The 72,089-nt window shown below is 47.0% G+C and overlaps 1 protein-coding gene across 1 annotated transcript; it reads left to right on the forward strand.

Annotated features, from left to right (window-relative positions):
- The first annotated feature begins 598 nt into the window (after positions 1 to 598).
- Positions 599 to 39,809, forward strand: LOC144768745 (uncharacterized). The gene is made up of 3 exons (XM_078652632.1): positions 599 to 988; positions 32,342 to 33,012; positions 33,103 to 39,809. Exons 2-3 carry the CDS (start codon positions 32,586 to 32,588, stop codon positions 34,173 to 34,175), a joined length of 1,500 nt encoding a protein of 499 aa, XP_078508758.1. The 5' UTR covers positions 599 to 988; positions 32,342 to 32,585; the 3' UTR covers positions 34,176 to 39,809.
- The last annotated feature ends 32,280 nt before the right edge of the window (positions 39,810 to 72,089 follow it).

Here is a 72,089-nt window from a genome sequence, read left to right on the forward strand (position 1 = left end):
AAAATTAGAACAGCATGAAATTGGACACTAATAATGATTATACATTTTTTTTTAGCTTTAACATATTAATTTTTTTAAACAAGAAAAAACAGTTTTTTTTAAATATAGGATGTATACAATTTTAAAGATTGACTGCTATTCAAAATGACTTTTTAACGATATATTGTTATTTAAATGTATATAATCTAGTCCTGTATGAATTTGTGGTTTCTTTGTAAAGATTTTAATTAATCAAACAATAAAAGATCCACTACCTACCATACCTTTTGTATGCATGCAGCACATTATAATATTAGAGTACCGACACTTCTCAGAAGCAAACAGGCCCTTTAAACAGAGTAACTGCACTTATATATTTCCAATTAAAGCACTGGTTACGAGTGAGTGACACACGCACGCCCATCTCTACCTCGTTAAGACAATTCTAGTGAGAAAACGCCTAGGTACACCAGCCCATGCTCACTCGATAAAGCCGGTATCAGGAGAGTAACTATCTCCGCACACAAGCAACTTCCGCCATATGAATAACACACATGCGCAGCTCCTCCTGAACCGAGATAGCACTGAGAGAAAAAAAGCCGAGTACACGCGAGCCGTCATTCGAAGAAAAACAGAGAAATCAAACAAAACGGCCTTCCTTTCGGAGCACAGAGCTCAGGATTACCACTTGCTCGCAAGACCATACTACGGAACCACAACATTCATTCAAAACACACGTCTACCATCAAACTGCAGTCTTCTCCCAAAATCTCGCGCGAACTCACCTTGGAAATTGCGCATGCGCAAAGTTGAGACACGACTTTCTTGTACGAGCCTTTGTTAACCTACAAGTGCTATGCTCCTAGCATTTTCAGGAAAGAAGAAAAAATAAACCAGCGTCCTCTGCGAGACATTAATAGAGGTAAAAGAAGGGCGATTACCGGAGCCCATCAAACCTTCCGACTGAGAAAATAGGCAAGCAGGTGCACAACCCTGGCTTCGCATTTCGGTATGTTAACGTTTTCTTTGTAGTATATTACAATTACGTTGGTTTCAGGGGCATTATGATTACTGTTATTCCTTTTCTAGAGGTCTGAAGTTTTGTTTACACAGAACCAGTAAACCGGGCGCATGGGGATGGGAATTATGTTAAATGCTCATGCTGTCGTAATATTTATCTTTATTAAGTAGTGTTTGCTGTGGCATTGCCAGCAGGGTGATAGAATGCTGTACAGTTAGATCCAATTTACAATATCAGTGTACAATAGCAGAATAGAAAGATGGTTTCTCTGCAACTGAAAAAAACAAGCCTTAGCTCTTACATACAAAGAAAGTGCGCTATTTTAGAGTTACGTATTATGGACGGAAATGGGATACATAATTAAGCCACTAGGCAATTATCTGCATATGTTCGCGTGCAATTTTGGTGAGTGAGGTACACGGTGGGTGCAACTGAATCAGTGCAGCACTTGAGAATGGAGGTCTCTTTGAAGTGCAGTGTTTTATATTTGTTTCTTGGAATCCTGTTTTTGCCAGAAAGCTCTAGTTTTGTTTGGGCGCGGGGAGGCACAGTTGTGTTAGACCTTACAGGTGTGACATGCAATCTATTAAGTACAAAGAGCCTCATGAATATACAATTGTGTAAGCCTTAGGCAGTTTTTACATTATGTACAATGAAATTAGTACAAAACAAAAAAAACAATTTTAATAATAAAATGCTATTGTAATATATAGAACTTTGTATTCAATATTTTAGTGCATTGTTAACCACTGTATCCATACTATTTCTTGATTGTTGGGTCAAGGGAATCCTGTTTTCTTCGTTACAAGGACCTCAATTCCCTTGATAGCTTTAAGGGGTCCCTCTCAAATTTTCTTATCACTACATATGATCAACACTCATCCCGCTCAAGCGATTTGCGCCTTTAACAGGGATAATAGCGGTTTATAAACATAACCAAAAAATGACATGTTGCTAAAAAACCTACGTGAAAAGTTTTCTTCATTCGCAATGCTCATGGCTGCCACGCAGGTCCCATGTTATGTGAAGCACCTTACTCAATGCCTGCTGTTTTTAGATAGCCAAGGGCATTACTGCTTTCAGGGACATGTATTTTTGTGTGGCAAAACGTAAGTAACATCCTGTGATTCTGGGCAAATCACTTAATCTCCCAGTGGCTCCAAAATAAAATGCATTGCATAGCCAATAGGTCTCGCCTTTGCAACCTTATAAGTGTTTAGTTATCCAGCACAATATCCTTGGTGCAACAACATCAAGTGTTGCATGGCTAAACACTTATAAGGTCCCAAAGGCGAGACCTATTGGCTATGCCAATGCTTGTTCTAACATGGTGTTGGTGGTTTTAGGACTCTGGGCACTTTTTTTTTTTTAAACTCTTTTTATTATATAGAAAGAAAACAAACAATCAAGGCAAAAGGAGCATTACAATACAGGCGCTTTTTCTGAGCGGGAAGGAAAAGGCAATAGCATCACAATGCAAGTCAATCAACAAAAATCAGAGGGGGGGCATAATCGGGGGAAAAAGACTAAAGATTTTAAAACATATGAATTAGAACAAATCATGGAACGTCAGGATCAGGGAGAATGTGAAGCATCGGGTACATCAGGAAGGGGTGGTGTGCATATATCTCCTCTGTAGGAGTTCCATTGATTCCAGATTTTACCCCATTTTTGGGGCCTACCTCGTGCCACATACACCGTCTTCTCTCGAAACATACACCAATCCATATTCTCCTTCCACACCGAGACCGTCGGTGGGCGGGGAGCGCCCCACAACTGTGCAATGTCTCGTTTCGCAATCATGTTGGCCAGGGTCGCCCAAGGCGTCTGAGCCACGTCATAGTCATTCGGTTCCCATACATTCAGCAAACACCGCCTAGCTTCTGGTTGTATCTCGACTCCCGTGACCTCTTTCATGACCGCATGCACTCTATTCCAAAATGCAGCAACCTCTGGACATTCCCAAATGATGTGAAGGAAAGTAGCAAGTCGACCACAACCACGGATACATAACCCATCAACAGAATAACCCATTCAAATCAGTCGCGGGCCAGTAACATACACACGGTGCAAGATCTTGAGTTGAACTAGTCGAAGACGGGCCGGTATCGCGACCTCCTTGGGTGAGGAAATCGCAGATTGCCAGTCCTCATCATCTAATAATAAACCGTCTCTGGTCCAGACCTCCCTTAAATGCGTTAACAGGTCAGACCGATCCTTAATTAATTTCTTATAAATCAAAGAAATCGTGCTATCGGGCACATAGCCGTCAAGTATCCGATCCTCCAACGGGGAAGAATCCGGAATAACGGTCCCAACGGGGAAAACAGAGCCCAACGCGTGACGATTCTGTAAGTAGCGAAAAAATTCCCGATCACTCAGTTCATATTCCGCCTTCAGGACCTCAAAAGTCTTAATCCTATCCTTAACCCAGAGATCGCCCACTCTACTGATACCAATCATATCCCATTTCCCAAAGCCTTTCGTCCTCCATAAACTTCCCAGCTTGCAAGAATCGTACAAGGGGGTCGCTCGGGTCAGTCTACCGCTCCACCCCATTGCCGCATTCGCACAATTCCACACCTGCACCGCGATCTTGGTAGGACCAGTAAGCGTCCGGATCGCAGATCTAGAGTATAGCGCCCTATTATAGTTCCCACCCGGTAACAGCCACCTATCCATCTCAAATGCAGGATCTAAACCCGGACCATACATACCGTGATTGATTGCACTCAATTGAGAGGCCCAGTAGTAACGCCTGATATCGGGAAGAGCAATACCGCCGTCATACCAGGGAAGCGTAAGTTATGGGAGGGCGATACGGGCACGCCCATCCCAAATCAGCTGTCTTTGTAGACTCTCCACTTCCCGGAAGTATTTTGCCGGAACTGCGTCAAACGTATTCTGGAGCGCGTATAAAAACCGTGGTAGAGACATCATCTTAAAAAGGGTGGCTCACCCGAGGGGGGACAGAGGAAGGCCGCGCCAGCCCACCACGTCAGAACGCAATCGTTGTAGCGGAGGGAGTAAATTACGTTCATATCTGGCCACGGGGTCCAAAGTGATAAAAATTCCCAAATATTTGAAACCCTCTTGTGCAACCTGTATTGGACAACCACACTGCAATGCAGGGGCGCCACCCGCGAGTACGTATATACAGGACTTGGACCAGTTGATCACAAGGCCAGAATTACGTCCGAAGGAAATCAACACATCAAACAGCACGTTTAACGACTTTTGGGGCGAAGTGAGGTACAACAGAATATCGTCCGCATACAGCGAAATGCGATCCTCAAACTCAGGGGTCCACTGTATACCTCTCATCGAAGGTTCCCAGCGCAACCATGCAGCCAGAGGCTGCAGGGCAAGCGCGAAGAGGAGTGGAGACAACGGACAGCCTTGCTGAGTACCCCTTCCCAGAGCGAAGGGACTGGATACCCGACCATTGACCACTACCTGCGCCAACGGAGCCTCATAGAGAAGTTTCACCCAGCTAATAAAGCCAGGACCAAAGCCGAATTTTGCCAGAGTGGCCCACAAATACGACCACTCCACAGTGTCAAAAGCCATCGTGGCATCAAGGGAGACCAAGATGGCCGACTCCAGAAGATATGAGGCTCTCGCGAGAGCGCCGTGCAAGCGTCTCAAATTCAGTGCAGTATTACGGCGCGGGATGAATCCGGACTGGTCCGGATGAATCAAGTCACTAATCACATTGATAAGACGGTTAGCTAGTACCTTAGCGAGGATCTTTGGCTCCGCATTAAGAAGTGATATGGGTCTGTAGGACATACAACAAGCCCTTGGCTTCCCCTCTTTGTGAATCACTACTATTGATGCAAGACGCTGATCGTAAGGGAGGGAGCCAGTATCTCTCGATTCCAAGAACATACCTCGGAGATATGGTGCAATCCTATCTGGGCGCAACTTGTATAACTCAATAGGGAGACCATTGGGACCCATAGCCTTCCCCGATCGAAGAGAGCGTATGGCAAGAGCTATCTCATCCACTGAAAGTGGCGCATCCAGCAGTACCCTGTCTGAGTCCGATAGGCACGGCAGTGAAATATCTCTCAACAACTGGTGAGAGTCTTCTTCGGGTCTAACAGATACTGGAGAATAAACCTCCCGAAAATGATCAGCCAAGCACTCGACTATCTCAACCGGGTCAGTCACACGCATTCCATCAGGCCTCTCAATCATCGGAACCACACGACTCGCTCTCTCCTTTCTATCCAACCAGGCAATCAATTTCACAGCCTTGTCCCCCACATCATACAGCCGCCCCTGTCGCTCCCTACTCATGAGTTTAGCGGCATCAGTCACCAGGGCCCTATAATCAGACTGTTTGAGACCGAGGACATAAAGTTTATCTCGGGTGACCCCCGACTCCAACTCTTTTTCCAGTTCAGTAATATCAGCCTCAATTCGGACCACTGCCTCATTCCTGCTCTTTTTAGCACCAGCAATCAATGATAAGGCATGTCCGCGAAGGACCGTCTTAAACGCTTCCCATAATGAGACAGGAGAAGACACCGATCCCTCATTCTCAAGAAAGTAGTGATCAAGAGATTTGACAAGTTCAACACGGGTTTTAGGGTTATGGAGATACCAGGGGTTAATCGGAGCCACTCGACCCCCAGTGCCCGGAGTAATGTCCATATGAAGCCATACAGGAGAGTGATCCGAAATCCCCCTAGCTAAGTGTCTGATCTCCTTCATCAATGAGGCCCGTGCTGCCGGCATCAAAACATAATCCAACCTGGACAGGCTACCATGGGCACCCGAGTGGAAGGTAAACTGTGTCCGACTCGGGTGCACCACCCTCCAGCAATCAATCAAGCCCAGCGTTTCCAGGAATCCACTCAACCATGATTGGGACCTTGCGAGATCTCGGGGGGGGGGGAGGGGATGGCGGTCCTCCGCCCCAGAAACAACAGAATTGAAGTCTCCGCCCACGATCAGCATACAGTCGGGAAGTCCCAGAACCACCCTCCCCAAATCAGCGAAGGTCGAGGACTGCAAACCAGGGGGGACATATACAGAAAGCAGCGTGATGGTCTTCCCCTCCCACCTACCAGTGAGGGCAGCATAACGCCCTCTATCGTCACACATTACATTGTCAACCTCCAGGGGAAGGGAGTTCCGAACAAGAATACCCACCCCCCTGGAACCGGAGGTGAAACCAGCGTGGGCAGCAAGGTGGTATCCCCGCCTATTCATAGCATGACGTGTTCCCAATCAGATGTGTTTCCTGCAATAACACTACATCAGGGGAGAAACGTTTCAAGTATTGCAATACAACACCCCATTGTATCCTGTCTCCCAATCCATTAACATTCCAACATAGAAGTCTCAACCCTCTACTCCACACACTCGAAACGGTAGCAGAGCCCTCCCCACCCGCAGCGCAGCACCCAAATCAAATAGTAAATCAATACGTTGCCGTGAAAAAGAACCAAAACACACCCCAAACATTCCCCACCCTCCCCCCACAATCCCAGGAAACGAACGCCCCCCACCCTGCACCGCTGCGTTAGACTCAAAAGCCACCCCAACTTGCAGTGTGCCTGTCGCCCTAACATAGAACTAATCTACAAGAAGAAACCCAGAGGAGGAAAGAGTCCCACCCCCCGCCACCTCTGGTTACACACATAAGTCTTAGAAATACGGGAGACATCAAACCGCAGTGACATATCAGAAACAGTGTCAGAAACTCGGGAGCTACTGCTCATTCCTGGTCAGGTTGGCCGCCCTCAGCTCCGCCGGAGTGTTCCGTGCGATCTCGTCGCTCAGGCAAGGAATCAAGCCAGTCACTCACTCTGTCAGGGCGATCAAAGAAAAATGTCCGGTCCTCATATTCAATCCGTAGTCTGGTCGGGAAAAGCATCGCATATTTCAGTCCCATGTCCCTCAGTCTCCGCTTCACTCCTTGGAATTCCATCCCCTGTTTCTGAACAGATTGTGTGAAGTCCGGGTAGAAGCTCACAGTGGTATTCTCAAACTTCACCGGGCCACCCGTTCGCGATGCCTGCAGGATAGCGTCTCTATCCCTGAAATAGAAGATTCTAGCAATAATCGGGCGTGGTGGAGCACCGGTTTTAGGCTTACCACCCGGAACTCTATGCGCACGTTCCACGGCAAAGAATTTGCTGAGGCCTTTAGGAGCAAGATGCGTGAGGATGAGATCTTCAACAAGGAGATCCGCGGAAGAGGCTGTGGAACTTTCCGGAACACTGATGATGCGCACGTTATGGCGTCTCGCCCGGCTTTCAAAATCCTCCAGTCGACGATTAAAGAGGTCATTAGAGGTCCGGAGATTACGCACCTCCGTTTGGAGGTCAGCGACATCCGTAGTGAGGCTGGAAGTCTTTAAGCCCAAGGATTTTACCTTTTCGTTGGTCTTTGATAAATCCATTCTGATAATATTGACGTCAATGGCAACTGTGTCGAGCTTGAGGGCGATGGCCTCATACTGTTGGTCCATAGAAGTCTTCATACCAGTGATGGCGCCCATGACGTCTTGCAATGTAAGATCAGCCAACATGGCGGGGTCTTCGGTCACTTCACCCCGATTCCTATTCGCCCCTCCGGGCGACACCTTAGGCAGGGTGTAGCGGTCCATGACGTTCGTTTGAACGGAACCACCTCGGAGAGGGGTCTTGGTTTCGCGTTTCTCGCTGTCTGGTTTGCCGGCCATGTCAGGCGGCAAGCTCCCCCGGAAGCGCCCTGGACCTGGTGAAAATGGTTCGTGCGTTTTCCACCAATAGTACCAATAGCAAGCTAGCGGGCATACGGCGTAGACCACAGACACACCGCCTTGGGCTCAGAGTGAAATCCAAGGTCCGGGCGCAACACAGGCTATTGCGACAGGATAGAGATGTGAGAGGGTGAAGACCCAAAAACGAAACTGAAAGTCAACTCTGGGCAGCAACCAAGACTCCGCAGCCGTTGTTGTTGAATTACAGCCTGGGCACGCAGACCACCCGAGGCCCGGAGGAGTCCATGGGCAGGCCACAAATGTATCCTAAGTTCGGTTCCCAGAGTCCAAATCGATTTCTGAAAACAGCTAGTATGTCAGCTGGGTTGCGTCTTCAATAGCCCGTCGATGTTGGCAGGATAATATTCAGGATAAATTCGGGAAGTGGCGAGGGTCTCGGGAGCCCTGGGCTCACGCGGCCATCTTGAATGCACGCGTAGCTCCTCCTCCGACTCTGGGCACTTTTGCACTGTTTAGCAGTGCAAAGTACATGTGCTCTCTACCCTCCATAGGCTAACATTGGGACCCCCCCCCCCCCCCAAGGGATAACTCCTAAACGAAACAAAATAAGTATGTCATGTTTGGCATGTGTGGAATGGAAATAATAAATGCTGTTCAATGGTGTGCGCACATTTATTTTCCCTATTTTAGGAATGCAACTTTTAGAAGTTGGCATTTCTGTGTGCCTGCCTGCCTGCATGGCTGGTTCTAGAAGTGACCGGGGCTGATGAGGTGTGGGTGGCTCCAGGGAGGGCAGGGTGAGTCAGTGTGAGGCTGAATAGGAGATTTGCAATTGGAGTAGTGGGAGGAGAAGTCCCCTGTCCCTTAATAGGTCTGTGCCTGCCTGTACAATGCTGGCTCTGCCCCCCTGTGGTGTGTCTGATTACCAAGCCCCAGCTCACAAAGGGAGGAGGGAAGCCTGGTAAACAAAGTGCTCTAGACTCCCCCAAAACCAGTTGGAACTGGAACCTCCGGGACCCTTCCAGAAGATTCTGCCCCCTTCTAGAAGCAGGGCAGGAGGGTGTATCAATACAGGGCTGTGACCCCACGAGAGTGTGGTGCTTGGGCTGACTTGTAGGGGAGACACTGCCAGGAGGAACCGCAGCGGGACCCAGCTGCTGCTCCAGAGTGTCCCTGCGTACTGGCCTGCCTGGCTGCGCCAAGGACTCTTTGCTTCTATTGGACTTGGAAGAGACTATGCTGGAGCGAAGGCTGCTGTGCCAGGAGTATTGCCACCTTGCTGAGTTTGACTGTTTTTAGGAACTGCTACTCTGTATTGCTGAGCTGCCCTACTGCCTGTTGATCTTGCCCAGCATTGCCCCTGCTTTCCTGCCTTCTAGCGCCTCATGAGCGCTATATTTTAATTGTCCAGGCGAAGAGAGGAGCTGGTGTCCTGCAGCGCGCTGCTGAGGAATCAACATGCCCGAGGGAATCCCAGCGGGTGGGATTCCCGGTATCTTGCCTCATCGCGGGAGCCCACCCCGCTTTTGTATTTATTTATTCGCTGGTGCCCGCCCCGCTTTTTCATCATCAATTAGCGGGAACCCACCCCGCGTTCTCTGCCTTCTTTTTAAAAGAGAGCGGGTGCCCACCCCGTGTGTTTGCGCTCCCTAGCGGGTGCCCACCGCGCACTAGAGCCTTACTTAAAAGCAGGAGCCCACCCCGCATCCACCAGGAATAACCGCCGTGACCCAGGACAACGAAAAGACACGGCTGCCACGATTGCGCAGTGACCAGGAAGCCAGGCAGGGTTTCGCCTGACTGTGGGCGGGAATCCCAAATGGAAAGGGAAGCCCGCAAGTTCTTTGGACGAGACCGACAGCGGGAAGTCCGGACCCTCGTGGGCTCCACACCGAAGTCCCGGGTCCCAAGAGGGGGCCCGGGTGAAGTGAGGAGAGGCCCGGAGATCTGGGAAGTCGCAGGAGGGAGGAAGCCGAGAATCGGGCCCCGCCCCGCCCAGGAAGAGCTTGGATTTGAGTCACAACAGTCCAAGATTCTTTCACTATCCTTTGCCACTTAGTAAGATCAACATGCAAATATGTTGTGAAGCATACGGAACTTTCCTATTATAAAACCATTATGATATACAGCAAAATCTTCTCTAGTACTCAAGATCTAGTCTCAGATCGATTTCTCAGGTATTTAAAACATCGGATCTTATTAATATCCGTCTTGTGCACCAGCTTCCTTTTTTTGAACTTAGTGATGGTAAGACATATTATGGTAAATAACCTACCTCCAAACCCATAAATGTTTTCTCATGTGTTATCGTGAAAGAATACCTTGTTAGTTACAATCTTACTACGTGAATGAATTTAATCATTTTACAGTCCAATTTACTTCTTTTTCACTTTCTGTTGGAGCACAGCAGAAAAAGAACCAACATTGAGTCACACTCATTAATTGTGTTATCATTTATTATCAGTTGCTTGAAGGAGATCCTTTCATATCAGAACTTACCACTGTCTATTTCATTAATTAATTAACATCTTCAGTCTAATGTTCTCTTTATTCTTTTGCACTTCCCCTCCCTGTTCTTTAATCATGTATTATCTAAAATAATTTGCTTTGTGACAATCTGTAATGCCACTGCAATATTAAATTTATTCTCACGTCAACTTAATTTTCTCCATCCATCAAATAACAGAGAACTTGTTAGCAAATGGTCCAGTATGGTATGGTTAAAAGCAGCGACTGAACCAGGTGTACAAGAGCAAGCTCTTTTTATAGACATCAGACATATGCACACTTCTTTTCCTATCTGTGCTGACTGTGCCATAACTGCCCTCTCATGCTCACTTACCCTCATGATTATGCCTTACCCTCATGATTATGCTTTTAGTCTTTGTACAGTTTTCCTTATTAAAGTAAATACCGTTAAACCGTAATTTTCATTATGTATCTATTTGGACACCTTTGCGCCCAGAAAAATACTTGTAAGTGTACTCAAGAGTGGGGGGCGGAGCTTGCCGGCGTCGAAGATGGCCGCCTGAGCGAGGAGCTCTGCATTTCAAATAAACTATCCTACTAGAATCCTGCGTTTGCCCGGGGCCACATCCCCGCAAACCGATTGCCTGCACATCTGAGTAGCGCCGCTTCCCAATGGGATAATCCAGCAGCGAAGAGAAACTGTGCCCGATGAATGCTGCATGAGCTCAAGCAGCGGGCGCACTATGCCGCTAATCCCCGGATTAAATTTTGCCCGCAGGCCGACCGGAAGCACTTCTGAGCTGGGCGACTGTGCCTGTACGTCCCTGCCGGAGCCCCCTGACTTCAAATAGCTCCATTTGAAGCTGCCGTTATACGAGTGTGGACGCCAGCGGTGCGTGACGCCCAGCCCCAGCTTGCTTTGCGCGGCGGAGGGCTGGCGGAGCACCCGTTCTGCGGGACATTGCTGTGGATTGGTGCTCTGCGGCGGGGGCTCGTGGGGGAATTCGGACTGGAGCAGAGGTGCTCTCAGCGAGGCGAGCATGCCCTTAGGTTTTTGGCGCTCCAGCGTTGAGATCCGGATTGCTTAATTTTTGTTGCTGTGTCCTGCAAAGAGCTGCTGATAGGGGGGAGCGCCTCATCTTTAATATTTCCCTCCACCTCACACGCTGAGACACAACCTGCACAGCGCCGCCTGGATTTACAACCACCTGCTGTTGCCTGCTTATCGCGCTGGTCACCTGGTCCTGCGGCCGCAACGGTGCCCCCCCCCCTCCCTCTGCTGCGGAAGCCACTATCGCTCATTTTGGGCACATGCTACAAATCAAAGTCTTTGGAATCGGTGCCCTCTGCCCTGGTTGACTGGGAGCCCCCCCCTTTTCATTTACAGGTGGTACACTGATTTATACAGGCCCCTCTGTGGAATGGTAGGGCCGGGTGCTGCAGAGACACCCCGAACTTGCCAGCTGTGTGTCCTTTGCTCTGTTTGGTGTGCTGGACTGCCGCCCTGGTGTAGAGGACAACAAACTGTGATCGTTTGCTGCCCCACTTTGCTTGGCCTAACTGATCCGCATTGCTTAATTCCTAGTTGTTGTGGTGCTGCTCCTTCCGATCCTGAAAGGTCCTACTGTGGCGTGCTGCAATGGGCAGGACTGACAAAACGCAACAGAAGCTGTGTTTTGAACAACGCAAACCCAGAGAGTGGTTTCGGACGGCCAGAGAAGAAGAGCAGGACGAAGAGCGAGAATGTGAGTCACATGAGGTTGATCTTAAGTCCATGCTGGTCTCAATGGAAAAAGGACTGCAAAACTCGCTAACGGTATTGGGGACGAAGATTGACTCCCTTTCTTACCGCATGGACCGGATATCTGAAAGGCTGGACAGGCAGGCTGAACGCCTTGACATAGCGGAGCGGCACATCACAGAGGTAGGGGAGGCACAGACTGACAAGGACACCGGCCACAAACATATGGGTCGAGCGCTCCAGGTGTTGCTGGACAAGACAGAGGACTTGAAGGCGAGGTCTCTGAGAAGTAACCTGCGAATTATTGGCCTGCCGGAATCGACCTCTACTGGCAATATGGAGCAGTTCATAGAGAAACTATTGATCACGCTGCTCGGCTCGGACGTCTTCTTGCCCATGTTTGTGGTCGAACGAGCACAACGCTCATTGGGCCTGCGCCCAGCACCTGGAGTTCCTCCGAGGCCCATAAGAGCAAAGCTACTTCATTATCGAGATAGAGACGCAGCGTTAAGAATCGCAAGGGAGAAACAGACTTTGCACTACAAGGGGTCTACACTTGCCATCTTCCCAGATTTTACAGTGAAGGTGCAGGAAGCACGTCGCCAGTTTGTATCACTCAAGAAGCAGCTGAGAGATCAAAACATTGATTACACTATGCTGTATCCGGCTCGCCTGCGTGTCAATCGCCAGGGCAGGTCGCATATCTTAACGGACCCTAAGATGCTGCAAAAAGCCATAAACGATAGGGCAAAGGAGCGGAGATGTACCCCTGATAGGGAGGCCCTGACTGGAGCGGTTGGCGGCTCCCTGGAGGAACAGGACTAAACTTTCTGTTTGATGCACAGATAAGATTCACATAATGGGGGGGAGGAGCGCCTTGCGCAACCAGTCTATTGATGTTAAAATCCTTTTTGTGGGGGCAGGGTGGTTTTTGTTGCACTCATTCACATGGCACAGTTATGTTTTCCTTTAATGTATGCTGATCGAACCAGCCTGCCCCTTTAGTGTTTGGTGGAGGGATTCAGTGGGCTGTGCACTGGGTTACGCGGATATTACATAGGCCGGGTGTGTGAGCCTTTGGTTAATGCATAAAATATGCTTTTGGAATCTGGAAGGCCGTAGATTGTTGCCCATTTGGACGACGAGACACCGTTGGCAACCTCCGCATGTTACACACACTTGGGGTTATGTCATTGTTGGTTTTTATGGGGTGGGACAGTTCTCTTTTGTTTTGGTTCACAGCATTGCAATGTATGTTTTGTTTCATGAGGAACTAGGGGTATTGTTTTGTCAGGTCCTGGTTGGGGGGGATCTTGGTGTGGGTAGGGGGAGGAGGGTTGTTGAGACTCAGACGCTGCAGTACACATGATATTAGAAAAATTCGCTTTACTGACGTAAGGCAACGATGATTGACCCTAGTACACACGTGGAGGGGGGTGGTCGAGATCTCCCAGCGGTCACACTTAGAGCGCTGACATGGAACGTTCGGGGTTTGAACGATCATAGAAAAGTCTGTAAAGTCCTCTCGTACCTTACGAGACACAATATTGATGTGGCACTTCTACAAGAAACTCATCTCCCGCTTAATTCCCCTATGCTGTGGGGCAGAGGCCTGTTGGGTAACATTCATGCAGCTGGCTTCACCACACATGCGCACGGGGAAATTACTTGGATCAACCCTAGGTCTGCACTCACCGTCAGCCCCTTGTTTACTGATTCAGATGGTAGATATGTAATCTCTAGGTGCTGTGGGAAGGATATGGACTTACTTGTTGTTAATATATATGGCCCAAATTTTGATAACCCAGAATTTCTTACGACGCTAGCGAACATGGTGGGCAATTATGGTGAGGGACACCAACTGTGGGGGGGAGGGGTGACTTCAATCTAGTTCGGAGTCCTGCATTGGACAGGTCAGGAGGGCCGGAGAGGAATATTACTGCTGCAGCCAGAGAGATTGAAGACATGCTGATTAGATTTGGTTTGGCCAACGTATGGCGTTTGAAATTCCTGAATGCTGGTGGCTATACTCACTATTCTGCTTATCATAACTTAAATACCCGGATCGACTATTGGCTTGCAGCCTGGTCACTTTGTGACCGCATCCAATCTTATCAGGTACTTCCACGAACACACTCTGACCATTCGACGATTTTATTGGTACTGACCGCACCTAGCAGATACATACCCCCATTCACATGGCGGTTTCCTCCCTATTCTCTATTAGACTCAGTTTTTAAGGAGGACCTAGCTGTGGCTATTGAGACCTTTTTTAAAAAGAATGTGGGTTCTGTGGATGATTACCAAGTTGTCTGGGAGGACTTCAAAGTTTATAACAGGGGGATCACTATATCAAAACACTCGGGGGTCCTCCGCTCCATACGTAAACGTCTTACGGACTTGGAGGGGAAAATTAAGAATCTTGAACAACGGTTGCAGACGGACGTAGATGGCTCAGATAGGGGGGAGCTTGCAGAGTTATTAGGCGAATACAACACGGCGGCTGACGATGAGATCAAGCACCTGGGTAAATGTGTCACTGCCAGGGCTTATAACGAGAGCGAGCGACCTGGGTCGGTTTTAGCGCAACTACTTAGGAAACATAGAGAAACTTTGAATACAGTGTGGGTTAGGTCCACTGATGGGGATCTTTTCACTGATGTGGCTGATAGATTTCGGCAATATTTTTCTGAACTATATGCCTCTAGGAACACTGCGACAGATCAGGAGATCATTGAATACCTGTCATACATACAACTCCCATGGCTCACTAACGCACACAGGGAATCTTTCATGAGGCCCATAGAGAGGAATGCAATCCTTCTCGCTTTATCTAGCATGAGGGTGGGTAGCGCTCCGGGATCAGATGGCCTCACGTCGCATTCTACAGGGATTTCATAGATTTTTTGCTCCCGCAGCTGACTACGCTCTTTGATGATATGTGCTTTACGGCACACATGCCACCGTCCATGTCCGCTGCAAAAACAACAAGTGATGGACTGAATATGGATCAATGTCAAACACTCCCCCAGTCAAAAGATCTGGGCCCAAATCCATCGTTTTTTTGCACTCCACACCACCCTGGGTTAGACAATGGCGATATGCAAATCAGCTCTGACCCTGTTGCCCCATGGGAACAGTCCAGTCCGAACTACAAAAGCCATGTCCTTCCCAGAACGGAATCAAGCATCCGAGGACCGGACCGGTTTCGAGGTAACACCTCTCTTCAGCCCGGCTAGCTTGACTCCAAGTGGTGTGGAGTGCCTGGGACCCACGTCTGGGCATCCCCAGCGCACTTAGGGCGGCAATTGCAAAAACAACAAGTGATGGACTGAATATGGATCAATGTCACACACTCCCCCAGTCAAAAGATCTGGGCCCAAATCCATCGTTTTTTTGCACTCCACACCACCCTGGGTTAGACAATGGCGATATGCAAATCAGCTCTGACCCTGTTGCCCCATGGGAACAGTCCAGTCCGAACTACAAAAGCCATGTCCTTCCCAGAACTGAATCAAGCATCCGAGGACCGGACCGGTTTCGAGGTAACACCTCTCTTCAGCCCGGCTAGCTTGACTCCAAGTGGTGTGGAGTGCCTGGGACCCACGTCTGGGCATCCCCAGCGCACTTAGGGCGGCAATTGCAAAAACAACAAGTGATGGACTGTAGGAAGGGGGAGTCTCTGGTTGGCGCAGTGTGACACTGGCGACAAGCAGGGCCTCTCTCTTCCTCGTCAGGGCTGAGGGTTACCTTCAAGACAACCTCTGCTTACCCTCTAGGTAGTGTGGCTTAAGCAGTCTTAGGCTAATCTCTGGGGCATGTAGGGTTAAACATCTGCAATATTATACCATCACAACCAACCCACCACACAATGACACCAAACTGTATTTGTGAAAATATATCTCTTTATATAAATCTCAAGCAGGCTTGTAAATACAGTCGTGGTTACTTTGAAAGCAGGTTCCAGTTACTCTTTATCAATGTCACAGTTCTTTCTCAGCTTGTCTTTCTTATTCCTCACACACGATCTTGGGTGAGGCTTTCCTGTTCAAGTTCAGTAAAAACAAAGGTGGAGTTGCCTGCTGGGGGCCTTGGTGCACCTCCGATGGCTGACTGGGCCCGACCGGCCCGGGCTCACGCGTCTAGCGGGAGCGGCGGCAGGTTGGTTCGAGTCCGCCTCTCTGAGCGAGACGCACGGTTGTGCGCGACTGGCGGGGGAGAGGGCGGGGGCCCTGGGAGCGCTCTTCACGCGGCTCCGAGGACTTGGCTGATCAGAGGGCGGTGCAAGCTGGCAGGCCAGATGCTCGCACCGCGGGGGCAACAACAGTACCTTTGTCTTTCTTGAGCAGGATCGAGGCAATCCGAGCGCAGGTCAGCGCGGTGATCCGCGTCGCGGTGTCTTCCTCCCGGGGTTGGAGCGAGCGGCGGCTCGGCTCGAGCTCGGAGGTTGGCGTTGCGGCGCGGGCCGGGCCACAGGGACGGAGAGCCTCGGCGTTTCCACAGAGGGGCACCCGCAGGGGGGCGGCAATCCACAGAGCACACCACCAACAATCCAGGCGGCGTTCTTGTACCCCACGCAGCAGCTGTTTCTCGGACAGCGGCGGCGCGTTCAGGGGCACAAGTCACGGAGGGGTGCAAGCAGGCACCGGGCACAACCTTTCTTTACGTTGCGAGCTGCGGCTCGGGGTCAGTCACGGTGCTCAGATCAGCGGGGCTAATCTTTGCGATGCTTCTGGACCGGACAGGCAGCAGTCACGGTGTTCAGAACGGGGGCACACCCAGAGCGTTGCTGAAGAGCGCGATGGTCACAGCGCGCTCCGCTTTTCCTGGATAGGCGTGCAGAGGGAAAGCAGCGGTCCACAGCGGTTCCTCTGTCAGGGGGTAGCGCTCACTGTTCCTGGAGCGCTGGTCAGGGGGCAAGTTCACAGGCAAGCCCTTGGAGATCTTTCAGCAGAGTTTGGCACAAAGTTTCAGTAAGCAAAAGTCTTTGGTAGTCTTTTCTTTCCTCTCCTTTGGCAGCAAGGCACCAGACACAGGCCAGAGACAGCACTCCTCCTTGTCCTTCCAGGTCCTTCTCTTCGGGCAGAGTTTCTTCTGTAGCACAAACAGGATCTAATTTACAAGGAGCAGGGCTCCTTCTTTTATACCCAGTTTCTTTTGTTCTAGCAAGCCAGGGGGGCCTCTGCATAACTGCTCCAGTCTCTGAGTACTTGTTGTGGGTACTTATGACTTCTGCATTCAGTGTGAGGGCAGGCACATCAGCCGCTCCCCAGGGGGGCGGAGCCGGCATTGAGAGGGCAGGAGTGGCCTGAGTACTTTGTTGACAAGCTTCGGTCCTTCCTGGGCCAGGTGCAGGCTGAGTCATCAGTCGCTCCCCAGGAGGGCGGAGCCAGTATTGTGGTGGCAGGGGCACAGCCTGATGCATCATTCAGGGGAAACTCCCACCACCCATTAAGGGGTCCTCCTGCTAATCACTACCTGTCAACTCCCAGCCCTGTCACTCACACACACCAGACAGTCAGATCCACATCCAAGCAGAGGCGGGCTGAAATGATTAGGCAAGCAAATGCTAACTTTCTAAAAGTAGCATTTGCAAACACAGGATACTAAAATAAACTTTACTAAAAGAAGTATTTTATTATTCTGAGTCCAGGCATACTAAACACGAATTCCTACCATGTTCCCTGAGCCTGCTGGGATTATAGAGTGTAATAATTCCAGCAGCCCATCTGGCCTAGAAGGGAACAGGTAGCCTTACAATAGTGAAAAACGAATTTGGCAGTAATTCACTATTAGAACATGCCACACACATCAGGGCATGTTCTACCTTATACTTACAATGCACCCTGCCCTCAGGCCTACCATAGGGGTGACTAATATGAAGTTTAAGGGAAGGTTTAGGGGCTGGCAAGTGTGTGCACTTGCCCAGCCAGGGTGACAGTACCAGACTGTACGCAGGTTCTGCAATGGCAGACCCTAGACACATTTTAAGGCTGCTTCTGTGGGTGGCGCAACCAGCGCTGCAGGCCCACTAGCAGTATTGGCATTCACAAGCCCTGGCACTCCTAGTGCACTTTACTAGGGACTAACAGTAAATCCAATGAACCAATCATGGACATCAATCACATGTACACTTTACAGTAGGGAGCACTTGCACTGCGGCACGGGTTGGCCGTGGCGCAGTGCCCTGAGTCGCAGACACCAGCAAAACATTTGAGGCACAACAGCAAAAAGTGGAAGGGAAACCCACGCCAAGGTGCCAGGTCTAACACGGACTGAATATGGATCAATGTCAAACACTCCCCCAGTCAAAAGATCTGGGCCCAAATCCATCGTTTTTTTGCACTCCACACCACCCTGGGTTAGACAATGGCGATATGCAAATCAGCTCTGACCCTGTTGCCCCATGGGAACAGTCCAGTCCGAACTACAAAAGCCATGTCCTTCCCAGAACGGAATCAAGCATCCGAGGACCGGACCGGTTTCGAGGTAACACCTCTCTTCAGCCCGGCTAGCTTGACTCCAAGTGGTGTGGAGTGCCTGGGACCCACGTCTGGGCATCCCCAGCGCACTTAGGGCGGCAATTGCAAAAACAACAAGTGATGGACTGAATATGGATCAATGTCACACACTCCCCCAGTCAAAAGATCTGGGCCCAAATCCATCGTTTTTTTGCACTCCACACCACCCTGGGTTAGACAATGGCGATATGCAAATCAGCTCTGACCCTGTTGCCCCATGGGAACAGTCCAGTCCGAACTACAAAAGCCATGTCCTTCCCAGAACGGAATCAAGCATCCGAGGACCGGACCGGTTTCGAGGTAACACCTCTCTTCAGCCCGGCTAGCTTGACTCCAAGTGGTGTGGAGTGCCTGGGACCCACGTCTGGGCATCCCCAGCGCACTTAGGGCGGCAATTGCAAAAACAACAAGTGATGGACTGAATATGGATCAATGTCACACACTCCCCCAGTCAAAAGATCTGGGCCCAAATCCATCGTTTTTTTGCACTCCACACCACCCTGGGTTAGACAATGGCGATATGCAAATCAGCTCTGACCCTGTTGCCCCATGGGAACAGTCCAGTCCGAACTACAAAAGCCATGTCCTTCCCAGAACGGAATCAAGCATCCGAGGACCGGACCGGTTTCGAGGTAACACCTCTCTTCAGCCCGGCTAGCTTGACTCCAAGTGGTGTGGAGTGCCTGGGACCCACGTCTGGGCATCCCCAGCGCACTTAGGGCGGCAATTGCAAAAACAACAAGTGATGGACTGAATATGGATCAATGTCACACACTCCCCCAGTCAAAAGATCTGGGCCCAAATCCATCGTTTTTTTGCACTCCACACCACCCTGGGTTAGACAATGGCGATATGCAAATCAGCTCTGACCCTGTTGCCCCATGGGAACAGTCCAGTCCGAACTACAAAAGCCATGTCCTTCCCAGAACGGAATCAAGCATCCGAGGACCGGACCGGTTTCGAGGTAACACCTCTCTTCAGCCCAGCTAGCTTGACTCCAAGTGGTGTGGAGTGCCTGGGACCCACGTCTGGGCATCCCCAGCGCACTTAGGGCGGCAATTGCAAAAACAACAAGTGATGGACTGAATATGGATCAATGTCACACACTCCCCCAGTCAAAAGATCTGGGCCCAAATCCATCGTTTTTTTGCACTCCACACCACCCTGGGTTAGACAATGGCGATATGCAAATCAGCTCTGACCCTGTTGCCCCATGGGAACAGTCCAGTCCGAACTACAAAAGCCATGTCCTTCCCAGAACGGAATCAAGCATCCGAGGACCGGACCGGTTTCGAGGTAACACCTCTCTTCAGCCCGGCAGTAATAGTTGCACTTCTCAAGCCAGGAAAATCCTCGGAGGACTGTACATCGTATCGTCCTTTGTCTCTGCTTAACGTGGACACAAAGATATTTGCAAAGATCCTCGCAAACAGGCTGGTCCCCCTGGTCCTAATCTTAGTGGCACCGGAAGAAGCAGGGTTTGTCCCTGGCAGAAATGTAACTTATAGTCTACGCACGGTATTTGGTGCCTTGCAACATATCAAGCCGTAAACGCCCGCTGTGGTGGTCTTCATAGATATAGAGAAGGCATTTGATTCTGTAGAGTGGCCGTTCATGAAGCACGTTTTAACTAGGATGGGTGTGAGCTCAGTCTTTTTGCAACTGGTTGGTACCCTTTACAGCAAACCCACTACCCGTATAAAAATAGGTAATATAGTGACGGACTCCATTCGCATAACCCGAGGGATGAGGCAGGGCTGCCCATTATCCTCATTGCTTTAGGCTTTAGTGGCAGAACCCTTGGCCTGTGCGTTGAGGGAATACCATCAAAATCGTGGTATACGTTTCCCGTGCTACAAAATTATAGTATCCATGTACGCTGATGATACACTCCTATACATCAGATACCCGGAATCTAATCTATCGGCTGTTCTTCTGGAGATGGTGCGATTTGGTGGGCTTTCGGGATTGCGCGTCAATTGGTCAAAGTCTATCATCTTTCCTCTCACACCAAATACCCCTTGTTTTGAGCTTGACTATCCTCTGCAATGGACCACAGACGCTGTCAGATATTTGTGAATTAAAATACACTCGGACTCTGACACGGTATTTAAAGAAAATTATGGGACAACCTTTAGTAAGCTGGAAGACGATGTTGAGAAGTGGATAAAGCTGCCGCTATCCCTTATTGGCAGATTATCCATCATGAAAATGATGGTGCTGCCGCGGCTTCTGTTTTTATTTATTAATATTCCCATGGTGCTGCCATGAGCCTTTTTTGACCGTCTCATCTCATTGATAGGTTCAATTAGCGTGGGCATGTAAGCAGCCACCTGTGAAGTGGAAGATTCTAGTACTTCCATATTACATGGGGGGGGGGCTAGGTGCGCCGGATTTTGATTTATATTATTGGGCTGCACAGTGTTCACATGGATACTATTAGATGCATGGTGGCTGCCCTGCCCCCACTCCCTGCTCTGTTGTTCCAGGCTGCAGATTGTAGGACTTGTATATTAGATTCTGTAAATGACACAACGCATGCCTGGCACCATTTATTGCAATTACAGGCTGGCGCACTACTATATTCCCCATCAGCTTTATTAGGCTGGTGTATATGATTGCCCCCCTGCAAAGAGAAAGGGGTTACACAAGCTCTTCAAGCATTGGGTATACGTGAGGTGGGGGAGTTGTTTGACGGTGGAGTTGCTAAAAAGTGGGAGGACTTCGATACTGATAAATCTGAACTTACCATGTTGACGAGATTCCAATTTCACAGAACACGGCACGCACTATTAGGGGACAACTACTTAGAACCACCTGAACTAGTAGCCTTGACGTCACTGTAAGGGTGAAATCCCTGAAGCGCATAGTTGCGACCATTTACAACTTATCCATGTCATATAGAGCTAACCAATACACCAAAGCACGCTTAGAATGGCAAAGGAACTTGAACATAGAAATCGCGGACAGTATGTGGTCCTATTGTTGCTCCAGCACGAAGCGGATCTCACTTAATAGCCGAAACCGCCTGGTACACTTTAAATATCTAAATAGGGTATACTACACACCGGAGAGGCTACACAGGTACGGTTTACGGGAGAGTGCGTCTTGTGATCGATGTAAGGCAGAGTTGACGGACTTCCTCCATCGCAGCCTTCTGGGTATTGGTCTTCAAGAAAGTGGGCCTGATCATGAAGCTCTCCCTTGATCCGGACCCGGCGCTGGCACTGTTCTGTTACTCCAAGCTAATTCCAAAGGGGGTTCGTAGGCTGGTAGACATGCTGATGGCCAGGCGTAAGGTTGCTGTTAACAGGTTTTGCGGCTCTCTCCCCAAGCTCGCACAATGGAAGAATGACATGACATACTGCTCCATGCAGACAGAGATCTTTAGCGAGCTTCTTCCTCCACGTAACAGGCCCAAAAACTTGTGGGAATTGTATAACACTCACCAGTACACATCTGCTAATGGCATTCATGGTTCATCCTCATAAGCATGAGGGTAGATTGTATGTGACGAAGGGACACCCTCACTTATTTCTTTGCAAAGGCTGCTCTTGTTTTTCTGTGGTTGCTCATCTTAATGTGCTGGGTCATCGGCCATCCACCTAAAATGATTAAGCCAGCTAATGGGACCCATATGTTTGAAGTTGTTCATTGGTCTTTTGTAACTTCAATGAATGATGCTGATGGTTATATGCTGAATATGAGAGTACTGTACAATGTGATGATGCAGCGCGGAGTCTCGTTGTTGTCCGTTTTATTTTTTTGAAACTCAATATAATACATTTTTCAAAAAGTGTACTCGAGCAGTGGTGGCTGGTGAAATAGGAAGTTGGTGAGGCATAAATCCCAGATCTGAATGTCACTGAGCTAATGAAGCAAGACTCTGCAGGGTTTAGGGGTTCTCAACCCAAAAAAACGTAACAAAATGGAGGCCAAACTGGTGTATTGTACAAAATATTACAATTAAAATTGTCTAAACAATTATTGGTTTTAAAGGAAATTCTGTTACAGTCTGCCAGATATTCTACAGCTGTTTATGCTGCTTCCCTCTCTCTCACCATCTTTTCTTCAGTCGCATTATCGCGCCTTCTTCACTTCTCACCATCTTTCTTCAGTCCTTTGTCTTTCTGTCCTCCAGCTCTGCTTCTGTGTCTCACCTCTTCTTTCTCCAACGTGCCACCCCTTTCTCCTTACCGCCTGTTTCCTATACATTTCCCTACCTACCTTGCCATCTTCAAGTACATTTTCTCCTTCTTCCATCTAATCCCATATCTCCTCCTTACTGTCTTTTCCATTCTGAATTATGTTTTAGCTTCAACCCAGACCAATTCTATCCCTTGCCCTTTACTTCTTCCTTTTCCCTTACTTCCCAGCATCTCTCGCAAGCAGAATCCTTTGCATGCATCTTTCACACCCAGACACTGTGCCTACACACCTATATCTATCCAATAATTAGAAAGCATGCCTTGTCTGAATGGCAGGCTGGGAAGTTTCATAGGCTCATAAATTTATCCACTGCCACACAAGTCCGCGATTACACCATAACAATAAAATATGTCTTCATCTGAGTGAATGCTTTCATGCAGAGCCACAAAACTATTTCTGTGGGCAAGAACTGACAAGTGGGAATGTTTGCTCTAAACCAACAAACCTCACATAGTAACAGTAAGTCTGGGGCATCACTGCCTAAACTGCCTGCGTTGTGTGCAAATTTGCAGCAAGGAACTTGTTTATAACAACAATTCTGTAAGGGTGCATTTGGCCGTAAAGAATGTATGCAAATTATTTGACTCATTTTTTATGCAAAAGTCAGTGTTGTTTTACAGCCCCAAAAGGTAATGGTCATATTTTACATACAACACTAGTTTTTGCAAAGCAACACGGAACCAAATAGCACAGAGTGACATTAGGTCTCTGTGAACTAACACTGGATGCTGCCATTTACATTGATCTAAAGATCACTCGTTAAAATCCCAGGAAGGCAGATTCAGCCTTGCGTTCTTTCAGAGTTGATAGACTGAGCGCCATTACATTGGTAATAGTAACAGCTGTCATTTAACTCCCTTAAAGACTAATGCATCAAGCTAGGATTTTGCGAGTCCTTTATTAAGGATTCGCAATTAAGGTCTCTCAAAATCCTATGCATGTAGGAATCGCTATAATAATAATAGCAATTCCTACACACTCCTTATTTGCGACTCGCAAATTGCGAGTCGCAAATAATGAATGGCTTCCCATTCATTCCTATGGGCCTACTGGCCCATAGGAATGAATAGGAAAATGCAAGCGCAATTTGCGAAATTGCGCATGCAATTTCAAGGGTGCAGGGGTGTTAAAAAGACACCCTGTTGCACCCCCTGAAATTGATCCATGCACATATGTTGCGCACACACATGTCCCTAGGACGTGTGTGTGTGTGTGTGTGTGTGTGTAACCCACAACTTTGAAAAATACACTTTAGTGCATTTTTCAAAGTTTTCGCTATTTACCATGTGGTATGATTCCACGGTAAATAGCGGGCCCAAATAGCGAAATCACTATTTTTAAAGGTATATTGCCTTTAAGGAACCACAATTTGCGATTCCTTAAATTGCAAGTGGCAAGTTGTTTCATGCATTGCAAAAGCTATTTTTGCTAACGCAAGCGGCCGATTTTTGCGAATCGCACCGTTTGCAATCGCAAAAAGCTTTGATGCATGTGCCTGTTAGAAACGGCTGCAGTGTGGCACGAAGTGATATAAAAGGTTATGTAAATGCTACTAAAATCACCTGGGTGCTTGAAGAGGTACAGGCTCACGGACCTAAATATTTGGTGGCAGGGGAAGAGGATTAGGAATCAGTTTATATATCAATACACTAAACCCGCATTATATACTTGCCTTAGAGCACTTTAAAATGACTGAATACCAGTGGCCACAAGACTGTGAGAACTCAAACTCATTGAGAAGGCTGTAGCAATGGGCCGGCCCAGACAAATTGAATACACTTTTTGGAACAATTAGGCTGTTTATACAAGATTTATTTGGTTCTGGCGCATACATGGTCGTGCTGCAATATGACCGTATATTCGTTTTCTGTCAGTGCGATTCTAATGATTTGTCTTACGGTGTGCAGTGAACTTGAACTCATCTTGATGCATGGACGTCGCCTGTGAAAACACTTATGTTAGAAATGTGGTTTCTGATTGGCTAGGGTATGCCCCTAAGCCATGTAGAACCCACCACTCTAGTCAGGACAGGTAGATCACACACCAAAGATAACCCTTGCTCATCCCCTTGGTAGCTTTGCAATAGCATTCCGGCTTATCCCAGAGGCAATGTGTTAAACACAAGAAATGCACCACAAAAGAGACTCGACACAGATTATATGAAAATATATAGTTTATATTGTTAGAGACCATCACAATATGAACCAACACTGACTTTGCCAACCAGGCAATGGTCAAATATTACAATGAGTGCATATTATGCAGTCCCTGAAATAGTACTCGTTATCCTGTCAGTGTAAGGTAAAACCTACATGCCCAAATAATTAATGAAAGAGTGCAAGAAGGTACAAAATGAAGACAAAATCGCCCCTAAAACACCATTCCTAAAGAGAAAGAGAAACAACAAGCTGGACAAAACATAAGAGGCGTGCATCCTGCCTCTCATTTGCTAGTACAGTTTGACGACAATCTCCTACTAAAACCTACAATGTAGGGTCCTACCAGCTTCATCCATCCACTAGTGCCTGCCAAAATTCACAACGCACAATCAAGAACACAAGGGTCCATTATAATGTAAAAATAAAGGTCATAACTTACAAGAATGGTCATATAGAGTCTATACCACAGTCAAAACTGTTCGCCCTGCAGTCTCAAGTGCCCAAAGGTGCAAATTCCGGATGCAAGTACTCCACCCACATAGATGTCAAACCCAAACTCATTTACTTTAAAGTGCCCTCACTTACAGGCATGCAAAAGTAGTTCCTTATAACAGAATTCTATGTGGACTTCAGTTAGTATGTTCCTCCAAAAATCATAATTGTTGTGATATCGGTGACGCATGAATCCAAGGTTTCATGGTGAATCATTCCAACTAACATTACGCAAGGGGAGAAAAACAACAAGAAATTAAAATCATGCAGACCTTAAGCAAAACAAGCACAGCAAAGACAGTCCTTGCATGGTAACCCCATTATAGAACACAGAAAGCCAAGTACTTTGCACATAATAACATGTTGCTCGTTATGGTTGGTTTAATTTTGACCAACTATGTTTTTCTATATAACAAAGAATGGTTTCAGATACTCCAAGGCATGGCCATGGGTTCGAAATTTGCACCATCGTATGAGAATAGGTCTATGAGCTGGGTAGAGCAAACTTATGCCTGGGCTCAACCAGCAGCAGAATGGACCAAGAAAGTTTTCTACTGGGGAATTTACATTGACGATGTGATTATTGTATGGACAGGAATGGAAAGTCAGATGAGAACTTATTTTGATTACCTGAATAACAATCTATTCAATGTAACGTTCACACTTAACATGTCATAAACTTGGATAAAATTCCTAGATGTGGAGCTTTACACAGCAGGCAGAAAGCTACAGAGTACCATCTTTAGAAAGGATACAGCATGTAAATCAGACCATGAACAAGTTGAAATTCAAGTGGTATGAGACAGCCAATCTGGAAAGGGCAGTCATCAAAGGTCAAAGGAGTAAGTAGAAGTAGTAGCCTGAAGGTTAAACTAAAGTGAGAAATTAAGGATCTGTTGTCCTTCATTACAACACACTCTAAACTGAACATGAAGTCTTCGAGATTTTAAACAAACATTGTTCGCTGTTGAAAGGGTTTCGGGGGTTAGTGATTTCCAATAAACCCTCCATAACATACAAGAGAAGTAGGACCATCAGGGAATTTCTCTATCCAAGCTACACCCTATCCACGGTAAAGGACTGGTTCCTGGCTAAGACGGCCCATGGGTTTTTAGACCTGTGGTGAATGTATGTGTGTCATCTGGGCGTGAATAAAATAAAAAAATGTCTTGTACAACACTGAAAAGAGTTATGACATTTGTCTGTTTATAAACTGTCAATCCACCTTTTATGTGTATGTTATCATCTGTGTCTGCAGTAAGATATATGTAGGCAGTACAACATGCCAACTTAAATCTCGCATTCAGGAACACCGAAGAGCGTGCAATATAAACCTTAGAAGTGCACAAAACCCTCTTTCAACTGAGCCTTGGCTCCAGACGTACAGTTGGGGGTAAATAAGCCAGTTGTGTGAGGTCAGGAAACAGCCTATACAAATGTAGGTGCGCTCGCCTCCCTCTCTGCCAGTCCAGCAAGGCCATTCAGTTTTCGGCTGAATGCATACAACCTTGTTACACCCAACGCTCCCTGTATGATGGCTGTCTGGAAAGTATGCACACAGTGTACCCGTCAACCAGGCCCAGACGTAAATTGGAGTTGTGCTGCAAAGCACATAGATTTATAAGCACAGAGAAATACCACTTTCTCCCACACCGTTCCACTTCTCTCAATCTTTGGATTCTCTTCACTGTCCTTCACAGAATTGATCCAAAAGTACCTGCTGCGGCTGTCTTATTAGACGCTGAGAAGGCACTTGATTCTCTAGAGTGGCCTTCTTTTTCTCGGTGAGGCGCCGCATGGGGATGCAAATGGGATTCGTGGCACCACCGCTCTGTTGTATACCAACCAAACGGCTAGACTCCGTATTAATGGCACGGTCTCACATCCATTTTCTTTGACACGCGGCACGCGACAGGTATGTCCTCTCTCCCCCCTATTATTATTAGCCATGAACCCGCTGATAAGACATTTTCAAGAGCAACACTTCCACCAGGGTCTACAATTTAAAATAGGGCCTTTATTAGTCGCACTCTATGCAGACAACACCATTCTCTATGTGCGCCACCCACAGGACCACCTTGAACCAATCATAAGGGAAATACTTTGGTTTGGCTGCTTTTCAGGACTAGGCATTAACTGGCACAAATCTGTAATTTTCCCATTAACAGAAAGCATGACCCCTTGGGACTGTGAATTTACTTTGGAATGGTGCAGCGACTCTGTCAAATAACTTGGCATTTACGTGCACCTAGACGCTGCTAGTATTATCAGCTTAAATTATGGGCAGGCATTGCACAGGTTGGAGACATAGGTGGAACGTTGGCTGCTATTTCCGTTGTCGATGGCTGGCCGGGTTGCTATACTTAAAATGATAGTTCTCCCGAAATCTTTGTATTTATTTAATAACATCCCCATCCCTCTTACTAATCTGGGGGGGAAGAGGCCTTGTGTCCGTTGGCAGATCTTTACTCTTCCGAGTGACACAGGGGGCTACGGGGTGCCTGATCCTTATCTCTATTACTTAGTGGTTCAATGTAGTTATGCATTTGCGTGAATTCACCCAGATGCTCGTATTCCATTCTTGCGACCGGAGGCTGATTTTGTACTTCCTCGGAAGTTATCCACGATGTTACCAAAGGGCATCCCCAGAGTCCTGCGCGACATACAAACTGTCTCCACTAATAGCTGGGCATGGGACAGGTTGCGGAGACTTCCTAGGACTTAACACTCTATATTCTCCGGCTCTACCACTTCCAAATCCTCTATGGCTCCCCATCACAGAGGAAATACTGGTACAGCGCACATTAAATACAACATCACAAAGGTAAGGGATTTATATCCTGAGGATCATATCTTCTCAGTGGCAGAGGAAGCCCGGTTCCAAGACAGATCTGTCATGGATACCTTTATATTGCAACGCGTCCGTTCAGCATTGAGAGCAGCGCTACCCACTTATCTGATTGCACCCGCACCTATGACCCCTTTCACATTGATTATTGAGAGCGACACTGGCGCCGACCTCATTTCCAAAATGTATAGATCATGTTCTAGTCTGCGACCGGTGACTGATGTTAAAATACGCACTTCATGGGAACAAGATCTAGATCGTCCCATTACAGACGATCAATGGGAAAAGCGCTGCAAGGTAACCAGAGAAGTCTCCCTCAACAGCAGGCACAAGCTTATTCACTTCAAATTTCTCCGTCGCTTATATCACACTCCGGCCATGGCGCACAGGATTGATCCCTCCAGACCCCATCACTGCTTGAAATGTTCCGCTCCACACACTGACTTTGCCCGCCTTACGTGGACATGCCCCAAACTACAGACATATTGGGAACAAATACATGACACACTAGGAGATATATTCTCACACCAGATATTGCGCTCCTGGGCTATACAGTTAATTTCCCCCAAAAAGTTAGGAGATTTGCAGCTTTAGAGCTATTACTGGCCAAACGGGAAATAGCGCTGCTGTGGGGCAAACTGTACTGTACCTACCTTTCAGAGATGGTTGCTCAGCTTGTCCTATTGCAACGTTAACTGTGATCTAGATTCTTCCCTAATGCCAAGTGCATCGCGCCCAAAGGACATATGGGGCCCGTACAAGGCATACATTGAACGTGAACGCCAGAAATCTGCCTCTCTGGTTGAAAGTGGAATAGTGCCACAGGGGGTAGGATCAATGTGCTGCTATCTCACTGTCTTTATGTTCCAAAACTTCCCTATATGTGCACTGATGGAAATACCATATAAGTGCTCGGTATGTTTAATGCTCTTTTTTCCTTTTGGTTGCTTTCCTTTTTCTTTTGTGTAGGTCTGGGTGTGGATGGTCCTTGCGGGTTGGGGGGAATCGGGTGGACTGATGGGTCTGACGCAATCCACATTTGCTATTAGGTACACTTAGGTTGCCAAGTGATTGAGCTACATTATATGAGACTCTATATATGTGACGATTGCTATGTGACTTGATATTTGAAATTGTACCACTCTGCATTCTTTATGTATACGAGATGTATAAGAAAATTTGAAAATGGAAATACCACTTTCTAAAATTGCTTTTTCTAAAATAATAATTACAGATCCACCTACACCAATACGCAGGATATATCAACACTATTCCAGACATACCAAACATGGTGACGCTACTCCGTTCATCTCAGGAAATACCACTTAAGTACCTATAGGGGAATTCCCAATGCCAGCCTATGAGACTAGGCCTCACAGCAGTGAGAAACCAAATAGGCTGGTTGTCACTACCAGGACATGCCACACAATAAAGGCACATGTACTACCTTTTACCTACACAGCACCCAGCCCATTGGGCTATGTAGGGACTACCTTATGGGTGACCTATGTGTAGTAAAAGGGGAGTTTCAGACTTAGCAAGTAACTGTAAATGTCATGTCAATGTGGCAGTAAACTGTGCATGCAGGCTCTGCAGTGGTAGGAATGAGACGGGTTTGAAAGGCTACTCCTGTGAGTGGCGTAAGCAGCGCTGCAGGCCCACCCGTAGCATTTAATTTACATGCCCTGGGTATATATGATACCACTGTAAGGGACTTTCAAGTTAATTACAATTGCCAAATATGTGTAAACCAATCATACCATGGTTAAAGGAGAGGATGTACAGTTTTGCACTGATCAGCAGTGGTATAGGGCACAGAGTCCTAAAGCCACCAAAAAGAGGGTTAGAAAAATACAGGAGGTAGGCAAAAGGTTTGGAGATAACCCTGCAAAAATAGCCAGGTCCAACAACCTGCCACCAGAAGAAGTGGGTACAGCTGTTCAATCTCACCCCCCAGCTACTGCTAAAGTTCAGTAAAATCTTTTAAGTGTGCCCACCTCAGTGCTTTGAGCCAAGATCTGGAGAACTGTGTGCTGTGGCCTTGAAGTTAGACCAGCCCTGATTGTGTACCTCATTAGTGCTCCCTGAAAGTTTTCAAGGGGATCCACTTCATGCTTGTGTACGAAGTGAGCACAGACAAAAAGATTGTGTTCTGATACTATAATTTCATTGTCCGATAGATGTCCAGGATAAATATTGTCTGCAAGTACTCAACTTTTTCAATATGGAAAATTAACTGATAAATGCTGCGAAAATGATAGTGTTGATCTGAGACAGCCAAGGGAAATCTCAGAGCAAAGCTGTCATTTTCATTTTGTTTTGTTTTTCATTTTAAAAAGTAGTGAAGCGTACATGGAATATAGAACAACCACCCTAAGTATTTGCAGACAAGGCAGGACAGTCTACTGCTCCCTGGGTCTTCTCCATCTGTCTCTGATGGCAGACTCTCTCCAGTGCTGGTATGGGTAACTAAATGCTCCACAATATAACCATGGATCTTGGAGCTGAGCCTGTGACTGTGACTGAAGTCCGTTCACATGACGTCCTAATGCTTTGCAAAGGCTTTGAGTTTCCTGCAGCTGCGCATTCAGTTGTTTAATTAAACCCTCCTTTCCTCAATTGTCACAGAGAAGGGTAGGGGGAATCTTACTGATCCCCCACCCTGTGATGAGATTGGAGCGTGTGGGGCGAGTGAGGCAGGCTTCCCTAGTGATGGACATCCAGTGTAGGATTGGGCAAAATGATATGATTTGAAGCAAAAACGCTTTTTTGCATCTATTGGTACATATTGAGCTACAAAAATAGCACTAAATGCATGGTTACGCTCATTCCATAAATCTGCGTTATTACGCTACAGCAAATAGCGCTCCCTCCTAATTCGGCCCTTGGCACTGCACGGCTTAAGTCAGGAGTGCTCGAGACTGATTTTAACTGAGTCTGCAATGCATCGTCAAAAGGGTGGCGCTTCAGGGTGTCAATCTAGGGCTTTGAAGACTGTAACATTGTCAGCCTGCAAAATCTGACCGGCACAGTTAGACGTGGGTTGAGAAACGCCTGTCTGCAGCTCGTTCACACTGCCTGACCTTTTTTCAAAGTGAGGGTACCTGTATCAGCATTATTTGTTTGTGTGCAAAGAGAGGTTACATCTTAAAAAAGGAAGGGCAGAGCCCCAACACCCATGGATGCCCCCCACTGAACTTTGTCACCCGGCTAGTGTTGCACCAATGTATACATTTCTATGAGGAGAGCAACAAAGTATAAATGCCTAAATTCAGATAAGCATGTATCAGTTACTCTGATGTACCTTTTTAGTGCCTCTATGTATTTTCTGCCAACCTACCTAATTTCTTGGAATTCACAGTCTGGCAAGTATGCATCAGTCTCCATCAAGACCAACCTGTGCTTGCATCTTGTACCTTGACTTACATCACCTCTGACCAGTGCTAAACATGCTCAACACTTCTGAGAACCTCAACAATAATTTACACAACTTAATATGTATACAACTTATATATATATCGCTGCTCCAGTTCTGCCAGTTAGAATCCGCACTCTGTCCGAGTGGGTGCCGGTCCAAGCGGCGGCGTGCCGCTTTACGTATTTGTTGCTCCACTGCCAAACAAGGTCGACACACTGGCACTCCCAGTAAGTTAAACCTAGTTAGGTTTATTGCACAAGAAAAAGTAGAACAAACGCGTTTCGGCACTTGCCTTCGTCAGGACCCACGTATGCAATTTTTCAAATATGTGTAAGAGAAGAGTAATGCCCACTGTACAAACTCTACATTAATATGGTTCCTTGTAATACGTATGAAACGTAATGCTTTTGTATACACAATCAGAAAAACAAGTTTGCTCTATGTGAAAAGTGAAAGGAAATAAGTGATATTTTTAAAATGTATGCAAAACATTTTTGTTGATTTATGGTCTGAGGTACTTTAGGTAGCAGTCCCACAAAAGATAACCTTGGAAGCAAAGGATTTCAGAAATGACTATGGCATACAGATGACACATGGCATAATAAACAGGAAGTGTAACACTTAGTTTTGTCTTATTATTTGATTTATTATTACTGCCACCCCCAATGACTTTATGAGTGCCATGTATTTGTGAGCTTTTGTAGAAATAAGTAACATTTCTGGTTAAAAGAAAATATGTTAATTCTCACTGTTTACATTCCAGCATGCTGACACATGGTTGATCGAACATCTGAAGGAAAAAGGCCGGTGCACATTACTGGGTAATAATGCGTCCTAAATTTAGATGCTGTTTCTTCTAAGGTGCATCAGCCTCATGCAGAAGATTAATGTGGCAGTAGCCAACGCAGTGCTCATTTCTGATGTCAACTTATTTGTTACCGTTGTGAAAAAGGCTATTCGCTGAAAACGAAGGCCATTTTCCTGTGAGATACTTATTGGTTCGAATCATGGCTGGTGTTATGGCTTGTAGAAAAAGAAAGGCTAAGTTCTCACAACACTCATTGGAACTGCTTGTTGACTCGGTTGTAGCAAACTATGAACTATTATTTGGTGCAAAGTCCCATTGTACTTCCCTCCCTGTTAAAAACGGTATCTGGCAAAGTACCCTGCAGAAAATAAATGCTACATCGACCACCAAACGCCGTTTAATTGACATTAAAAAAAAATGGCATGACCTGCGCAAGAAAGTGCGTGAAGATTATAATAAGGCACTGACACAGTGGCATTCCAAAGGTTTTGAGGCTAAGTACCCCTTGGTGCTCAACCTCAGCAAAGTTGAATTGAAAGTGGTGAAGACGATGAAACTTCCTGGTATGAACGAAATAGATGGAACGGACACCGCCGCCGTAGTACTTTCAGAAAAGGAACAGCCAGGTCAGTTATTTCCTTTCTTTCTATGAAGCAACAAAACATAATAATATCTTTCACTTTATGACCAATCTCACTGAGTTTTCCTTTTCACAGCCCATGCCCCATCAATTGACCAGTTGGATACAGAGCATGAAGTGTTGCTTGCACAACAGTCACATTTGGAAGTTGAGCCTGAAGAGAAAAGTATGGCGGACACTTCGAACAACAAAGTTATAATTTTGGAAGTCGGAGAGAGTGATGGACATTTTTCGTCAAGTACTAAAGTTCTGAGGAATGTGCAGCATGTGGTTGACTTTGACAATAACGTAATCATGCCAGAGTGGTATGTTACTGGGAAATCGGGGGCAGTGAAAGATGTTTGCCCAGCAAGAAATGTTACCATGGCTGAGAAAATTGCGGCCATCGGTCCGATTGAAGATGCTTTGCCAGGCAGAGTGTTCGAATCGGGTGGAATGGGTCAGAGGGCACAAGGGTACGGAATGGGATATAACTCTGCAATGAGTGCAGACGGTCTACATAGGCAGATGGATGACATTTATCATATGGGTGAAATGGGTGGAATAGATTGCAAGGGTCAAATAGGTGGAATTGGTCAGATGCTTGATAGGTCGATGGACAGTCAAACAAGCAATGCATGTAATATGGGCCAAACGTTGCAGTTTCAAGAAAAACTAGCGCATAATACTGAACAGCAGCGCCTTTTGATGGAGACAATGAATCGTTTAGTACACCGCCACACAGTAACTATGAAAAAGCACCACATGACCTCTCATCTAGACAATGTGTCTTCTTTACATGTATTGATGCAGATAGAGAAAAGTATTGATAATTTGACAAAAGCGGTCACAAGCTGTGTAAAAAGTAATGTACACATCCAGAACGAGTTGACTTCAATGCATGGTACTCTAAAAGACTGCGTTGAAAATAACACCAGGTGTATGGAAGCTATAAAAGATATACTTGCTCAAACAGTAAAAGTGCCCAACGAGAAACAGACCATAGCAGTAATAAATGATGCTTCTAAATCTGCTGATGTTTTCCCTTGTGAGCAGAATGTGCAGGATCCCTCAAAAGAGGACTGCTCATCAGACTCGAATGAACCTTTGCTAACATCACGCATGAGGCGTAATCAGTTTGGACCTCCTCCAAAGAAATCAAAGTATTGAATGTTAGCTGTGGATGTTCTTTTTCCGTATTACTTCGCAGGCCTCATTTAAATTTTTTGAAAAGGGTGTATAAATGGTTTCTTGCGTGTTTGTGTGTACATACACATGTAAAGAAATATTTTATACTCCTGTTAAAAAAAAAAAAAAAAACCTTAGTTTGAGGAATATTATTGTTGCTATGTTATTGTCCCCAAAACCGAAAAATGTGCCAGTTATGATTAGTAAAACAAGCTTTTCTCAAACGTACTACTCATAACTTCACGCTCGATGTTACAGATCAGCTCATAAATTAAATCAATATCGTCATTGGTAACACTATATATCAAATTACCATTGCCATTATCAGTGATGTCAATAAAGCCACTCAAGGATACTGCAGCTCACAGTCTACTGGGCTCAACCTTTGGCTACCCACCTGGCTCTTGCCTAGACCATATGATGAGGTAGAAGGGGTACCTTGGCCAGACTGTTTTGGTTGCTCCTGTTATGCTCAGGACACATGGTCTGGTTTTTAGCCTACGCTTCTGTTGCGAGAGAAACAGTGCAGAAGTCACAGCCTGTGATGGTCCTGTCTAGCAGTGCCTGAGCATAAGGCTTGGTTCTGCAATCGGTGTCCTTATCTCAATACTCAACTGAGTTTGGCTCAATGCACCTAAATGTAGAGCTTGGCTAACTGAAAAACGCCCTGTTGTTGGCACCTAATTCGCAAGTCCCATTAAACATGCCGTCAGTTATGCTCATTGGGTACTGGATATTGATCTTTGCTTTTACCCATGTCCTGCACTCAAGAATCTTAACCAAGAGCCTACTGGGCATAGTTGTTGGCTGTGCCAAGTGGGATTTCGGTGCAGGCCGGCACTCTGCACCCTTTCTGCAGAGTCTGCTGGGCATTAACTTCAGTTGTGGCCTGTCTGCCCTGGGGGGCTGCCCACTGGGCAAAGCTGAAGATAATGCCCAGGTGGTCTGGGTGCGGAACCTGATCGTCAAAAAGGCCCTGACCTCAGAACTCATTTTTCCAGAGCCTATTTGTGTAGTCCCTTGACTTTACCCAGCAGTGTGTAGTACAGGCCAACCTTCGACCAGGCCAATGTTCAAGGCTGCAGTCTCAGTGATGTCACTGATAATCTCGGATGACAAAGGTGATGTTGCATGTGATAAGAGAGTTGATGTTGTGTAGCTAACCATATATGGCAAATGTAAGTGTTTTTGCATCCTTAAAAAATGTGCCCCTGAAGCCACTGTGCAGAAGCTGGACGTTCTTCTACATTCTATGCCCCACTACAGTGTCTGCCAAACCCAATATGTATGGTTTTGGCTGAGCACAGCAGCTGTGGTGCACTGTCCCCTCTGTCATTCCTCAAATTCACTTTACTAGCTACAACCTGTGCCCAGCCACTGCCCTGACTTCACCCAATACCTATTTAAGAATTTAGAGTGTTTTACTTTGTTGTTTAAACCTGTGGATATTCTAATGACAGCAGGTTATTTTTCCATAGTCTTTAAAACCACATGACCCATTTCAAGATGGCGGCCTCACTGTGTGCCAGATTTGCTGTCTCCTCTGAATTTGTGGGTACTGCAATGACATTTTTTCCTGTTGTAGCCAACTAGGGTGCTCCGATTGTGGGGACGGCTTGAATCAAACCCTGTCTCTCTAACTGGAATCAATGTGTGAAAACATTTAGGAATCTCCCTCCAGAACCATCCCACTAACCTGTGGTGTACCTCGTGGCTCATATGGGCACCCTTACTGTTTATATGTTGAGCCTACTGGGTAAGACTGAAAGCCATCCCTAGTGGACTCTTTAAATGTAGAGGACTGGATCCATACCTGATCAGAAGGCTACACTCAAGCCGAGAGGACAGGGCCAAAGGCCATACCTGATGGGCTCTGGGGATGGGGTGGAAGCAAATTCTAGATACTTGTTCCAGTACATCAATACAAAACCAAAAATACTTGCAATAACGTGAATTACAGTTACTAGCTAATAACAATACTTAAAAAGATTTACCAAAATTCATGGAAATTCCCCTGCAATCCCTGTTAAAGTAAAGTTATGGTTACAGTCCAAATATCTAGATGCACTGAAATTATCATGAGTTACTCAATTTCTAATTCCACCCCTTCACTTGCTTGACCTCTCATATTACAATTCAATAACTTCATTATTGATGACATCATCTACCATATGATAAATAATATCAAACATAAACTCATTGATAGCTTATAAATTACGTGAGATTGAAATAGAAGTCGGCAATAAAAGTAATCATTAGTTGGTATCACTCTGCCACAATTTTACACAGTGAAGAAAGATTGCACGAACGCTGATCCTTCTGAGGTGCCCTTGCTGCAACTTTATATGGAGACGAAAGGATGCCACACCATTAATATGAGAGGTAGCGAAGAATACGTAAAAGTTGTACAGTTATATGACCCTTATAATTAGTATCTTCAATAATAAGCATACTTATTTAAAACCTATTATCTAGAACATGATGGCACATTCTAGGTACATAGGGCATTTGGGGAATATGTTAACAGTATTATGCAAGATATTGTGCTTTTTTGTAAGACCATGGCAGCACATCCTGGTCATATGTCAACTAGTTTTGCTTATTTTAGTCATCATCCAGAGGTGTTAACTTTGGTTTAAAAGCCATTTAGATCCTTTAGTGGGCTTAGAAACTAATAACATCTGGAGGATACATTATCAGCATTTGGGTTGGGTAGATATGCAGATAAAGCAACTGTGGAAAGTGAACAAGTTAGCCATTTGGGCATTCAGATACTGTAACTGCAAATGAGCTATTAAGAAGGAATAGTGATAAGATTATAGAACAGCTCTGAAAAATCATTTCTGTTTTGGGTCACTCTTCTCCTTTGGTTATTATTGGAAATATATTCTTAGCAAAAATGGTAACATAGCCTTCTGCCCACTGTAGAGGGCTATACCAGCCAAGGAAGACCCATCCCAGTGTTATAGGCTCGGACCAAAGGCGAGGGTCTACAATAGGGAAGCATACCTTTTATGGGCAGTATACCAACTAGGTCAGGCTATAAGACTATCGCAAATTCCGCCAAATGAGGTCAGAAAGCCCTGAATAAAAAAAAAAAAAGCAGCCTTCTGGGAGACGTATGGGTTTATACATTTGAGGCACAAGTGCTTTTCACAAGATCCTGCTGTGCGTCTACCTGACAGTTGCCAGTGCACACTACAGGAGATTTGAAAGTGGGCAGAAGTCATCCCCTGATCCTCCTTGGACTCTGCCAAACAGTTTTTCTTTGTTTGGCAGAGCAGCTGGAGATAGGAGCTGAGGAATATTCCACCACTCCACGTTCCAAGGCTCCAGTGGCAGAGATAGCAAAAGGAGGAGGTAAGGGAAAAGGCTCATTGTGTGCCCTCCTCTACAGCCTCTATCTCTGTCTTTCCCGAGCACAATCCGCAAAGTCTGTGGAAAAGCAGGCAGTGACAGCCGGTGCAGCTAAGAGCGGTGAGGCGGGGTGGGGGAGTCGACAGACGACGAGAGAAAATAAAATAAAAAAATTAAATTATGAATAAGCTGCATTGTCAAGTTGGGGATGCAGCAAGCGCAAGGTAAGTGGTTTTCTTTTCTTTTTATTGCATTTTCCCTCGATCATCGTCTTTTCACTCCCCCACCCCACCAATCTTACTGCACCAGCCGTCACTGAAAGAAGACAACAGAGAGAGTCAGAAAGTAGGGATCAGCACATTGGGAAGTTGTCTACAGAGGGCCTATACCCGTGTTTATCATGGATGGTTTTACATTCTCCAAGTCTGACTATACCTTTTTGCCTAAAAGAATGTTTAACCCCTTCGATGCTGGCCCGTTTTCGCCGCTGTGCGGTAAACAAACTAACAGGGCGGGGCCGTGACGAACCCCAGCCGTCATCCGCACACGAGCACCGCGGAGCGTGATGGCTGGGTTCGTCGCCAGCATGGGAGGGGTTAAAGAATGACATCAAATTAAGTTGATGTTGGAAGGATCTTGCATTCAATTAAGGCGATAGATACTGAAGTTACCTCGTGAGAGTAGGAGACTGAACCTCCCATACTTCAAGGCTTGTTATCAAGTAGCACAACTTCAGCACTCTTTGCGCTAGCTTAGCGAAGCATGCCATTAGGAAAAAGCTCTAGGGTGAGCTGTATAGTGCCATACAACCTTTCAGCTGAGCCATTCCTCCAGACCTTTTATATTTAATCTGCCTGAAGAGCAAGATATGGTGTTAGCATTCTCATAGAATTGTAGGATGAATCCCATTTAGCCTGTGCACCACACTTTGAGGCTTATCCTCCTTTGGAGGTTCATAAAGTTATCACTGTTGCAAAATGTATAGAAGGAAAATGTACTACTATTTGGGACTTAAACCTTAATGGCATGTTCCTTACATGTTTGGAAAGACAAGATAAGTTATCTACTAATCCAAAGACTGTCTACAGAAGGGACATTGGGAGGACATCAGACTATGGTATTCCCCCACTCAGTATGTCAATGGCTACATATTACAACCTAGATGGCATTTCACCCCGGATGCAATAGCTATGGTCTTAGTGAGTTAATCTGCACTCTTTTGGAAGGAATGCACCAATGGACAAACATTCATCTATATCTGGTGGCTGTAATCCACAGAGCAAATGTTTTTGTTTGAAGTACTTCGATGAATAGTAATGCCTTCACTATAAATGTGCTCATGGTTCTCTTTAGGATCCGTATGAGGTATATGCATGCTATGCTAAAGACTCTAGGAACCCTTCTAAGGGAACAGAGTCGAAAGAAAATGGATGAAACACCGACACATACAAACACAGTCCAGGAAAATTAAGACGTAACACCGACATATAGAAACACAGTTCAGGAAATTTAAGACATAAAGCCATTTCTCCATGTGGTGAACCACAGACCGTATTACTATGAGCATATGGGAGAGCCTAATGGTGAACAACCTCCACTCTACCACCGTGGGATTTCAAGTATATGCCAGTAGAAAGGATTGATGTTCAGAGAGTATCCCAGAGACCCCTTCCTCCTTTTTTGCCAAAGGTGGCAGGATTGATGTGGTATGGCTAAAGCCTGAGTGCAAGGAGAATGAGATCACGTCCTTTTTTTTTTTTTCCTTGAAAATTAGAATTTAGACTTTGCCAGACATCTAGAACACTATGAGCCTGAATACGAATTGCACTGAAAAAGTTTTGCGGTTAAACTGCATGACATTTTACCGTTTCCGCCCAGAAAATTTTCCCTTCTATCGTGCAATTACGAGTCCAACCGTGGAATGAGAAATTAGTATGTGGGACCGATTTTTAAAATTATTATTTTTTTTTTTAATCTTGATTGTAAACTCACACGGAAAGCTGTATTCTGAGCAGGTAGTAGATGTATGGCAGAGTAAGAGTGGGACAGAGAATGGGCAGTTTTTCTCTACACCGAGGGTGCGTCCCCTGCTAGAAAAAACAGATGGAATGATGCTAAAGCCTCATACAATGTTTCTACCCGAATTACTAGTCGGAAAAAGTGTGTTTGATACTCCCATACCCAGTTAAAATGTTGCGAACTTGTGACAATGATATGTGTATTTGATTTTTAATAAGAATAAAGGGTATGAGAAATATATTTCCTTTGTGGTTGTCATGATTAACCATAACATGCCCTGGAAGTGCCTCATTAGCAAATGACAACTGCATAAATTGCTGATTAAATGGTTTTAATGTCTAAGATTTATCTGATTGCATCCAGTACATGAACTGCAGGATGTCAGAGTTTGCATGACATGTTGGTATGAGAGAAGATAGGGTCTGATTTAGAGTTTGGCAGATAGATTAATGCTAAGATCAAAGGGGAATGAATCACTTGTGTCAGTAAACCAGAGTCTCAAGGGGATTGTATTGGAGACCCTCAACCACAGAACCACTTTATGCAGTATATCTTGATTCTCCGCCAATGTGGTTAGGTGGATAGTATCAACATAGGGTCTATCATTTGATGGTGATTTATTGAACAGAAAAATGATATGGTTAAAAAAGATTGCGGTGTTGAAGTGGGTGAGTTAGTGATCCACAACACCTAGAGAGCGGTTGACATGTTTCGGCCCAGTGTTGCCCCTGCGAGTCGTGTGGCCTTCATCGGGACCAATGAGGATAAGGTCTGAAGTTTCAGAGCTCTCCAAGCATGAGTGAGGTAACTAATCTCACATACCACTCTTCGTTATGTAGGTGCAGACTTGGCCCGTAACTTAAAATAAGGGGGAAATGTCCTCCGTGAGGTGCAGGAAGAAAAGACGTTCCTTCGTGTAGAGCGTCTCTGCCAGCAGTGCTGCAGTCCTCCTCACCTCGAAAGCTTAACCATAACGTGCCCTGGAAATGCTTCATCAACATCTGACAACCGCATACATTGCTGATGAAATGGTTTTAATGTATAAGATTCATCTGATTGCGTCCAGTGCATGAACTGCATGATGTCAGAGTTTGTATGACATGTTGGTATGGGAGGAGATGGGGTCTGATTTAGAGTTTGGCAGATGGATTACTTCAGCACAAAGGTGACAGATATCCAGCTTATTTCAAGTGCCATATGATATCATGCCCTTGTGTGAGAGGCTCGCCTGGTATATGATGTACACTTATGGAAGTGGACACCCTGCGCCAATCCAGACAACCCTTATGTTGATTTAGTGGTCTTAGACAACCTTAGAAAGGTCTTTAAGTGGTAGCTGTGGGGGGCAACCTTCAGGCTTAGTCCAGAAGGAGTGTAAAGCAGCTTGTTTTACCAGAATGCAATCTTATAGTTTTAGATTAAATGAAAAAGAACCACACAATGTATTTAAAAAAAATTGTATTTAGTATATAATACTTACTAACACGTATAGATATCTCCTACCCGGAGATATACACAATGCACACAATTCTTTGCAATAGAAATCACGTAAATAGCACAAAATACACAGTGAACCCCGGGGGGACCAAACCATGTATTAGGAAAGTGGTATGCGAACCACGACCTGGGTCAAGACAATGCCCAGGGGAAGTAGAGTTGCTGGGGACCCAAGGAACCACCCAAGGTGAGTGACTAGGAACCCCACATAGATCGTGTGCAGTGTAGGAACATGACCGTGTTCGCCATACTAATCAACATGTAAGTTGCGGTTGCAATTTTAAAGAAAAAGGACCCTTCGCTTTGGACCCTGAAGAAACACTGTGGAAGGTTGGAGAGCCACCCCACCTGTGGATACCCAAGTACCCACGTTACCTACACCAGGAAAGCCGGGTGCGTAGGTGTGAAGTGTTGGAAACCACCGTCGGACCCAAATGGAGGACTTAAGGAAAATGCAGCTGCTGGAGAAGGTGCAAGTGTCCAGTGAATTCCGAAGGTGGATTCAAGGTGAAGAGTACCAGCAAGCAGAGGGGACAGAGTCTATGTCACTCAGGAGTGACCCAGAGACTCGGAAGACGAATGCCCACCGATGTCGGGACTTGCAGGAGAGTTGACTGTGACCTTGACTCTGCAGCTGTGAGGACCTGGCGACGCTGTGGAAGACCAGGAGCCGTTCACGAGCTGTCCCACGTCAGAAGTCGAAAGTTGAGGGGTCGTTGTCCGTCGGGAGCACCAACAAGCCTTGGCAACTGCAAACAACATGGAAAGTGCAGAAGGTGCAGGGTCGGGACCAGCAAGGTCCAGGGGACTCACCACAAAAAGGGAAGTCAGGCAGGCCCCAAGCAATCAGGGGAGCCTACAGAAATCAAAGAAGAGCCTCAACAGGACCCACAGGCTGGATGCACAGAAGTCGCACGAGGACCCTGAGCGGCTCACCAAAAAATGCAGGCCTTGGTGCAAACGATATGGGGTGGATGAGGATTTGGGTCACTGGAGATGCTTGAGGTTGGAGCTACCTGGAGCCCGAAGATCTTGGTGGAAGAAAGCCAACAAACCTTTGCAATGGCAAGTTAACACATTGCACAGGGGTTCTGTTACTGTGGCTCCGATGAGGGATACTGGCCTCAAACTTGTTGAGAGGGCAGGGCAGGTCTTGAGGAATGAGGAGAACTACCACCTGTGTTGCTGAGCCTTTTGGAGTCCATGGGAGCTCAGGATCAGCAGAGAGGTCAGCTTAGTTGCGGTGCCTGCAGATAGGGGGGAGTGACTCCTTCATTTCAAGGGAAATTCCTTCAGGTGTCTTGGAAGCCCACTGGCCGTGGAAGGTTCCTGTACGGTGCACAGGCACAGAGGATGCAGCAGACAAGCCGGGAGACAAAGTCGATCCCAAACGAAGTCCAGCAAAGTCCAGAGTGCCCTGACGGTAGAAGTTGAAGTGGTGTCTGAAGTGAATCGTGTCCCATGAAAAATCTAGGGACCTACACCCAGGTAAGCCCTTAAGTACCCTAAGGAAAGGGTTGGGACGATTCATGGTTCCCTCCCGGGAGGGGTTGGGCAGTATGGAGGATACTCCCATTTCCTTATTTATTTATTTATGTAATGTTTTATAGAGCGCGAACTTGACCCGTTAGGGTATCAGAGCGCTTTACAATGTCCAGTTTCGTGCTAGAGAAGGAGCCAACGGCTCTCTGAGGTGGTTTGAACTGGACAATGCAAGGCGGGCACCAAATGTGTCCCTCATGCAGACTGCGTAGCACTGGCAAGCGCACACACCCAGCCCCATTACACTAAATCCTGTCTGGGAGGTGGTTACACCTCCCTTTGAGAGGATACCTATTGTTTTACCTACCTCTGCTCGAACTTGGCTCAGCAGCAGGAGGGCAGAACCATGTCTCTGGTCGGCAGCAGCCATGTGCTGTCCTGGTTTAGAAGACTGGTACCAAGAGCACTGAAACCTAATGGAGGTCCTTTACAGTGCTTGGAATCGTACCTCCCACACCGTTTACGGTGTGAGGGTATGATTCCAACATGTTTGATACCAAGCATGGAGGATTCGTAGCAGCTAATTTTGAGGTGGTCATCGCGTAATTATGCGGTGCTCCTCTATATGGTATATGGCTGCTTCCCTTACAACCCGGGACAATGGACTCCGTAGGCTGTAGGGGTGTCCTGCTCATGCAGGGGCACCCTCACAATTAGACCAAGCATCCTGCCTTTAGGATTGCAAAGGACTCCTATAGGGGTGAATTATAGGTTTTAAGTGCAGTGATCCTAGATATAGGAAACTTATATCTTTCTTAAGTGGTGCTAGCACCAGCTTACACAGGCTGCAATGGAAGGCCTGTAGTTACAGTTTGAATGGTCTCCCATGGGTGGCATAAAACATGCTTCAGCCCATGGGGGACCTCTGCGGTACCTATGCCCTGGGTACCCTAGTACCATATTCTAGGGACTGACAAGGGTACCTCAGTATCCAATCTGGGATGTACCCAAGTACTAAACATACCAATTAAGGGGAGAAGGCAGAAAGGCTGGGGCCCCAGTCAGACTAGTCAAAACACCTTAGCACCAAACAAAAAGTGGGGGTAACCATAAAAGCAGATCCTACATTCCTACACCTTGTTATAAAGGGAAATATTAATTGTCATAATTGTGATGTACTAAACCATCGGCCAAACTCTAACTCTGACCCATAGTCATTAAGAGGGAGGAGCCAAAGAGGGTGGCTGGAGAGAGGCTGAGGGACATAGAGATGAGAATATTTAAAGTGTCCAGGTGTTTTCGTAGGGCATTGTCTGTGTGACCGGTACTCCACTACTTAGGGGTAGGGTCTATAGCTGCTCTACACACACTTGAGAGATAGCAACCCATTTCATTCCTGAAATTGGAAAGCAGTTGATGTCCTCATAATTAATGAGAAATGAACTTTAGAAGGTTCAACACAATTGTAGTATTTAAGATCTACCCCTACATTTGAAGCCCTCAAGTCATACATTTCATTGAATACCCAAGTGTGGTCTTCTACAGGGGAAATTAGGGCAGGTGTAAACGTTTGCATTTGTACAGTAAAAAATTTCACTGTACATTGAACAACAATGTGCATTTCTGCTTTTAACGTTGTTTTTCTTTGAACACATGGAAAGTATTTTTGTATATGAAGAGGCTCTATTAACTGGAGAAACTGCCGCCCGCTCTCGCACTAGAGAAACAGGCACACTTTGCATATCATCACCTGGATAAATTATCTCAACTACGCTGTTGATCAAGCTTGATCATGTCTGAAGACCCTGTCAATATTGGCCTCTTATAGCTCAGCTAAGTGTGCATCACTGAACCACGTAATAGCAGACAACAGATCAAAAGGACAGACATTGCGGCTTATAATGCCGTTCCTGAACAGATTGGAAATTGAAGTACCCATCTGCCAGTTGCCTCCACGCCCACAAAGCAGATGAAACTAGAAACCCACTGTCAAGCAGCCAAATACATACTTTTGGTAAAGAAGACTTAGGTCTGCAGTGAACATCAGCTAAGGGACTGCCCCAATGGCATATTTCAGAAATGTTGAAGCAACCTTCATCAGGTGAGGTTTCAAAGCAAAATCTTGCTGTTCTCCCTTGGTCCTGGGTCTAGCATGGGCGAGAAGCTGATAAAGCCCCACCAAGAACTCCTGCATTTGCTTAGGGTGTACATCCATCCTGCTTTCTGTGGGTGTGATCTCTTTTAAGTGGTCTGTGTCGCTTCCCACAATTACCTGCTGAGGGGTACCAAATGTTCTGCTCCTTGCCACTTCCAGGGCAAGCAAGAGGGGAGAAGGATTACAGGTTCTTAGCAGGGCACCTCAGGCGGCCTAATCTAGCCGAGTGCCCAAGTCTCACTCTTTCCGTTTTATATGAGCTGTAAAGGAGGTCCTTGTTGGTGGCTGGGTGTAAGGAGGTGTGGCACAGGAGGGATCCTGCACAATGGTATTGTTAAGAGGATTCATACTGTGCATGGCTGTTCCAGCTAGGGCTTCCCATCGCAACTGCAGCTGCTACCCAACATAAAGACCATCCTCAAGCGAGAACAGCCAAGTCTTAAACTGCTTCCTGAAGTAGAAGTGATTAGCTAATTTTCTTGGATAAATGGGCAGTTTATTCCATAACATCGGGGCTATGACACAAATGGAGCATCCCCCATTTGTGGCCAGTTCAAAACAAGGAACCACAGCCAGATTGAGGTGTACTGATCTTAACGCCCTTGTAGGGCGATAAGACAGGAGAAGGCATAACAGTTAGGTAGACCCAATTTATTCACAATTTGATGGGCCACACACAGTGCTTTAAACTGGACACGCTTCCCCAAAGGGAGCCAATGCAGAGTGCGGAGGGCCACACACAGTGCTTTAAACTGGACACGCTTCCCCAAAGGGAGCCAATGCAGAGTGCGGAGTTGCAGAGAAATGTAACTGAATTTTAACTACTGACATAGCAGTCTTGCTGCAGCATTCTGGAAATCTGCTATCTGTGTTTCACGTACTGAGTGGTACCCAAATACGAGATATTACAGTAAACTAGGCATGAGATGGTTAAACCCTGGATGAAGAAGAAAACATCCTCTCCGATACTAACCCTTTTCTCGCCTCGCTCCGCCTTTGGAAACGTTACATCGATGACGTCCTCGTGGTGTGGCGTGGGACTGTGGATGAGCTACAAACTTTCCACATTTGGTTGAATAGCAGGAATGCATTCCTCCGTTTCACTGTTGAGCACAGTAATACACATCTGGCTTTCTTAGACCTCAAGATTAATGTAACTCCGACTGGTCTTCAATCTGAGCTCTTTCGGAAACCTATGGCAAGGAACTCCCTGTTGAGCTACGATAGTTGCCATCCGAAAGCTTTTAGGGGCAACCTGCCCTATGGGCAATTCCTGAGAATTCAGAGGAACTGCTCCACTAGGGAGGGCTTCTTTCACCATGCCAAAATGCTAGAGAACAATCTGCTTGAGAAAAAGTACCCCAAGCAACTAATACGACGGTCAAAAAAGAGGGCGTTTAATAACAACCGTGAAAGCCTTCTGGAGCCTACATCCCCAAAAGCCAAAGAATCTCGGATCACCTGTGTCAACACGTTTGGCACTCGCTCCAACCAGATCCAGAAGATCATCAAGAAACATTGGGGTATCCTGAACACGGGTAATGATAATCTGCCCCCGCCTCTATTTGCCTTCAAAAGGGGTAGGAACCTTAAAGACCAACTTGTCCACACTAGACCCAGAGTAGCGACTCCGAGAGCAGTAGGTACACTTTGGGGTATGCCAGCCGTGACAGGTCACCATCCATGTGGGAACTGCGCTGCTTGCCCTCAGACTGCCAAGTCTACAACCATTGACATTGGAGGCGGGCGTCTGTGGGAACAAAGGCGCTTCACCAACTGTAACAGCCTCAATGTCATTTATTTGATAGTCTGCCCCTGTGAATACAAATACGTGGGTATGACGACCAGGAAGGTCAAGACGCGCATTTCCGAGCATAGGAGCACCATCCGCTGTCGCAAACAGTCCACCAAAATGATTAATCATTTCTTGGAGGTGGGACATGGCCCTGATGAATTTCGAATGACCATTCTAGAACAGCCCCTGATACCCAACCATGTGACAGACATCAGTAAGTTTCTGTTCAAAAAAGAACAAAAATGGGTGTACACTCTCAACTCAGACAAGGACGGGTTGAACGATGACATCCCGTGGATGTCTCTGTGAGATGCACTCCTTTAGTACATTGGTGTGCTCTCTAGTCATCTAAACATTTATATGGGGTTTGGCACTGATTCTGACCAGTCAATAGGCTACGGTTGCTTTTCTCCATACTTCGCCACATCTTGTGAGGTCTTAACCAGGATTCACTATAATCTTCCATTCCTTTTGATAGTGTAGCCTCACACGTTAATTTGACGCCACTGACGGGCATAATCACCCCTCTGCCATCGTCAACCTATATCTAAAGATATTGGAGCCCCTCGGTCTAACCAACAAGTGCTCACTTGCCTAAATATTTCAGTGGACCTTTATTTTTACAGTTCCACATTTTGGCGCGGTGCAGCTGGGCCTACTGTAAATAATAGAGCCCTGTAACATTGGAAGCCATACCAATATCTAGATCTGCCAGTGTGGTTTACCTGGTAGTCTTTGCAACTAGTAGCACTTCCAAAATAACCAATTCAATTGGATGCCTTCTATATACATACATATACATGCCTATGTGTTTGGTATTTTATTATTAATGATTATGTGAGCATTCATAACTTTTAGTTTGCCTGGGAGCGTCCATTCTCTCAATAGGACTATATATCCCAGAATCCTTGGTGGTCATGTGATGCAAATTGAAACGCCCAGTTGAGGAAGTAAAATTGCACTGTCTGTCTCCGCGCGTTACCTCCCCGTACAGCCAGAGGGACGCTGGAAGTACCGACGGACAGGTGAGAGACACGCTCTTCTTGCCTGTCTGTCAGCAATCCTAGTAGCAGGCTGCCATTGTGCGCGCTCGCCACCAGTGTGCGCACTGTTCGTTCAGAGAGCTTTGCCTGTGTTTCTATCGAGCGCTGCTGCCTTTGTGTAGATTAATTCTATAACGCGGTAAGAGATACCTGCCTCACTGCCATGACCACGGCGCACCAGAGCTCTGCATTAATTATTTGCTTTCTCGCGGTGGGCCGCTGATGAAGAGGTTGAAAACCCACACGCGAGCATTGTTGACAAAGCGGCATTGCGGGTGGTTTTTACCCGCGCTCTGTCTACACTTTAACTTGATCCCGCCCGGACAATAGAACTGTTAACTAAACGCGCTCTAGTGTAAGTGCTGGAGTATAAATGCTAATATCCCCATTGTTTAAAATACAGCCTCACGAGCAGGGATCCTGTCACGGCGTCTACTAGTGGCAGTCTTCCTGTGACTTAGCGAAATACGCATGAGAAATTGTAAAATGAGGCGCAGGCGAACCTCGTGCTTCAGTTTTTGGGTACAGATATGTTTGTTCTTTATACAGACATAATTGTCATTGAACACATTTGCAGGCCACCGAGGGTCTGATCCTTGCCATTTGTTTAACTGCGGCCATAGCCAGGGCTTTTTGGCATTTTCGACCTACTACTAACACCAGTATGAGTTGTGATTAAGTGTGAAGTCAGCTGTTCGCTGACGTGTCTCTGTATGTCTTTCTCTTTCCACTAGAGCGGTGCTTCAATTACCTGAGCTGTTTGCCAGGTGAGGTGAGGCAGTACTCTCCTGCACAATATGGTAAGTGAGAGTCCCACTACATATCATATGTAGGTATTGTAGATATATGTAGTAATTAAAGCACTACCAAGAGGATTGCTTCATAAATTCTCTTCTTAGATATGGTATACCATGAAAGTGTTTTGGATACCGTAGGTATACTAATTATATGTTTTTCCCTTGTCTTCGACTATGTTTGTTCTCCTTCGGACTTCACAGCTGGGAGAATGATCCTTCACTAATACCCAGGTGATACCTTTTCCTTTTCTATATATTCTTTACACAACACTAGCAGTAGCGACACAGGTCCTGAAGAATGCAGTGGATACCAGTGTGATCCGTAATTCCTGCTGAAACATGTCGACCAACCTGTTGGTAGCTATTAGTTGAAACTACCAATTTCGCTCTTTTTAAGTTTTAGAGACTCTGAGGTCTCCAATAAATAATTATTTCCCTCAGAGCCATCTAATTTTAAACATCACTACCTTGCACCTTTGCACTATTTCACATTCCCTCGCACTGCTTTTCAGTAGCCCCCTGCGACCCAGATATACCATCACTGGTTCCTATGTTGGCATTTATGACCAAACTCTTTTCCTATCCTTCATGGTTAGAAGGAACCCACATGATGAAAAGGGCGCCTAGGAAGAGCTACTGATGGGTATTTTTCAAAAACCATGAATGATGTACCCTGTCTAGTGAACTATTATTACTAGTTCCATCACATAGTCGTCTCTTGTGAACTCCATATCTTTTGACCCTCCACTATTATTTGTATTGTGTCTAAACCCTGGATGATCATCTTCCACAATCATGGGCAAAAACATCCTATCTGTTTTTTAAGGCTACTTAATATGACAAAACAGCTCAAGGTCAGGGCTTTGACTTGTGGCTCAAAAGACAGAGAGTTGCCCATCCACTAACCAAAATGTTTAATGATTAACTTGGCAACCCCAGCAAGTTGGGCCAACAGTGGCCACCCCATTCTTGGGAACGTTTTCGCAACAGGAGAATTTCATTTTATTAGATTTCAGCTTCAAGCAGTTTGAATGCATCCATTTCGCGATAGCAGACCCACAGTTCTCAAAATTTACAGAACCCTTCTTTTCCCAGGCAGACAATGATAGAATAAGCTTGATGTCATCCGCATATGAGACTAGGGACTTCAGGAACAGGCTCAGCTTGAGAGTTACACATACAAAATATTTCCACTTGCCCTTGAAAAAAGCTTGACAGTGTGAATGCATACCATGCTGGTGTACTGTATTGGAATGTGTATTTGGTGTTTATTTTTCCAATAGACCTGTTTCAAAGTGCTCAAATATTGTCACATTTTCTAATGGAGGCATAGGGAGAGTATGATTTGCTCAAGATAAAACAGTTTGTTATGGTAAGAGGTAGGAGACGGTAACACTACTGTTTGCTCTTAAGACTATAGATTTACCACAGTATTACATATTAGTGAATAAAATCATGAGACTGTTCATGTATCCTTCCATGTCTCCTGATTCCCCAGTTTCAAACTAGCACAGGAGACTGCACAGAAACCATATGGGTCCCAGTGTGTAGTGACATCAGAATGACTCGAATCTGGGGGGGGGGGGGGGCAGCTGCTCTCATCCTACTCAATCTGTTTACTGTCTTTGACATGGTATCCCACAACATCTTCTTAAACCAGCTCCATGGTAGCAGTGTCAAAGGCACAGCCCATACTTGGCTCACCTAATGTCTCAAGGATCGTACCCAGGCCTTAACACTGGCCCCTTTTGTTCTGTCTTGAAAAAGAATACATGCGGGGCCCCTCCTTAATCCTATACCATTTAACCTTTATATAGGTCCACTGGCTGAGATAATTGTGTCCCATGACCTTAGGTTCTTCGTCTATGCAGATGATTTCCAGATCATCCTCAGCCCCGATGGTGATCTGGACAGGCTACAAAAAGTTGATCGATTCAAGAATTGTCTCTGCTCAGTGGCCAAGTGGATGGAGTCTAATTCCCTTAGGTTAAATACTAACAAGATGGAAGGTATTGTCTTCCGCAACTGTAAGCAATTGGGTTGTTCGATGTGAAGGATGCGAGTCCTTTACAAGTAATACGTTCCCTTACTGGTACTAAATACTCCATTGTGGCTCTTTCATCAGGGTGGCAAAGCCAACTGAGAGAAGCTGGTGTAGGCTAGCACCCCAGTCTGCTAAAACGAAGCAAACAACACCCAACAAATCATTGGTGCAGTCAGTGCTTTTTCTTATAAAAAGGAATGTACTATATTACACACACAATCAAAGGTTATCTGGGAGCTACCCTTTCTATCAGGAAAAGGATTGGGTCAACAATATCAAAAATCAGAGTTCCTTCTCCTGGGTTCACTATCAGTCAGATCACTAATTGGTCATGGGGTCTTGCCTAACAGTGCATGGAGGTTGTAGTGTTATACTAGTTACCAAATTTACACTTAAATGCAAATGGTGCCCACAGGTATCAGCAAAGACATGAAACAGTAGTATTTTGTATAAAAAATATTGATCATTCATTTATTAAAAAGGCAAAGTAAAAACAAATTAGAATACGTAACATCATATACAGGATTTCAAATTTTATCATAGGGTTTTACAAACATACAAAAAAACATCCATCTTATTTAAAAAGAAATTTGCGCTTAAAACATTATACTGTCATTTATACAATGATTTTGGTTAAAAGTAAATTGGACATGGGAACGAAAAAGTGTCGACGCAGCGTTTCGGTGCCTCTTTATTTTGCCCCTTCTTCAAGGACTCGTTCACGATTCAGTTATTCTATTCTGAAAACATACAGTGATACATAACGTTAGGCCCATATTTTCGTACATTTGCACATAGATATTGATAACATTTCTAGATTTATACTAATATTTGGTAACTATAAACATCTATACAACCACTCTACAGTTCCTTAGCATTCATTTTGTTAACAAAATGCCAGGGGTGGAATACATCCCTAATGCTATGGGGGGTTTAATTACTGTTGTCTGAACACCTCATTTTCTACTCCCTGCGGGTTCTTACTGTAGGAGTAGAAATGTCGGCTGGCTGGGTTCTTTGGTTGTTTTTAGTTCAAACTGAAAGGTTTAACTTACCCAGGTACAATACTCCTGGTAATATTTCTTGTATTTCAAATTGAACACGTTTCTTCGTGTGCTCACTGTATTTCCTTGTCTCTTTTCTCTAAAGGGAATTGTATCATATGTCATGTTCGAGAACTTTGCTTATGTTCCCTGTAACTGAACTTTGCTTTGCACTTAAATGATCTTATTACAATTTTTACCTTGTGCAAGTGCCTTTGGTTTAGCGTCACTTGTTTTAGAAGAGATTGGGGACACGCTTCAGTCCTGTTGGAAGGATGTATTCTGATTACAACACTGGTTATCTAGTGTATTTACTCCAACATGTAGCAATTTTACAACTAAAACAGCATGTTACTGGCTGTCTAGAGACTCTGTCAGGCTAAATTTAACATGATATTTCTTACCGGTCCGCTCTACTCTTGGTCTTTTGAGAGTAATGGAGGACGCCTCTGGGAGCTACCTTCTGGTGATTTCATAAACCATTTACTCTGTGAAGTACATTATCATATTTATTACTCTAGTAACGTTTCATATGTCACTCAATTCTACTTCATAGGGATAATTTATTACTTTATTACCTGTATGGTTAAAATGAAAATAGCTTAAGTTTATTTCCTTCTCCTTATAGCTTCATTTTTGTGGGTCTTTTTTAGCACATTAGCGGTCCACTTTATGAGGGAGAATCAGAAAATAATTGCATTTAGTCAGGTATTAACTCTTTACTTTGCTTTCAATTTTACTTTATTTGTTATAGATTGTCTTTGCTAAGTTCAACTCTTAGGGAATGCCTAAGCCTAGCCACAATATTGGGCGTCAAAGGGGGACTTTCTCACTTGCTCACCTTTAAAGGATAGCTGAACTGCACGGCGTCCTCCACCTTCCTGGATTTGTTTGGAATGAATGGTTACTGCTCTTGACCCCCATTCTTATACTACGTCTAATTGGGCGATTGCTTACATCTGTGGTTCATCATTCCACCCTTTATGTTAGGTGGATGTTTTTTGTTAAACACACCGGTCGCCATCTTGTAGTGTACCTCTAATAATCACTATACTGATTATTGTTCCTCGTGATTTGAGGTCTCTGTGTTTTAAATGTTTTTAACTGGCTTTTTTTGTTGTTCTATCCGCATCCCGTTTATTTTCAGGGTTAAGCGTTAAAAACGGATCTTCATAAACGTCTTTTTGGACTTATCCATGTTTGATGACCATTTTTACGCCCTTCGCGTATTCTTGCTCTTTGTAGTGCGAGCGGCCTCTTCTTAACTTTGGGAACCATTAATTTACCACCGTTTCTAGAAAATAACACGATGTTCAACCGGGCTCGGTCTCTTTGTTAGATGGATTCGACCAAAAATGTTGGCCGCCATCTTGTAGTGTACCTCCTATTGCCCGTACCCTCTCTCTTATTTTCTGTGATTCGGAATGAAGGTGTTCTGGATCTTTTTAATTAGATATTTTAGGTTGTCATCTTTATTTCACACTGCCTCACTGTTTAACGTTACAAGGCCGAACGGCCGGAAAGTGTTTTTTAAGGCTGTTTCCGTTTACACGATAATTCGACATCCTTCACCCCATTTTGTTCTTTATTATGGTGGCGACCTCCACTTTTCTTAAAGTCAATCTATGGGCACATGTGTCTGAAGAGTTTTCCGTGATGTTGTTAGGAATTGGGTCTCTTATTACCCGCCATTTTGGATTGGGAGCGCTTAGCCACTATGTTGCACTTTTCCATTCTGGGTGCTTTGAATATGGTTAGTAAACTCTTGTTTTTGTGGGGGCCATTTTGGATAGGGAGGATTTGCCTGTAACCCTAGATCGTGTAAGAGTAGCGCTGGCTTGCCTTTGGTGTTTATTATCCCTCATGGCCATTCATTAGTGAATACTCAAATTAATTCTATATTTACCCGTTTCATCCTAATTGACTAGGATCAAAATGCTTTTTTCTCTATATGGAGTTTTATTTGAAAATATTTGAAAATATCTGGTTGTTTGCAATATTTATCAAAATTTCATCCAAGGGATATATTTGTATTCCCTCGAGGTATGTGTAAATATGCTTAAATATGCTACCAGACATTTCTTTATCTATTCCTACCTTCGTGTCTGGGTGTCAGGATTTTCATGCACTTTTTGCATTGCCCTTACCTTTAAACATGTTGTGGCTACTACAACTATTTTACAGAATTCTCTCCCATTCTTCTCTATTGTTTAATCCCGTTTTGTAGCTGGTAAATTTGGACATATAAAACTGTTCCCTTAATTTACGTTTCCTGGTTATGTCTCCCCCTCTTTTATTTGTGGTTATTGCTTCTAGAACACACCACCTCAGGTCCTCCACTTTATGGTTCTGTTCTAACCAGTGCGTTACTAGGGGTGCAGCCATTTTCTTTGTGCGGATAGCTGATCTATGTTCATTAATCCTTAATCTGATTTCTCGTTGTGTCTCACCAATATATATTTTCGCACATGGACATTTTATCATGTATACGACGTTTTTCGTCTTACAGTTGAAGAGAGATCTATAAGTATGGGTTGTTTTACCGCATTTAATATTCGTTCCTGATATTATTAGGGCGCAGTTTGTACAATTTCCACAGGCTACATTCCCAGTAGGTTTCGAGCCATCTATGGTTCTAATCATATTTCTATTGTTTCTGTTGGGGTATGTCTGTACAAGGCAGTTTCTCACTGTCCTATTTCTCCTGAAGGCAAATATTGGTTTTGGCATAGGTGCTTCTCCTATATCCTTGAGTAATTTCCAATTGCTGTTGATACAGTTTTTTATTTTGTTGGATATACAGGAGAAATTGGATACAAAAACAATGGGTTTTGTTGTTTTGTCTTTATTCATTTTCTGTTCAAAAAGACTCTCCCTATTATAGTATTTAGCCCGCTTATAGGCTTTTTTTCACCATTGATCTAGGGTATCCTCTCTCTAAAAATTTGTTAAACATGATGCCCGCATGTTTATCATATTCTTTTTTTGTGGTGCAGTTGCGCCTTATTCTTAAAAATTGACCAAAAGGTATGTTATTTTTTTGGGTCGCAGGGTGATGGCTATTAAAATGGAGCATAGTGTTGCGGTCAGATGGCTTAGTATATAACTCCACTGCAAGAGTGCCTTCCACATTCTTTATCGTTATATCAAGGAAATTGCACATCTCATTACTATATGCGGAGGTGAACCTTAAGTTTTCATCACCTAAATTGAGCCACATAATGAACTCATTTAGATTCTCTTCACTGCCTTCCCAGATAAAAAAATATATCGTCTATAAACCTAGACCATTGGGATATATTTTCGTAGAAGGGTGTTGATGTATTAAAAATGTGTTTTCGCTCGAAGTCCGCTACGTATAGGCATGCCAGGCTAGGGGCACAGGTGGCCCCCATGCTGGTGCCCTTGGTTTGTTTGTACAGGGTTTCTTTGCATAGGAAGATGTTATTTTTCAAGATCAATTCTAAGCAGTCTATTATAAATATAGAGTGTTCTGACAAATCTTGACCATCTTGAGCTAACATTTTTTTAATTACCTTGATGGTGTCATCTTGTGGAATGTTAGTATACAATGCTTCTATGTCAAGCGTAACCAACCATTGTGTACATGAATTGAATTCAATGCCCTCCACTTTCTTTATCATCTCTGTAGTGTCTTTTATGTATGCTGGTTGTTCAGTCACCATTGGTTGAATGAACTTGTCCACATACTTACTTAGGGGCTCTGTTAGTGAGTTCAGACTCGAGACTATTGGCCGCATTGGGGGGATTTCCAGATCATCCTCAGCCCCGATGGTGATCTGGACAGGCTACAAAAAGTTGATCGATTCAAGAATTGTCTCTGCTCAGTGGCCAAGTGGATGGAGTCTAATTCCCTTAGGTTAAATACTAACAAGATGGAAGGTATTGTCTTCCGCAACTGTAAGCAATTGGGTTGTTCGATGTGAAGGATGCGAGTCCTTTACAAGTAATACGTTCCCTTACTGGTACTAAATACTCCATTGTGGCTCTTTCATCAGGGTGGCAAAGCCAACTGAGAGAAGGTGGTGTAGGCTAGCACCCCAGTCTGCTAAAACGAAGCAAACAACACCCAACAAATCATTGGTGCAGTCAGTGGTTTTTCTTATAAAAAGGAATGTACTATATTACACTGTTAGAAGCGGCTGTCTCTAGTTGGCAGAGGTATACACTTCTGACAAATAGGGACACACCTTTTCTAGTCAGGGCAAGGAGATCACACACTTAGATAACCCCTGCTCACCCCCTTGGTAGCTTGGCAAAGCAGACAGGCTTATCTCAGAGGCAGTGCGTTAAGCATTTATGACCACATACAGTAATAAAGTGAATACACTACAAATGGACACGACACAGTAGTATTATAAAAATAAGTATTTTTATATAAGGTTTAGCACAAGACCAAATAACGACAAAAATATACCACAGTCTTAATAAATACTCTTGGAAGGAAAAATAATAGTTCAAGCACGGTTTCTTCTTAGCACCAAGTCTTTAGTATCAAAAGCAACTCTTCTTCTCTAAAACACAGTTCTTGGCAACAATGTAACCCACACGGGAGTCACACGACGTCGAGGCAAAGTTAATCCAAAGGTTCGGCGTCGACCGCGAGGAGCGCTACGTCGAGCCCGGAGTCGCACAGACCCCAACAACACAGTACCTTGGAAAAGTGAAGCACTCGATGATCAGCGGCGTCGAGATGTCCGGCGTCGCGTCTTCGGCGTCGATCGGGCCTCGGAGTCGGGGCGATCTGCAGCGGCGTCGACCGAAGTCAGGCGGGAGCAGCGCTCACGGGATGAAGCGGGATACGGCGTCGTCGATGTCGATGTTGCAAGAGTGAGCAGCGCTCACGGCGTCGAGAGGGCTCGAAGTCGATGCGATCAGCGGCGGTGCAGACACGAGGTCACTTGGAGCTGGAGCCGAACTCACTACTCACTGGCGTTGCTGCTGGCGTCGATCGGGCCCGGCGGCCGGCGTCGAGGAAGCGAGACACTGGAGCCGTTACTCACGATGTCGAGCTGGATTCGGCGGCGTCCGTCGGCGTCGAGATTGCTGGATTCTTTCAGAGGTGCTGGATTCACAAACTCCAGCAAATAGTACTTTAAGCAGATGAAGTCCTTTAGCCCTGTGACTTCAACAGGAGACTGGCACTCTTCCAGCCCTTGGAGATTTTCTCAGCAAAGAGTGAGAGTACACACAAAGTTCCTCTCTCCTGGTTCCTTGGCAAAAATAAAGAAGCAATGCAGGATTCCCCCAACAAACAGCACTCTGGCAGAAGGGGTAGGCAGTCCTTAGATCAGCAGGCTTCTTGTCCTTGGTTCAGGTTTCCTTGTCAGAAGTGATCTGAATTCTTGGTTCAGGGGTCCTTCTCTTATACCCCTTTTTGGCTTTGATCCCTTTGTCCATGCAGGGGAAATTCCCCCCATCCTGGGTTTGTTGTGGGTGTTGCCAGGCCAGAGCACCTGGCCTATTCACTGGGCAGGGCAGAGTCCTCAGCCGCTCAGCAGGAGCGGAGCCAGCATTGTCACTGGCAGGGGCAGGGCCATCAGCTGCCCGGCAGGAGGCGGGCCAGGAAAGTCCCAGGCAAGCACAGAGTCATCAGTCGCCTGGCAGGGGGGCGGAGCCAACATTGTTTCAGGCAGGGCAGGCTATCAAGAGCTACTCTTCCCCTACTCTCAATGCAAATGCCCCACTCATCCCACACTGACTCATTCAGACTCTCTGGAGCCACCCAGCTCCTGTCACACGCACACCAGAACCAGCAGAGACCGGTAGACAGTTAGACAAGAAAATAGCTACTTTCTAAAAGTGCTATTTTCAAACACAGAGTCCAAAAACCATCCACACAAACGGATGCGTTATTAAACCCTGAGTTCAGGGATACCGAACTCGACATTGCACCATGCTCCCCGAGCCCGCTAGGATTATAGCATTAATAATTCTGGCAGCCCATTCTAACTGATGGAGAGCAGGTTACCTTACAATAGTGAAAGACGACTATGGCTGTAATTCACTATTAGGACATGCCAACCTTGTCAGGCTTGTCCTACCTTATGCTTACAATGCACCCTGCCCGTGGGCCTACTATAGGGGTGACTAACATGAAGTTAAGGGAAGGTTTAGGGACTGGCAAGTAGGTGTACTTGCGCAGTCCTCGTGACAGTCAGACTGCACGCGGTCTGGCAATGGCAGACCTTCAGACATACTTTTACTAGGCCGCTCTTGTGGGTGGCACAACATGTGCTGCAAGCCCACTAGCAGCATTTGTATTTACAAGCCCTGGCACTCCTGGTGCACTCGACTAGGGACTGATAGTAAACCAAATAAGCCAAACATGGAAGTAAATCAATACAGCAATTTCACATAGGGAGCACTTGCACTGTGGCACTGATCAGCAGTGGCACAGTGCCCAAAGCATATACCAGCAAAAACATCGTAAACAGAGGAGGCAAACAGAAAAAATGGAGGAGAGACTCATGCCAATGATGCCAGGTCTAACACGTGTCCCCTCCAGCTGAAATGTGGGGAGAACTACCCTTACCCTAGGGAGTCCTCATCACTAAGGCGGAAAAATCTGGACAGACCATCAGCATTGGCGTGATCTGTGCCAGGGCGGTGTTCCACCGTGAAGTCCATCCCCTGTAGGGAAATGGACCACCTCAACAGCTTTGGATTCTCACCCCTCATCTGCATCAACCATCTGAGGGGCCTGTGGTCTGTCTGCACCCGGAAGTGAGTCCCAAACAGGTAGGGTCTTAGCTTCTTTAGCGCCCAGACCACAGCAAAGGCTTCTCTTTCTATCGCACTCCACCTCTGTTCCCTGGGAAGTAACCTCCTGCTGATGAAGGCTACAGGTAAGTCTCGGCCCTCTTCATTCACCTGAGCTAGAACAGCCCCCACGCCATGCTCTGAAGCATCCGTCTGGACAACAAATTCTTTAGAAAAGTCGGGTGCCTGGAGTATGGGTGCTGTGCACATTGCAGTTTTCAGGGTGTCAAAGGCCGTCTGACAGGCGTCAGTCCAGTTCACAAGTCGTGGCTGCTTCCTGGAAGTCAGCGAAGTCAAGGGGTGCACAATGTTACCATAATCCTTGACAAACCTCCTGTAGTAACCCGTGAGACCCAGGAAGGCTCTCACCTGAGTCTGGGTTTTGGGCGGTGCCCATGCCAGGATGGTATCAATCTTGGGTTGTAGGGGAGCCACCTTGCCGCTCCCTACTTGGTGCCCCAAGTACACCACTGAACCCTGCCCAATCTGGCACTTACTGGCTTTGATTGTGAGGCCTGCTCTGCGCAGGGCCAACAACACTTCCTGGAGGTGGCACAAGTGTTCCTCCCAGCTGGCGCTGAACACTGCGATGTCGTCCAGGTAGGCGGCACTGAAATCCTCCAGTCCAGCCAAGACCTGGTTGACCAACCTCTGGAAGGTGGCAGGGGCATTCTTCATCCCAAAGGGCATAACCCGGAACTGGTAGTGCCCATCTGGTGTGGAGAATGCTGACCTCTCTTTTGCCCCATCGGTCAAGGCGATCTGCCAGTACCCAGACGTTAGATCAAACGTACTAAGGTACTGGGCAGCCCCTAACCGATCGATGAGCTCATCAGCTCTGGGGATGGGGTGCGCGTCAGTCTTGGTGACTGAATTGAGTCCTCGGTAATCCACACAGAACCGAAGTTCCGGTGAAGCACCAGGCGCTGCAGCCTTTGGAACCAAGACCACGGGGCTGGCCCAAGGACTGCTAGAGGACTCAACCACCCCTAGGGCAAACATCTTGGAGACCTCCTCCTTGATGTATGCTCTGACCTTGTCAGTCACTCTGTAAGCCTTGTGCTTGACAGGAGTGCTGTCCCCGGTGTCTACATCATGGACACACCACTGAGTAACACCAGGAATCAAGGAAAACAGATCAGGGAATTGCCCCAACAAATGGCGACAATCCTGCTGCTGTTCAGGGGTCAGTGTGTCAGAGAGGACAACACCATCCACTGACCCATCTTGCTCTTTTGCATACAGGAGGTCAGGAAGAGGCTCACTCTCCTCCTCCATTCCAGCATCTGTAGCTAGGAGCATGCCCACTTCGGACCTTTCTAAGTGGGGCTTCAAACGGTTGACATGCAGGACCCGCAAGGGGTTCCTGGGAGACTTTAAATCCACCAGGTAGGTGACATCGCTCTTCTTCTCCACAACCTCGAATGGTCCAGTCCACCTGTCCTTGAGCGCACAAGGTTCCACAGGGGACATGACCCAAACTTTCTGTCCAGGCTGAAGCTCTACCAGAGTGGCCCTCTGGTCGTACCACCGCTTCATCTCCTCCTGGCTGGCCTCCAGATTTGCCTGAGCAAGATCCCTGAAGCGCCTAGTCTGGTTCCTAAAGGCCAGCATGTAACTGTATACATCCTGGGGAGGTTTCCTGGGAGATTGCTCCCAGCCTTCTTTGACCAGACTTAAAGGTCCTCTTACCGGGTGACCATACAAAAGCTCAAAGGGGCTGAACCCTAGAGACTTCTGTGGCACCTCACGGTAAGCAAACAACAGGCATGGCAAGAGGACGTCCCATTTACGCCTCATTGGTTCTTCAAGACCCATAATCATGCCTTTAAGGGTACGGTTGAATCTTTCAACCAACCCATTACCTTGAGGGTGGTAAGGAGTGGTGAACTTATAAGTTACCCCACACTCCTTCCACAGAGACTTCATATAGTTGGAAATGAAGTTGGTGCCCCGGTCTGACACCACCTCTCTGGGGAACCCCATTCGGGAGAAAACACCCATCAGCGCCCGTCCCACCACGGGGGCAGTCACTGTTCTGAGAGGGATGGCTTCCGGGTACCGTGTGGCATGGTCCACCAAGACCAGGATGAACCTGTTGCCCAGGGCTGTCTTGGGGTCCAGTGGCCCAACAATGTCAATCCCCACCCGGTCAAAGGGGGTACTGACCACGGGAAAAGGTTGGAGGGGAGCCTTCTGCTTCCGCCCGCTTTTCCCACTTGCCTGGCAAGTCTGACAGGTCTTGCACTGGATGTCTACATCCCTTCGCATCTGAGGCCAATAGAAATGGGTGACAAGCCTGTCATAGGTCTTGTCCTGCCCCAGATGTCCAGCTAAAGGAACGTCATGAGCCAAACCCAGTAGGAAGGCTCTGAAGCGCTGGGGTACCACCAGCACACGGGCTGACCCAGGCTCAGCAGCCTTAGGCTCGCTATACAGGAGGTCGTTCTCCCAGTACACAAAATGTGACCCTGACTGATCACCTGAGGTTTGGGCTGAGGCCTGCTGCCTCATACCCACAAGAGAAGGGCACACTTTCTGTTCTGCACAGAATTCCTCCCTGGAGGGACCACCATCCTGCTGCCAATGGGTCAGCTCGGGCAGGTCTCCCAGTTCGGCAACTTGTTCACCTGTGGGTTCCAGGGCATCCCCCTCGAGGTCTGCCTCCTCCTGGACCACGGGAACTACGGGGGACGGTTTCCCGCGCCCCCTGCCTCTTCTCTTCACAGCTGGGTCCTGGGCCATACTTTCAGGCTCCAGAACCCCATCAACACCCTTACTTGCTGTCATGGATCGAGTGGTTGCACACACCCACTCTGGCACACCCAACATTTTCAAATGTGTCTCCCTCTCCACCTTAGCCCAAGGGGAGTCTTCTAAATCGTTGCCCAGGAGACAATCAACAGGCATGGCGGGCCTCACAGCAACCTGAAGAGTACCTGAAACTCCCCCCCATTCAAAGGAAACTTGAGCTACCTCACACTCTCTCTGGGAGTTGTCAGCAGCTATCACAGGGTAGAATGCGTGGGGAACAACCTGCTCTCTGGACACCAAGTGACACTTGACAGCTGTCACACTCGCTCCGGTGTCTCTGAGAGCTTCCACTCTATGGCCATTAATGGTCACCCACTGCCTATATTTTTTAGTGTTACTAGGCAGAGGGGGTGGCGGGACCAATTCCATGTCTCCTAGAGAGACCAGGGACATCTCTGCGGGACCCTCCCCACCATGGGCAACCATCTCCTCCCCTCCCAGAGCTACACTAGCCAACTGACGGGGTGGTGCACTGGGTAGTGCACCAGACTTCTTCAAGGGACACTGAGGGTCATAAAAACGGTGTCCTACCTGCTTACAAACGAAGCAGGTCAGTGGGCCCCTATGACCAGGTTTACCTGGCGGGGCCTCTGATTTCTTCACAGGGGGAGGCTGGGAACCTTTCCCTTGGTTCCCTTGGGGATTACTTTGGGGCCCTTTCTGGGACTCCTTCTGTTTACCCTTGTCCCCTCCACTCTTCTGCTGGGGACCCTGCCCACCTTTGGCTGAGTCTCCCACTGGACCCTTGTGGACCCTGGTACTGACCCAGCGGTCCGCCTCTTCAGCAAGTTTTCTAGGGTTAGATATCTTGCTATCAATAAGGTGCTGGCGCAGCTCTGGAAAACAGTTATTAGACAAGTGCTCCCAAGCAAACAAATCATAAAGAGCATCATAACTTTCCACTTTGCTGCCCTTTACCCAACCATCCATGGCTCTGCAAAAATATGACACATACTCCACCCACGTGGTACCAGGCAACTTCTTACATTCTCTAAAGGCCTGTCTGTACTTTTCTGGGGTTAGGCCATACCTTAACATTAAAGCATCTTTCATATGAGCATAAGACGTCCTATTCTCAACAGGCATGTCTAACAGGGTATCTCTTCCCTCATTCACAAAGCGACCCCACAACCCCGCTCCCCAATCCTTCTCAGGGACCCGGTGGGCCAACAATGCTAACTCATATGCTTTAAACCACTGACCAATATCCTCATTCTTCTGAAAATCTTTGATCACATCTTTGGGAAAATAAAACCTACTTTCTGCAGGCACAGATGGGACGCTGCCACCAGAAGGATTCAATTCTAACTCCTTAGCTTTGAGCTCCATGTCCCTCACCATTCTCTCACGCTCAAAAGCTAACTTCTCTCTTTCAAACTCTAATCTTTTGATCTCCAAATCAGCTTCTCTCCTGCCTCTTGCATTCTCTATCTCCAACTGCCCATTTATCTTAAGTTTTGCCATTTCCACATTGTAGGCTCGCTCCTTCGCCCTTTCTTCTCTTTCTTCAGTGGAAAGACCTTTGGAGGAAACACTGCTGCCAGGAGGGGATACAGGCCCAGTCACGGGCACTTCCTCCTCCCCTTCCTCTGTCGGTACCACCACCGGGGCAGAGGGGTCTCTGGCCTCTAACCAGGCCTCCAATGCTTTGGAATAGTCTCCTTTCCGGGAGATGCCTTTGGTAGGAACTTGAAACTGTTTGCAAAAGTATTGCAGTTGCTTCTTTTCGTATGTCCCTATCTTGGCTCTATCAAATTCCTCCACAACAACAACAAGGGGAGTGACTCCGGTATCACTCATGGTTAAAACTGGCAGTTTCAAAAATCAAGCTTCAGGAAAAGCGGAGAACAAAAATAGAATATCCAACCAAACAGATTGTGGCTGCGCTATGGTCTGCTTTCACTATGTAGCGCACACTAATCACTGCACATGGGTCATAAATGCAAAGTTCAAAATCCCACCGCTGACCCACCAATGTTAGAAGCGGCTGTCTCTAGTTGGCAGAGGTATACACTTCTGACAAATAGGGACACACCTTTTCTAGTCAGGGCAAGGAGATCACACACTTAGATAACCCCTGCTCACCCCCTTGGTAGCTTGGCAAAGCAGACAGGCTTATCTCAGAGGCAGTGCGTTAAGCATTTATGACCACATACAGTAATAAAGTGAATACACTACAAATGGACACGACACAGTAGTATTATAAAAATAAGTATTTTTATATAAGGTTTAGCACAAGACCAAATAACGACAAAAATATACCACAGTCTTAATAAATACTCTTGGAAGGAAAAATAATAGTTCAAGCACGGTTTCTTCTTAGCACCAAGTCTTTAGTATCAAAAGCAACTCTTCTTCTCTAAAACACAGTTCTTGGCAACAATGTAACCCACACGGGAGTCACACGACGTCGAGGCAAAGTTAATCCAAAGGTTCGGCGTCGACCGCGAGGAGCGCTACGTCGAGCCCGGAGTCGCACAGACCCCAACAACACAGTACCTTGGAAAAGTGAAGCACTCGATGATCAGCGGCGTCGAGATGTCCGGCGTCGCGTCTTCGGCGTCGATCGGGCCTCGGAGTCGGGGCGATCTGCAGCGGCGTCGACCGAAGTCAGGCGGGAGCAGCGCTCACGGGATGAAGCGGGATACGGCGTCGTCGATGTCGATGTTGCAAGAGTGAGCAGCGCTCACGGCGTCGAGAGGGCTCGAAGTCGATGCGATCAGCGGCGGTGCAGACACGAGGTCACTTGGAGCTGGAGCCGAACTCACTACTCACTGGCGTTGCTGCTGGCGTCGATCGGGCCCGGCGGCCGGCGTCGAGGAAGCGGGACACTGGAGCCGTTACTCACGATGTCGAGCTGGATTCGGCGGCGTCCGTCGGCGTCGAGATTGCTGGATTCTTTCAGAGGTGCTGGATTCACAAACTCCAGCAAATAGTACTTTAAGCAGATGAAGTCCTTTAGCCCTGTGACTTCAACAGGAGACTGGCACTCTTCCAGCCCTTGGAGATTTTCTCAGCAAAGAGTGAGAGTACACACAAAGTTCCTCTCTCCTGGTTCCTTGGCAAAAATAAAGAAGCAATGCAGGATTCCCCCAACAAACAGCACTCTGGCAGAAGGGGTAGGCAGTCCTTAGATCAGCAGGCTTCTTGTCCTTGGTTCAGGTTTCCTTGTCAGAAGTGATCTGAATTCTTGGTTCAGGGGTCCTTCTCTTATACCCCTTTTTGGCTTTGATCCCTTTGTCCATGCAGGGGAAATTCCCCCCATCCTGGGTTTGTTGTGGGTGTTGCCAGGCCAGAGCACCTGGCCTATTCACTGGGCAGGGCAGAGTCCTCAGCCGCTCAGCAGGAGCGGAGCCAGCATTGTCACTGGCAGGGGCAGGGCCATCAGCTGCCCGGCAGGAGGCGGGCCAGGAAAGTCCCAGGCAAGCACAGAGTCATCAGTCGCCTGGCAGGGGGGCGGAGCCAACATTGTTTCAGGCAGGGCAGGCTATCAAGAGCTACTCTTCCCCTACTCTCAATGCAAATGCCCCACTCATCCCACACTGACTCATTCAGACTCTCTGGAGCCACCCAGCTCCTGTCACACGCACACCAGAACCAGCAGAGACCGGTAGACAGTTAGACAAGAAAATAGCTACTTTCTAAAAGTGCTATTTTCAAACACAGAGTCCAAAAACCATCCACACAAACGGATGCGTTATTAAACCCTGAGTTCAGGGATACCAAACTCGACATTGCACCATGCTCCCCGAGCCCGCTAGGATTATAGCATTAATAATTCTGGCAGCCCATTCTAACTGATGGAGAGCAGGTTACCTTACAATAGTGAAAGACGACTATGGCTGTAATTCACTATTAGGACATGCCAACCTTGTCAGGCTTGTCCTACCTTATGCTTACAATGCACCCTGCCCGTGGGCCTACTATAGGGGTGACTAACATGAAGTTAAGGGAAGGTTTAGGGACTGGCAAGTAGGTGTACTTGCGCAGTCCTCGTGACAGTCAGACTGCACGCGGTCTGGCAATGGCAGACCTTCAGACATACTTTTACTAGGCCGCTCTTGTGGGTGGCACAACATGTGCTGCAAGCCCACTAGCAGCATTTGTATTTACAAGCCCTGGCACTCCTGGTGCACTCGACTAGGGACTGATAGTAAACCAAATAAGCCAAACATGGAAGTAAATCAATACAGCAATTTCACATAGGGAGCACTTGCACTGTGGCACTGATCAGCAGTGGCACAGTGCCCAAAGCATATACCAGCAAAAACATCGTAAACAGAGGAGGCAAACAGAAAAAATGGAGGAGAGACTCATGCCAATGATGCCAGGTCTAACATACACACACTACAGAATACTGTGCATTCATGTACATATATGTACATTTCTGTAGGTGGAAATACCTATGGTGACTCCAAAAAACTGTTCACATTCCTAGCAAACCCTGAACCCTATAGTCACAATACCACCATCTATACTAGACACAATATAAGGAGGTGTTAATATTAGAAAGGCACTCCTCCTGGCTTTGTTAGGGTGTCACCACATCAATAAAGTCAAAATAAACTAATATAACCGCATTGAAATCAATAAGGATGGTATAACTTACAATGACATTCAGTAACTCATGTCATGAATCACTATTAACCTTGGGGTATCAAGGAAGTACTTCAAGATATGTCAAAAAACACCATTTTAACATACAATGATTTACTGTTTACCTTGTGCTATTCAATAAAACATTTCCACAACATTGTTTAAACCATATACCATAGCATTGTTAAAATTGTCATTTGTAAATAAAGCATTATCAATTTAATTTATTTCAATGTGTACATGAGTCTTTCTTCTGCTTTTAACATGTTGCCACTGCAACTTCAACGTCAACCAACAGGTGTCTCTGCAATCCACAGCCTATGTGCAAAAGTCTAATCTCTGGAAGTGTTTTTTTTTTTTTTATTAAACAAATTTTATTGACCGGACGCACACATAGTGCAGCACCCCGCACTCCTGAGTTAACTGCCCATCAAATATACAGCATCAAAGAATTGGCAATCCATACAGAGTTTTGGGTTCAAATGTTGCATCTCTGAAAGTGTTTTTGAAGAGATAGAAACCTCTCCCTGGGATATAAATGTAACCCCAGGGAGACCTAGGGCCGTTTTTGCTAGTATCGTCCGTGGAGTTGCTACACCTCTTGCAGCCCCCTGAACACATTCTAAAACCGTTGGTTGTTCCCCTGCCAACTCTTGGGCCCACGATAGACATTATGCTAATTTTCAAGCGACTCAGAGGATTCTGTGGTCATTCTTGAGGCATGCATATTAGATGAGCAATTTTACCAAGGAATACAAGCATTGTTTTCTCTTTTTCAATTTAGCATTGCACCACACATATTTAGCATTACAGCCTCCCTCATTCCACATGTGGCACCCACACCCAACATTTCGGTTGGAGCAAACAGGGGGAGTCCTGTAGCCCCCACAGTGCCTGCTGGCTCCCCAAATGCACGATGCACTCTTAGTGCAGAGCTCAGGAGCTGGCCCCATATGCTTTTGTCTCCCAGTCCAGGCAATGAATGTCAGCTGTCTGCTTCTATGCACCCTCCAGACGCGGAGTAGGGGAGCAGGTGAGGCACACTACCTCACTGCTGAAACATTGTGGGGCTCATCATCTTCTGTCCAGCAGAGATGCCCTCCCTGGGACAATTACTATTTGTGTCAGCCCCTGGGCGTGGGTTCTGTGAGCAGTTGGCCTGGTATATGCTGACCACTACTTATAGTGGGCACCTTGTACCAGTCCAAACAACCCTTATTGATGATTAGGTTAAAGACAACCTTCATTGAAAGCTATCCTAGTGGTAGCTGTGGAGAGCAGCCTTCAGCCTTCGTCTCGAAGGAATGTAAAGCAACTTGTTTTACCAGTCTATAACCTCCTGAATGACCAAATAAAAGGAGAACCACACAAGGTATATATAAAATATATGTATTTATTACTAAACACTCTCTACTAACCTCTCATTAGATTAGAGAACAAAGCACACAATATTACAGTACTAGAACAACAGTAAATAGCACAATACACAGCGGGCTCCAGGGGAAGACCGAACCATATGCTAAGAAAGTGGTATTACAAGCACGACTTGAATAGACACAGTGCCTAGAGCAAGTAGAATCGCTGGTACCCCAATGAACCATCCAAGGCAGTGACACAGGGGACCCACGGGGGACGCGTGCAGTGTGAGAACACAGCGGCGCGCTCCGTACAATCCTGTGGGAAAGTCGCGGTTGGAATTTTAAAGTTTAAGGACACTTAGGAGAGGACTTTGAGCAAACCCTTTCAGACTTGGAAGGTTCAAAGGCCAGCACCCATGTGACCATCAGAGTACTCATGTCACCTCACCCAGGGAGGCCGGGTGCAAAGGTGTCATATGGTGTCGGGAATCTTCGTCGTTTTTAATGGCCACATGCTGCAAAGTGCTGCTGCTGTGAAAAGGAAAAGTGTCCGGTGTGATCCAAGTCTGTATCAGAGCTGAGAAGAACCTGAAAGCAGAGGGGACAGAGTCTGGGTCACTTGCCAGTGACCAGTGGCTCGGTAGACGAATGCCCACCGATGTTGCCTGTTTCAGGTGAAAAGAGGTGAAGCTTGACTCTGCAGAGCCACGGGGACCAGGAGGCGACGACGACCAAAGTCCGCAGGTGAGCTGTCCCACGAAGGATGTCGGGTGCTGGTGGGGTCAGTGTCCGGATTGAACACCAACAAGCCTTGGCAACTGCAACCCACGCGGTCAGAGAAAAGATGCTTCGGTGAGGACCAGCAAGGTCCTGGGGACTCCCCAAGCGATGGAGAGTCAGGGCACGTCTGGAGCAACCAGGTAAGCCCACTGAAAGTTAAAGTTGCCTTCACAGGGACCCACAGGCCAACGGACCAGGGATCACAAAGGGACCTCGAGAGGAATCACAAAATACCAGCCCACGGAACACTTGTGGAGTGTAGGCTGGTAATCTTCAGTGGAATCACTGCTCGAAGTCTGGACTACAAGTAGCCCAAAGCACAGCTTCTGGGGTCTCTGGAAAGCAGATGCTTCTGAAAATGGACACAGTGCCCAGTGGTTCGGGTTGCATGGTCCCCACGAGGGTCATGGGTTTCAGGTTTTCTGAGCACACTAGTTGATCTCGGGATGCTTAGAAACCCACATCCTGTGTTGCAAAAGTCTTCAGAGTCCTCAGAAGCTTCGGAGTTGCAAACCGGTCAGATGCGTCTTTGGTGCCTGTTTAGCAGGGGAGTAACTCCTTTACTCCAAGGGAGATTCTTCAGTGATCTAGCGCAGTGTAGATAATCGAAGTACTTGGTTTCTGTAGCAGAGTTTCGTCCAGGTAAGTCTAAAGTCCTGTAGCCAGGGGTTCCTACTTTATATCCAAGGAAGGGGTGGGACAAACTCTGGGGACCCACCTATGGGAGGGTCAGGACAGAGGGGTGCCTACACCCATATCCTTTGTCCAGTTTCGCGCCAGAGCAGGAGCTGATAGCCCCTGCAACCGGTTTGAGCATGACTATGCACAGAGACATCAAATGTGCCCCCAGTGCAGACATCAAAGCACTCTTGGAGTGCACCCACCCAGGCCCAATACACTAAAGCCTGTCTGGGAGGCCGATACACCATCCTGTGACAGGAAACCTATTGTCCAGCCTTCCCCTGCCGGAGTTTCATCCAGCAGCAGGAGGGCAGACTCATGTCTACGGCTGGCAGCATCCATCTTGTGATGCCAGGGTCGAGAAAGCTGGTACTGGGTGTACCAGTGTTGTCATATTTCTTCCTCTAGGAGGGTGGAATCATACCTCCCACACCCGTTACTGGTGTGGAGGTATAATTCCAAGGTGTTTGACACCAAACAAGAGTTTTCTGTGTAGCCGTTTTAAAGTTAGCATTTACAGCGAGAATATAATGCACTTAAGAGTACATGGTGGGGGGGCGTGGCCTGACGGCGGCTAAGATGGCCGCGTAGTCCCGAACCTCGTCCGGGGGTCGGCTCAATAGGCCCCAAAATCCGCACAAGATCCTGCTGCCTCTCCAGCCTAGCTGCGGGCCCTGATTGCGGACGAACTCCGGAGCCGGCAGAGCCCGCTCCGGTCTCCCTCTGCCCCCGCAAACCGGCACGGCAGGGTCCGGCGATTGGGGCCTTGCTGAGGCATGCAGCCACTACGAGCCGCGAGAGCAGCCTTGCGTATCTGCGGGGCCGGATTGGAGGCGAGCGTGTCGGCGGCGCGCTGCCGAGATTGACGGCGACCAAGGTACGCCGCGGACCGGAGGACCCCACTTGGCCCAACACTCTCCCCGGACCCTCCGCAGAGGCCCCGGAGGTACACCTGATGTTGTGGGAAATCCCACAGTGAGGACAGCGGGGGTCGAGCGGCTGGTGAATCTGGAGCCTCCCTGGTGGGCGGGTAACGACGACATATAAAGGCCTGAAGGGCACAGGCGGCGATTGCTGGCAAAAAACCCACACCTACCTTGCAGGGGGGAGAGAGCATCTGGAGTGCCTTTGGATGGTGGGGAAGGCGAGTGAGGGCACCAAGCACGCCCGGGGCCCGACATCCTCTGGGTGGAGGTACCGTCCGGCTGGGGGGGACAATATCCTGGTGCTGAGACCAGCCAGGACTGCGTGGATCCTGCAGCGGAGGTTGACAAACGTGGGAGCGGGAGAGGTCCTGGAGCCCCCCGGGCGGAGGGCTGCAGGGTCCTGAAGGTGCTACGTGGTGTGTGGTCACCCCGCGCAGAGCTAGTGTGGTGCTGCGAGTTGTCGACCGGGGCCCGACACGATGGGACCGGGAGCGCGGAGCCGGATTACAGGGCCGATGCTGAGGGCTCAGGAGCTCGGAGTGGCACTGCAGGTGCCCTGGACTTCAATCCAAAAACATAACTAAGTCCAAGTCCTCCGCTGCTGTCCAGGCTAATACGATTGACAAATCCACAGCCCCGACAGGCGGAGGGGGTGACACCACCGCCGGGAAGGTAGTGGAGGGGTCGGAACCGTCCTTGACCGCCATCATGCAGGCAATACAGACTCTGGGCACAACGTTGGAGTCTAACATCGACAAGGTGGCCATCAAGCTGGCCCTGCAACGGGCGGACCTCAACAAGACGTCAGAGAAAGCCTCTCGTAACGCCACAGACATTGGGGAGCTCCATCGCGCCGCCAAACAGCTGCAGCAGCAGGTCCAGCATCTAACCCACCAGCAGAAGCTCAAAACGGCACGGCTGGAAGACCAGGAAGGGAGGGCCCGAAGGAAAAATATACGGGTGGAAGGCGTTCTCAACAAGAGGTCAGAGAAAGCTTCTCGTAACGCCATAGACATTGGGGAGCTCCAGCGCGCCGCCAAACAGCTGCAGCAGCAGGTCCAGCATCTAAACCACCAGCAGAAGCTCACAACAGCACGGCTGGAAGACCATGAAGGGAGGGCCCGAAGGAACAATATACGGGTGGTAGGCGTTCCAGAAAAAATGGAAGGGCCGAGCATGGACCTATTCTTGGAAGACCTCATCCTACAATATCTTCAACCCAAGCGGCTGTCCAAGTTCTTTGTCATCGAGCGAGCTCACCGAGCCCCGGTCCCCCTGCCTCGCCCGGGGGCCCCCCCGAGGACTATCATCGCTCGGATCCTGAACTTTAGGGACCAGGGCGCCATTCTACAGGCGGCCCGCCAACATGGAGACCTACGGATGGATAATGCTGTAATCCGGTTCTTCCCTGATTTCACCCTGAAGGTCCAACAAGAACCCCCCTCGTTTGACGGAGTTAGGAAGGAGCTCCGTGCACGGGGCCTCAAGTACATGATGTTCTTCCCAGCACGCCTTAAGATTTTGGCCAGAGGTAAATCCTTCTTCTTTACATCCCCGGAAGACGCCATGACATGGATCGAAGAAATGGAGCACCCCTCGCAAGGCCTGCGTGGAGAGGGAGGATGGAGAGATACTGGGGCTCGGTCCCCAACATCGTCGCTGGTTTCAGGGTGAGGCGAACCTCGAGAACGCGGTGTTCCTCGGACACCGGACAGAGTGGGATCACGCAGTTTATCGGCCTCACCGGACTTGGGTTGATTCGGATGGGTGAGGCCCAACGAGAGAACAGTAGATGGCCAGCGCACCAGGTGGAGGGATCTCTGCCTGGGACTGAAAGTTGCTGGGCGGTGGACGTGCTGGGCTATGCCGCAAACCTGTACTGAGAGAGAGGCGCTACTGCCATAGCGGACATGTGGTAACGTATTGGGGGTGGGGTGAGGGGGCGACATTCGTTGGGGGGACCAGTGTTGTAAAATATGTTCACATCTGGACTTGCAGCTATGGAGAGGTGGATTGCACTAATAGACTGGGGCCGGGTAGTACCCTCGGACTGGCTTTTTGATTGCCACTTTTGCCCCTGAGTTTTTCGTTGCCTGGGCGACATGCGCTCTGTTTGTTGGGGTATGTCGGGCCTGTTTGGCCTCCGAAGCAGGGTAGCAGGGAGGGAGGGAGGATCCAAGAGTTGGGGGGGTGGGGGAGTCCGTGTGTTTATTTGCACCAGTAATGTTCAGTTCCGACAAAGTTCTTTTAGCTCCAGAGACACGGGTGGTGGGCGGGAGGGTGCGGAGAGTGTGGGTACTCCCCATGCAGTTTGTACTGATTTACATTTATGATGCATAAGTCAAAGGCACAGACGGTTACGGTGTTATCCTGGAATGTTAATGGCTTGCAGAATAAGATTAAACGTACTATGGTTCTGCAATATCTGCATAGGCATGGACCCGACATAGTCCTGCTCCCAGAAACACATCTAATAGGGAATCATTGTAAGGCCCTCAATAGATTTGGGTACACGCTAAGAGCGCACGCCGGCTTTACCACAGGCTCGAGAGGTGCTGGGATACTAATTAAAAATTCCCTTCCACTGGTGATCAGACAACATTGGATGGATCCCCTAGGGTGATATGCAGCTATCACTGGACAATGGGAGGCCCTGACCCTTAATATTTGTTCACTCTATGTTCCTCCATGATTACATGGTACCACCCTTCCCTATATTGGGACAT

The sequence above is a fragment of the Lissotriton helveticus genome, chromosome 7 (genome assembly GCF_964261635.1).
Source record: "Lissotriton helveticus chromosome 7, aLisHel1.1, whole genome shotgun sequence".
In the NCBI taxonomy this organism is placed as follows: Eukaryota; Metazoa; Chordata; class Amphibia; order Caudata; family Salamandridae; genus Lissotriton; species Lissotriton helveticus.

Excerpts from the sequence above, each read along its gene's own strand:
- LOC144768745 (XM_078652632.1), top strand. The coding sequence starts at position 32,586 with ATGGCTGGTGTTATGGCTTGTAGAAAAAGAAAGGCTAAGTTCTCACAA. Across the intron at positions 33,013-33,102 it reads TTCAGAAAAGGAACAGCCAG|CCCATGCCCCATCAATTGAC; the intron begins GTCAGTTATTTC and ends TCCTTTTCACAG.